The sequence below is a fragment of the Notolepis coatsorum genome, assembly GCF_963971535.1.
Source record: "Notolepis coatsorum genome assembly, chromosome: 10".
In the NCBI taxonomy this organism is placed as follows: Eukaryota; Metazoa; Chordata; class Actinopteri; order Aulopiformes; family Paralepididae; genus Notolepis; species Notolepis coatsorum.
In genome coordinates, this window is record NC_140174.1 from 85,117,245 (window position 1) to 85,189,333 (window position 72,089).

General features: G+C 42.6%; 1 protein-coding gene across 1 annotated transcript; it reads left to right on the plus strand.

Moving 5' to 3' along the window:
* The first annotated feature begins 5,703 nt into the window (after window positions 1-5,703).
* Window positions 5,704-33,028, plus strand: LOC311235843 (uncharacterized protein). Its single transcript, XM_084323353.1, has 4 exons — window positions 5,704-6,041; window positions 11,342-11,512; window positions 30,392-30,436; window positions 30,632-33,028. The coding sequence occupies exons 1-4, from the start codon at window positions 5,964-5,966 to the stop codon at window positions 30,659-30,661; spliced, it is 324 nt and encodes a 107-aa protein (XP_084179479.1). The 5' UTR covers window positions 5,704-5,963; the 3' UTR covers window positions 30,662-33,028.
* The last annotated feature ends 39,061 nt before the right edge of the window (window positions 33,029-72,089 follow it).

The following is a 72,089-nucleotide window of genomic DNA, read 5'->3' on the forward strand; positions in this document are numbered from 1 at the left end:
CTTCACCATCTCTCTTCCTGATATCATGATTTCCCTCTTGACTATCTCCATCTTCATTGTCTGTACTGTCTTTATCTAAGGTGGAGCAAATAATATTTGTTTTATAATAGTAATATAATTGTACTGTATATAATATTCGTACTGTAGCCTACAATGTTATAATTGTATTATAAAATAATATGTCATATAGCACTACCACCACTAGCCCTCTTGCCTTGATTGGAATAAAAAAGTTTAAGACACAATTGTCTGTCCAAAATAAGCATTATTGACCATGTTAGCACCAGATTCTCAGTTATAATCCAAACTATGGCTCTGTGAGACAAGCTTGTACATGTATCTGGTAGTGAGGATTTACAAATACATAACTGTATCCTTATCTCCTCCATTACTATTGTTGCTTTTAGATCAAATTTTTTAAAGAGCATTTTTCAGCTGCTATTTAAAAAAAAATGATTGATCTTTTTCCCCCTCCTTTTTCCTCTGATGTTCTCCCATCCCAATGTTAGTCGTTATGCCAATTCCCAATCCCCTTCCTGGTCGCTGCGCACTTACCCCCCACAGTCGGTCTGGGAGAGTGGAGGCTATCACGTGCTTCCTCCGACACACGTCTAGCCAATCAACCGCTTCTTTTCACCTGGCAGTGCGGACTCTCACTGAGAGGGTGTAACGTGTGGAAGGATCACACTACCCCCCTTAGATCCTATCCGCGCTGAGCAGGCACCCCGACCGAACTGTAGGAGTCGCTGTTTACAACGACCCGGACCCACCCCGCCAGCTTTCCCACCCTCTAATACAGCCAATTGTATTAGTGTGAACGGCCAGCCAAGCTGGTGACAACGCCGGAGCTGTGAGCTGGATTCGAACAGGCGAATCCAGCGTCTCCAGTGTTGGTGACGAATGCAATCTCCGCTACGCCACCTGACTGGCCTTTTCAGCTGCTTTTTAATATTCTTCCGATTTCTTTCTCTCCTTGGCATTCTGTAATCATAAAATATAGGCCAATGCTAAACCCACTTCTTATCAGGTGGGGGCCCACATGTGGCCCTCTTGAGGACAATTTGCCCACCTGCACTTTGGCGACCTCTAATTAAATGATCAAATTAAAGCCCCATTAGTTGCCTGTCGATAGCCCTTTCAGGTGACAAAATCCGTTCAGCGGTTCTCGAGTTACATGCCGATATGTGAGGCTTGCGCGAAGTACACGGTATTGCGCAAATACTACTCTCGACTCTTGGGGCTCTAGTTCCGTCAATCATTTGGCGATCTCGAAAATGATTGGACAGGGTTGTAGCCAATGAGTGTGGCTTTCCAATGATACCCCAACTGGGGATGTACGAATCAGGTATCTAGGTGAAAAGTCACGAGCGAAAACAGGAAGAGAAAAAACTCAGAATTAGTTGAAGTCTATGAGAAAACTGAGCTTTTCTTTTGTACACAGTTTACCAAAATCACTCCTAATCACTCATTTCTGAACGGATCTTTATGATCTACATAAGGCTATGGATCTCGGGTGTTTTTTAAGCCTCCAGCCATTCTGGGGAAAACTACTTCTGGAACGTTTTTCTACAACTCAAGTTCAGACCTATGTTACTCTATTTCATTAGCACTAAGGGTGAGTTGTCCTTACTTTATCAGAAACTCCAGAATGTCATCTTTCAAAAGAGACCAGGCTCATGCATGTGGTATAAGGATAAAGTATAGTATTTTGGTTTGCAAAAAAAGTATGCAATCCTCAAAAACGAAAACTAAAATGGCCAATTTTGGGGTTTACTACCTCTCTTAAATTAGCTTTAAAAAGCAATTCACACTGAACTCTATGGGTATATTTTGTGCAAATAATCCTAAAATAATTTGTACACTTTATTTCTAAATTGAGAACACAGGTTAGCATAGAATCAGCTAAGCAAGGTACGTGTTTAGTTAGCTAGCTACAGTAGTAATACAGCTAGCATATAGGCTAAAACATGATACTGCCATCAATAAAAGCACTTGCAGTGTACATACATTAGTATTTACAGTAATGCATAATTGGTAAAACAAACTCAATCTTTGCAACTTCAAAGAAAGCTTGCTGTATTACCTACCTCACACACAGCAGTAGGATGCAGGGTTACAGCTCAGACTGCATTAAGCCCTCTGGCATCTGAACATTCAAGAGGGGATGTGTCTAAAACTGAACATTTAAATGGATGGAATATTGTAGTGACGGGGCTGCTCAGAGTTGTAGCTAACACTTTTGTGTGACATTATTTAACCGTCTGGGTCAAGTTTAGACCATTGGAAGGGCACCAATAGGGCACACCCTAAAAATGTTCGCCACTCAAAGGGGCACTTTAGCGTGTGCGGTTTTCAACCGTGGGGGCACCAGGGGGGGCGATCACTGCCCCCCCCCCCCCCCCTGAGTCCGCCAGTGCCTATGTTAATTGTATACTAATTGCTGTGGAGCACTCTGGACTGCGGTCCATGTGCGAAAAGTGCTATATAGTTTATTATTTATTATTAATTATTATTGTAACGTTGCTAGGTTTAGCACCACGTTATTGATGACTCTCGAGGCAGGTTGTTAGTTCTCAGTTCACTGCTTTATTACAACGCTGGTGCATAGGTTGTGGTATACAAGTGACTCATCGCTATACTTCCCATGCCCCAAGAGAGCGCACTCTGGTCAGCCCTCCACAGGTCAGCCCCTGCCCCCTCGACTCTGTCAACCCGCGGCTGGCGCGACCAATAGCGTTGCCGCCAGCCCCGCGATGGCAGAGTACAGAGTGACAGCTCGGCTGACCAACCGACCCAAATCCCAGAGTCGCTACATTATTATTATACTGTAAAAAATGTATGCATTGAAATGTCTGTAAAGTCTCGACGACATTGAAAATGAAGGTGACCTCAATATTGTCCTTTCGAGAATAAATAATGGTTTGAATTTAGTTTTTAATTTTTTTTATTTATTTGATCTTTTCCCCCCTCCTTTTTCCGTTTTTCTCCCATCCCAATGTTTAGTCGTTATGCCAATTCCCAATCCCCTTCCTTGTCGTTGCGCACTCTACCCCCTACAGTCGGTCTGGGAGAGTGGAGGCTATCGCATGCTTCCTCCGACACATGTGTAGCCAATCAACCACTTCTTTTCACCTGTCAGCGCAGACTCTCACTGGGAGAGTGTAATGTGTGGAATGATCACACTACCTCACCCAGATCCTTCCCTTGCTGTGCAGGCACCCCGACCGAACTGTAGGAGTCGCTGTTTACAACGACCAGGACCCACCCTCACCGGCTTCCCACCCACTGACACTGCCAATTGTGTCAGCACGGACGGTCGACCAAGCCGGAGGTACCGCTGGCAGTTGGATTCGATCCCACTGTCTCTGCGGTGGTAGACAGACGCTTAGTCCGCTGTGCTACCCGGCCGCCCTTGAATTTAGTTTCTAGTGTGTTTGCCTTTGTCTTCTCCCCCTCTGCTTGCTTGACACACAGTGGTCCAGCTTTGTGTTGCATGCCAGTGTGTATCACAGGCATTTGATTAGTGCATGTTTAGCCCTGTGATTGTCTGTAACCAGTGTGTCAAACTTGAGTGGCTCGTCATTAAATGGATTGCATTTATTTGCATGTATTTGCATTATTTAATTAAGAGCGTGAGCAAGTATCAACATAGTATCTACTCTGTGTTTTTCACCTTGAATCTTTACCTGTGTGGCCATTGGGCGTTATTGTGTGCAGACAGTCCCTTTTTTTGTTAACATTTTCCATTGTTGTGTGTGTTGTCATTTTGGCTGGCCATTACTCTTGAAAATGAATTGAACATTATGTTTTATCAACACAACCACCAGATGGCGATTGTCACCACTTTCCCTCCCTATAGTATTATGGCCTAAAGTAAACAACATTTTGGTTTGATCTCTATCAGCTATAGTTAATATGTCCTCAACAGCTTACCATAAACATACACTCACATGATATCTAAATGGTAGAACTCAGAACACAACTCCACTGCACACTGCACACTGTGTGTGTGTGTGTGTGTGTGTGTGTGTGTGTGTGTGTGTGTGTGTGTGTGTGTGTGTGTGTGTGTGTGTGTGTGTGTGTGTGTGTGTGTGTGTGTGTGTGCGTGTGTGTGTGTGACTACTAGTCTAATAGTAGAGACTCAGCCCCCCCCCCCCCCCCCCCCCTCTGGACCACCTCCTAGTAGAGACTTCTCTAGGAAGAAGACGAAGATGAGGATTAAGGCGAGACACTGCAGGTGAATAGGCAAATATGTGTGTGTGTGTGTGTGTGTGTGTGTGTGTGTGTGTGTGTGTGTGTGTGTGTGTGTGTGTGTGTGTGTGTGTGTGTGTGTGTGTGTGTGTGTGTGTGTGTGTGTGTGTGTGTGTGTGTGTGTGTGTGTGTGTGTGTGTTGTTTTAAGATAAACTGCAGGGTCATTGCTGATAAGGAGGGCTGGGTTGGGCTCACATGCACATACATGCATACACATACATATACATAGACACACATATGAAACACTCAAACGCATACAAAACACACATACTGTACATATGCACACATGCATACATATAAAACACTATGTAATATATTTTGTAAGTATGTTGAGTTCACATACAAAACACACATATACTGTACACACACATACACCCACACACGTGTTGGAGTACAAACTCTATGCCCTTTACCTTGAGCTGGGAAAAGTTTCAAGTTCAAGTTTGTTTATCATTTGTCACAACAAAATACAGAATACTTTATGATGAAATGCTTGTTTCTGTATGAGCCCCTGAGAGTGTGCTTCATACAGTAAAAAAAAGTAAGTAAAAAAAGTTATTAAGCAGTAAGTAAAAAGTAGGTAAAGGAATGTTCAATCAATATATACAATATATATAAATATTAGGGATGTCCGATATTATCGGCCGATATCGGCAGTAAAATGTGATATCGGAAAATATCGGTATCGGTAAAAAAAAAAAAAAACAATAACAATTTTTTTTTTTTTTTTTTTTTTTTTTTAACATTTATTTAACCTTTATTTACCCAGGCAAGCAAGTAAGAACCAATTCTTATTTTATTTATTGTCAAAAGTATGCATGTTGGTTTAAAATGTTCATTTTTACTTTTTTAATGATCATATTTTGCACAGATAATGCTTACATTTAGAAAGCCTTTTGAATGCATCCAGTGAAATTATTAGTTACCTGAAATTATTCCGTTTTTTGGGGGGGAAACCCTGCATATATCGGTATCGGTTGATATCGGTATCGGTATCGGTATCGGAAATTGGAGTTGGACAATATCGGAATATCGGTATCGGTAAAAAAGCCAATATCGAGCATCCCTAATAAATATATAAAGGTATAAAATAATACCTATGCTATGTTTGGAGGAAATATATATGAATATATAGACTATTATATATACTTGTCTAACAAACTTTTCAATACAATTTGATCTATCTGAGAACTTTTTCTATTTTCTAAACCTGTAATCCAAATTGGCCATACGAGCTTTTATTTAGAAAAACCGGGACAGGAAGTTGATACGTGCTGACTGCTTCTCGCGTGACACTGAGACGCGCGTGAGACCATAGTCTATGCGTGTTATATCTAGACAGCCAAGTGCTTCGAGTTCCGGATATAGGACGTAGGACGAAATACGCGCCCAATCTGCCGGATGTTATACATTTGAAAGCAGAAGAGTAAACACAGACCGGCCCAGGAGGAGGAGCTACCCGGTAGTTTAGCTGTTAGGTTCGTGCTTGTTCATTCATTCATTTATGCGACCTGCACTGTGCTAACAGGTCAGTCAGATCATAGATATCTATATGTTCTATATATATCTATGAGTCAGATAGCTAGCAGGCGAACAGGTTAGTTAGTTAGTTAGCTAACATGCGTACATGTTAGTAGCTAGCAGCTCAGTCAGACAGCTAGCAGGCTAACAGGTCAGTCAGATAGCTAGCAGGCTAACAGTGTCAGGGTATATGGAGTGCGTTAACTCGTTAACGATACAGAAGAAGAGACGTCTGGAGGATGTCGGGACCTGGAGCAGCTGTCAACCGGTGAGTGAGAGAGATGATGACTACAACAACACACATGCACATGATTGCTAACAGGCTAAAGATAGATCTGTGAGACACACACAACCGTGTCTCCGAGTCTTATCAGAGGTGATCATTGTATTATTATCCCAAACCAGTCAATATTGATTCGTCTGGGTGTCGATGGTGCAGATACACCAACAACGAACAACTTCCAGAGTTACACAGTACAACAGACACACACAGTACAATGACAACATGACCATATGAATAGAAAATGGGGGACCCTGATGGAAACAAGACAAACGTCTTTCTCAGGTCTGCATCCCCTTAACAATTGTATGTATTGAGCCGTACTGTATTGTACCCATTCTGCAATCTGTTAAATAAAGTTTTCATTCATTCATTCATTCATTCATTCATTCACCTTACACACAAAACACAGTACAACAGACACACATGTTACAATGACAACCTGACCTCACACACAGAACACAGTACAACAGACACACATGTTACAATGACAACCTGACCTCACACACAGAACATAGTACAACAGACACACATGTTACAATGACAACCTGACCTCACACACAGAACACAGTACAACAGACACACATGTTACAATGACAACCTGACCTCACACACAGAACACAGTACAACAGACACACATAGTACAATGACAACATTACCTCACACACAGAACACAGTACAACAGACACACATAGTACAATGACAACATGACCTCACACACACAACACAGTACAACAGACACACATGTTACAATGACAACATGACCTCACATATAGAACACCGTACAACAGACACACACAGTACAATGACAACATTACCTCACACACAGAACACAGTACAACAGACACACATAGTACAATGACAACATGACCTCACACACACAACACAGTACAACAGACACACATGTTACAATGACAACATGACCTCACATATAGAACACCGTACAACAGACACACACAGTACAATGACAACATGACCTCACATAGAACACCGTACAACAGACACACACAGTACAATGACAACATGACCTCACATAGAACACAGTACAACAGACACACATGTTACAATGACGAGATTACCTCGCATACAGTACACACTACACAGTATGACAGACACACATATGGTACAATGACAACATTACCTCAAATACAGAATAGGCTGAGAGGGAGATACAGAGAGAAAGACGGTGACTTGCTTGGGGAACATTCGTTTGGCGTGAAATGTTGTGAATGTCAGTCAGAAGATCCTTAAGAACTTCTACTCATGTACAATAGAGAGCATCCTGACTGGAAATATCACCTCCTGGTTTGGGAATAGCACCGCACAAGACCGAAGCAGACTACAGAGAGTGACACGTTCAGCCGAACGCACAATTGGAGGGGGGATTCCCACCCTCCAGAACATTTACAACAAGCGGTGCAGGGGTAAGGCTAAGAGAATCATCAAGGACTCCAGCCACCCAAACAACTGCCTCTTTGAACTGCTGCGGTCAGGCAAGCGATACCGGAGTCTCATGGCAAGCACAGAAAGAGTCAGAAGAAGCTTCTATCCCCAGGCCATCAGGCTGCTCAACGAACAATAACACTATGCAATAGTGGTGCACCGATGTATCTGTCGGGTATCGGTATCGGCCGATAAGCTCAAATGTGCCGATGGCAGTAGCCGATAAATTCAGTTGCGTCCTGCACAACGGCACCGCCCCCAGTCCCCCACACACACACACACAAGCTACTGCATCAAAGTTACTACTAAATATTCAACATTATCTTTTGAGTCTCCGCTTCAGACTCTTATCATTTGGCACTAAAAGCTAAACATTGTCACCGATATGGCTGTCCGCAACATGTCATTAATTGTGTATGCGAGGTGGTCGCTCAGTGACTACGTTAACATGAGATAGGTTAGCTAGCATGAGCTACCGGGAGGTGGAAGACTAACGTTACTGGTGAAAATGTGATTTACGTTGGAATACTCCTTTGCCAACTTGCTGTACTTTGCTTGCAAGTCTGCAGCCATTATTGCTGCATTATGAATAGCCCCAACTTTAGCCAAGGTAACGTTATGGCTAAACTTTTAACGTTAGTTAACGCTAGCTTTCGGTTAGCTGTTCAATGCTATTAATAACACAACCAAGCGAACCCATCACAGCTCCCCGTCAACACCCCTCTCTCGGGAAGATGGCATTTAAGAAAGTATCTGCTGTTAAAATGACACAAACATTCGTTTTGTGGCATTAACGTTATATAGTTAGTGTTACACGTTCAATAACATCAGCATATTATTTACCCGAAGATAGCAAGTAAGCAAGGCATTACTCCGTTCATAGCTCAGTTCCATTCCGTTGCTCATTCCGTACCCAACTACCCATTCTGCAATCTGTTAATAAAGTTTTCAACCAGACAAATGTATAGAAAGGCTTTGTTTTATTATAACATTTGTTGCAGTAAAATCATTGTGTCTCGTTTGGTCATCCTGTGGACTCTGGAGCGCTGGTCGGCGGGCAGCTAACGTATTAGCTTGTTGTGGTTCTCGCAAGCAGATCAATGGCGGCATGCCCGGAAGTAGAAAATGAATAAACGCTTGCCGATTGGTGGTAAGAACAGCAGGAGGTGGGTGCTAGCGGTGTGTTGTAATTGGCCGAATCGACTGTCAATCAAAATGGTTCTATTGCATTGGTTTGAGAGCTCTGGTTGAGAGAATAGTATCCATCTGCTAGAGCCATATGAAATCCGCGATCACGGAATCGCGGACGGAATCGCGGAATTGAGCAATAAAAATGGAATCAACTGTAAAAAAAAAAAAAAAAAATTATAATATAATTTTTTTTTTTTTTTATGTTGTGGGACTTGTACAGCACGTTGTTCAACTTTGTCAGTGCTGTAAAGTTTAAACCTTTTTAAATCTTAGACAAACAAAACACTTTGCTTTCATGAAATATTGTAAGCCGTCATTTGAGGCTTTATAAAAGCAGCACAATGAACACAAATCTGTCAGTGCCGAGTCCGACCTCATCTTAAATAACAAACAGCATTGCTTGTTGTAGTTAACAAAGAGAGGCAGAGTTGATTTAGCAAAAAAATATATATATTTCATTTATATTTTTATATTTTTTAATAATCAAATTTTATTTTCATATTCGAATCCAATGCCCATCGAACGAAGCTTCGAAGTATTTAAGACAGCCCTATTAAATGGACTGTTATATCTTATTAAATTGTGGACATTTATTCATTCCCACTTATTAGACACTATTTCTGATGGTAAAATGAGCGTACAAAGCAAAATACAGAATTCTGAAATATTAAAACGGAAAAAACAAAATTTGGAAAAAAATTAAATGGAATTTGGAAAAAAATAAAACAGATTTCATATGGCTCTACCATCTGCAGGCCGCCTGACGATACTGGGAGAGGGATAGTGCTACATGGCATGGTGGAATTAATACCATAAACATATTTCTTGATGTTTCCTTTTTTTAAGTAAGTAAAGAGGCCTACAAATACAAACATACACATACAAATATACAGTAGTTTCAGTAAAAACAAAAGAAAATATGAAAAAAATATATATACATTAAAAAAAATTACAAATACTTATATTTTGCCACAAATATCGGTATCGGCCGATTGTGTTAGTTGAACAATCGGTATCGGTGGCCAATTTTCATATCGGTGCATCCCTACTATGCAACAACCATCAAATGCACACAGCACACACATCCACACGCACACACTCACTTTAAACAAACAACACACTGCAGCACCCACTCTCCACACTTTAAAACACCTAAACACACTTTATATTTATTGGTAAAGGATTTGCACTACAACCCATGTAAATTGTACCTCATCCCATTTCTGCTTTGCACTATATAGTATTGTATATTAGTACATTGCATAGTATATTGTATGGTAACTCAGTTACTTCTATTCTGCATTGAACATTGTACATATGTAGGCCTGCCGCGATAAGCAATAAATCGATTAATTGCCGCGATAATTAAAATGAATGCAATGATTTTGACGGGCGCGATTAATTGCTATTTGCGCGTTTGTTTTAATGAGGCGGAACCAGTCCAGTACCCCTCGTCAGTCACTCCGTGTGGGGGGCCGCTGGCCTTACTACAGAGCACAGCACGGGAGCTCCGTGGGGCACTAGCAACGCCACATATAGCTTAACTACATTTCTCAATAGTGTTGCTCCTTTTAACCAAATAGCGTTCTTTGTAGTGTAACGTTAGCTATTTTTAGACCCAAGTAGTTACTCGCTACTGCCCGGAGAAACTGGACTGCTAAATAAAGATTAAAGATCTAGTGTTGATGCTCATTCAATGCCAACAACATTAGACGAAATACAACGTATAGCATAGCTACAACACAGAATAACGTTAATACAATTACATGCATCATTGTTTACAATGAACGGGTGGGACTAGTCAAAGGACTGGACACGGGGACAAGTTAAACATGAATACATTTATTATAACAGGTAATCGAGTTGCGCTCCCGTGCCTACTCACCACAGCCAGGGCTATTCTATTCTATACGGCTTTGACGCTTCCTCCTCATCGTTGATTGCCTGTAGTAGCTGCATCTAACGTTAGTAGCTAACGTTAAAACTAACCTAAAGTTAGTTGCTCACCAACAATCTCAACATTTGTTTTATCATTAGCTCAAAAACACAGAACCGGACGAGATGCTGCTAGGATAATAACAACAATACTTCCGCTCCGGTCGGTGGGCTTCAAAATAAAAGTCTAAAACCGGAAAAGACGGAGCGGTGGGCTTCAAAATAAAAGTTTTGGGAAATAAATTTCTCAAAAAAAAATTCTCTAACCGGTCGCAATAATATCGCTTATCGCGATATTTTCGGGGGCAATTAATCGCCCAGCAAAATGTGTTATCGTGGCAGGCCTATACATATGTATATACTGAACACTGTGACTTCTATTTTTACTTCTATTTTACATGCTATATTTTATTTCATACTTATCTTGTCTAGCACAGTCTCTGGAGCGTAACAGTAAGAAGCATTTTGTATAAAATTATTCTGTACTTCTGTATATGACAACTATTAAAGAAACTAGAACTAGAAACTAGAATGTATAATGATGACACTTAAAAGTCTAGACCCTGACAATGGGTAAAACGCCCCCTTTCTCCCTTTTATTTCTAGGGGGGGTGGGGGATGTATAATCTTATAATCGACAGTCGACACAATACGGTAATGATAATAAATGGCATCACAAGTAGCTACAGTGTCAATGTTCAATGTTTTGTCATTCTCAGAAGCGTGTGTGTGGAGGGGCTGGTGTGTTTGACCAGATGATGGTGTGTCCAATGGAAATGTTGTGGAGTGTTGATGCAACACCACAACACCAACAACAACACCAACAACAGCAGCAGATGGCCACCGCCAAGACCTACACCACGGTAGCCTCCCTGCTGGATGGCAGCATGGTGAGAACTCCTCCACAACAAGTTGACCACTGCTTAAAGGGGAATTCCACCACAAAGCAACATTAAACTCATTTACCAGATTCCATGTTCCTGAGCAGAGATCACTTTGGCCACATGGAGAGAATTAATTTGGTAGAGCCAGATGTTATAATGACACGTATCTCTACCCTCACAACATTTTCGAAGAACTACAATGGGCAGGTCATTTGAATTTCCTCATACCTCGACCGTCTCTTGATCAGCTTCCCACTCACTCTCACCAGAGTAACCTGCAGTAAAAGCTCAGCCCCACCCATTATTGTGTGTGTTTGGTAGGAGTGGCACTGGCAACCTTTGACTGCTGTTGTCTTGACATCTGCCGTTTGTCACCTCAATGTACTCCTTTGTAAAGCAGGAAGCTGGAGCATGCTCAGTGGTTTAGGACTATATCTCTGTAAAGCAGGGAGCTGGAGCATGCTCAGTGGTTTAGGACTATATCTCTGTAAAGCAGGGAGCTGGAGCATGCTTAGTGGTTTAGGACTACATCTCTGTAAAGCAGGGAGCTGGAGCATGCTCAGTGGTTTATGACTATATCTCTGTAAAGCAGGGAGCTGGAGCATGCTCAGTAGTTTAGGACTATATCTGTAAAGCAGGGAGCTGGAGCATGCTCAGTAGTTTAGGACTATATCTCTGTAAAGCAGGGAGCTGGAGCATGCTCAGTAGTTTAGGACTATATCTCTGTAAAGCAGGGAGCTGGAGCATGCTCAGTAGTTTAGGACTATATCTCTGTAAAGCAGGGAGCTGGAGCATGCTCGGTAGTTTAGGACTATATCTCCGTAAAGCAGTAAACTGGATCATGCTCAGTAGTTTAGACCTCTATCTGTAAAGCAGGAAGTGGAGCATGCTCAGTAGTTTAGACGTGTGATTTTTTCCCCGTAGCCTATGTTTGCGAAGACGCTCTCTGATTGGCTAGCCGTGTACAGCGAAGACCCTCTCTGATTGGTTTAGCGCCGAAGGGTCTCTTCCGCATATTCAACAACAATTGATATGTTGTTTCCTAACCTTAACCCTAACTCTAAGCATAACCCACTTCGAAAGAGGGCCAAAGCATAACCACTTTGAAGCAGAGAATATATATGTACAAGGCGGAAGAGACCCTTCGGCGCTAAACCAATCAGAGGGTCTTCGCTGTACGCGGCTAGCCAATCAGAGAGCGTCTTCTTCGCAAACATAGGCTACGGGGGGAAATCGCGCAGTTTAGACCTCTATCTGTAAAGCAGGAAGTGGAGCATGCTCAGTAGTTTAGAGCTCTATCTCTAAAGCAGGAAGCTGGAATATGCTCAGTAGTAGTCTAACCTTTCTACAAATACAAGAGACCAAGAGTGGAATTCCCCTATAAGCTGTCTGTTATTCCCCAATTATATCACTTACAAGGAGCAGATAAAAGGTACATTCTCAAAATGAGGTCCAAAGAGCTGTCAATCAGTGAAGCAAGCCATCATTTAGGCTGAAAATAACTATCAGGTGTGGCCAAATAAACTGTTTGTTACATTATTAACCATTTCACTACCACACTACAGAAGGTTAACCCTTTACTATCACACTACAGATGGTTAACCGTCTGTAGTGTGATAATAAAGGGTTAACCTTCTGTAGTGGTAGTGAAAGGGTTAACCCTTTGTCGTGTGGCAGTGAAAGGGTTAACATTCCGTATTGTCACAGTGAAATGGTTAAATCATTTGGTAGTGCAGCAGTGAAAGGGTTAAAAAGAAAGAGCTCAGCAACACCAAAATACCCATGTCCAACATCCTATGAACAGATGAGACAAAGATCAACTTGTACCAGAATGATGGGAAGAGAAGAGTATGGAGAAGGACAGGAACTGCTCATGATCTAAAGCAGGGGTTCTCAAACTTTTTTATATCACAACCCTATTTTATTTAGGAAATTTTTTAGCGACCCCACACTTAAAACTTTCAGTGCCACCAGGTGGCGCCAGACTTAGTGCTGGAATGCCACCATCCACTTTAATGTTAACGTTAATATCTCCTAATCTATGTTTTAAATTATGGCTATGTGTCTAATCTGCCCGTCGCTTATCAAAGAATCATTTTCCAGTCAGTGCTGTCAAGGCAGATTGGTTTTTTATCGCTTCATTTCCGTTTGAGAGCATTTTGAAAAGCACCCGTTTTAAGGTAAAAAACAGCCCATTCTGGGCCATTCTGTGATAATCGTCTTTTACTGGAATATTCCATAACGTTGATATTTGTCGGCCTATTTATGAATCGTTTTCAAATAAACGCTAGATGATCAATATTATACGTACACGCACGCCCATTCGAGGCGCGCGCTGATAATGGCTGCTTTCATTTCCTCGTCGATTTTACAGTGAAACCGCTGGAGCACATTTCACAAAACAGCTTATATCTTCATCAAAACGAGTCTGATTATCCTAACACTGATAACATAGATTCCTTACCTGACATCAGATGGTATCCAACTGGTATATTCCAATTCCTGATCACCATTCGAAAAAATCGATAAGTGTATAGATCTAACGTGTATACAGTAGAACTCATGATCCGCGGCGCTCAGAGGATCCATAATGAACTCTGGTAACCCCGGCTGCATCAGTGGACTGGAAAATGTGGAGTACAGGATTTTTTCCCCCATCCATTTTCATTGAGTCCATTCCAAAATCCCTGATGTCATCTGGGAGACGATAGGGGGCGCTTTTTTCCACATCTAATCGCTGGCGGCTCTTGGGTAGGCTAGGGCAGGGGTTCCCAAACTTTTCAGGCCGGGACCCAGAAAATAAGGCGTCAGAGAGCCGCGGCCCAATGCACATCGTCAGGCTTTTTTTCTTTTTTTTTGTGACCGATTTTTTAAGCCAAATATCACTTCAATCCTATTAACACTTTGAGCGCCACGTCACGGCTTTTCTCGGGTTTACGATAGTGGCGTTGAAAGCCACGTCACGGCTTTTCTCTGAATTTCTTTATTTTTATTTTTTTTTAGCGATCTGAAATCATATTGCATCACCCCAACCTACCGTTGGAAATCCAGGGGCCGCCGGCGATCAGATGTGAAAAAAGCGCCCCCCTATCGTCTCCCAGATGGTAAATCACCCTTTTGGAATGGACTCAATGAAAATGGATGGGGAAAAAAATATATTCCAGTCCACATTTTCCAGTCCACTGATGCAGCCGGAGTTACCAGAGTTCATTCTGGATCCTCTGAGCCGCGGCGAGCATGGGTTATACTAGGGGTGGACGGTATAAACGGTATACGGTATAAACGGTATGAATTTGCTCTACGGTATGGATTTTGACTATACCGTCTAAACCGGTAGTGCAGCTCTAAAATACCAATGACGTCATGTAACCACAGCGCAACTATTTCACTCGCATTTGCCCCTAAAAATAGATAGAATTAGTCATAGATAATAGATATGTGCGAACTGGAAAAAGTTATTTAGGAGGCTTCGCGCAGTGGGCGTGCCAGCCCCTACCGCACGCATGTAAACACGGATCTAGTAGTCTAGTGGGACGGGACACGGGAGCTCAGCTGTCGGCGGCGTCTCCCTGAGCTAACGTTAGCTTAGCTACCGTTACAAAATGACCCAGTCAACTATTCACTTTTAGTTTAATACATGATGAGGCATTGTCTAACCGAACGGTATCTAGTCGGCCAGCTACCGATAGCTCCTGACATCAACAAACGCTCCACAAAGTCTAGTAGAGAGAGACGTGTGTGTGCTACCTGTTAGCCGTTAGCTCACGTTAACGCGAGTTAGTTCACCGTTCAAAACGAAATGTCCCATTGAACTAAATAATTCACTGAGGCGTTGTATTAACGTTATATATCCGGCTTAGCCGGATAGCTCCTGATATCAATGTCTTATAACACTGATTCGATGCGTATTCGAGCTGAGGGCTTGCTAACGTTATTCCAATATAATAGGGTCCAGGTGCAGCGCCGGAGAATCCTGGCCGTAGCTCTGCTCGAGGCTACTGAGTATAGGTCCAGGTGCAGCTCCGGGGAAACCTGGCCGTAGCTGGAGGCTACTAGAGTACACACAGACAGTGGAGCTTGTTGCGTGGTGGCGATGTCTCGCAGATAATACAAGTACAAGTCTAATTATATAATATATATATTTTATAAAAAAAAAAAAAAAGTATATAAAATAAAAAATTTTTTTTTATCAAAAACGATTATACCGTGATATATACCGTTACCGTCTATGCTTCAAATTATACCGTGATATAAATTTTAGACCATACCGTCCACCCCTAGGTTATACTGTACACACGTTGGATCAATATACTTATCGATTTTTTCTAATGGTGATCAGGAATTGGAATATACCATTTGGATACCATCTGATGTCAGGTAAGGAATCTATGTTATCAGTGTTAGGATAATCAGACTCGTTTTCGAGGAGATATATGCTTTTTTGTGATATGTGCTCTAGCTGTTTCACTGTAAAATCCATGAGGAAATGAAAGCAGCTATTATCATCGCGCGGCTCGAACGTGCGTGCATGCACGTATACTATTGATCATCTAGCGTTTATTTGAAAACGATTCATAAATAGGCAGACAAATATCAACGTTCTGGAATATTCCAGTAAAAGGCGATTATCAGGGAATAGGTTGTTTTTCACCTGAAAACGGGTGCTTTTCTAAATGCTCAAACGGAAATGAAGCGATAAAAAACCAATCTGCCTTGACAACACTGACTGGAAAATGATTCTTTGATAAGCGACGGGCAGATTAGACACATAGCCATAATTTAAAACATAGATTAGGCGATATTAACGTTAACATTGGGAGTGGACCGTGGCATTCAAGGGGGTAAAAAGGAAAACACGGCGTGGCCCTCAAAGTGTTAAGTTAGTTCAAGTTAGTTATTCATTTATATGTGCTATTTATGAGAGGGCTAACTTGTTGCAAAATAATAATAATGATAATAATAATAGCCTCATTAAAATACTATTGTTGCTTCGGTTGTTTTCAGCGTTTTATGTGCATAATCTGTTATTTAGTTTGAAATGTTCGTTGAAATAAGTAGATTTTCCGTTTTTGTTTATTTATTAAGTTAATATAAAACCATATAGTCACATTTTAGAATACAATAGAATAGAATTTTAGAATACAACTAGAAACACTGTCCTGGCCTGCTTCTAAATTTAGTGGCCTGACAAAAAAAAAAAAAATTTGATTTTTTTATTTTAATTTTTTAAATCATCTCGCGGCCCTCCCGTGGCTGCTCGCGGCCCACCTTTGGGTCGTGACCCCGACTTTGGGAACCACTGGGCTAGGGTAGGCTCGCGTGATGCAATATGATTTCAGATCGCTAAAAAAAAGAAATTGCCTTTCAACGTGACTATTAAAAATCCGAGAACTCGTGAGTGGCAATCAAAGTGTTAATGTATTGTGTAATTTCAACATGGAATTAAGGAATATCAAAATAAAAGCACACGTTGTTGAACTTATATTTATTAGAAAATTGTATTACAGCACTATGTTATCAAGAGACACATTTATAAAACGAGGCATATTTAGCCAGAATATGTTGCCTAAAAATAAAATGTCTTGCCAATGCGCTGTCACCTACCCATGACCCCACTTTGGGTCGCAACCCCCCGTAGTTTGAGAACCGCTGATCTAAAGCATACCACCTCATCAGTGAAGCATGGTGGTGGTAGTGTTATGGCGTGGGCATGTATGGCTGCCAATGGAACTGGTTCCCTTGTATTTTATTGATGTAACTGCTGACAAAAGCAGCAGGATGAATTCTGAAGTGTTTCAGGTAATATAATCTGCTCATATTCAGCATAATGCTTCAGAACTCATTGGACGGCGCTTCACAGTGCAAATGGACAATGACCCGAAGCATACTTACTGAAAGGAACCAAAGAGTTTTTTTGTCGAATGTTATTATGGCCAAGTCAATCACCTGACCTGAATCCAGTTGAGCATGCATTCCACTTGCTGAAGACAAAACTGAAGGGAAAATGCCCCAAGAACAAGCAGAAACTGAAGACGGTTGCAGTGGCTGGCCGGAGGCCTTGGCAGAGCATCACCAGGGACGAAACCCAGACTTCAGGCTGTAATTGACTGCAAAGGATTTGTAACCAGGTATTAAAAGTCACAATTTGATTCATGATTGTTAGTTTGTCCCATTACTTTTGCGGCGGAGATCCTCAGTAGGGCTGCACGATTTTGGGAAATAATCTAATTGCGATTTTTCGGACAGATATTGCAATTGCGATTACATTTGCGATTATAATATATATATATTTTTGAGCAGCCCCACAGAGATTTATTGTAAAATGCGGCTTGCATCTGGCCTACGTGGTGTGTCTTTTCAGGACACCGAGCCTGAAAATGTTTCTTTTTACCTGGGAATCAATACCGGTACCGAACGGTACCTTTTTTTCTGTACTTTACTCTCCCTCTCTGAAGTCTAAACTTCACAACACACAATCTAAAACCCCTTACCTCTCTCTCCCAAACCGATCTTGTATCGCAATGGGACTTCCTGGTTAAATAAATGAAAAAATAAAAATAAAAAAGAATTGTCATTTATTAATAATTTTTTCGATTTGATAATTGCATCATTCCAAATCACGATTTCGATTTAAAATCGATTATTCGTCCAGCCCTAATCCTCAGGCAAAACAACAACAACAACCCCCCGCCCAGGCGTAAAAGACGACTGGGGGGAAAGAGCCGAACTCCAGTTCCAGGCTATCACACCACCGTCCAGTCCATCGAGAACAGACTGGACGACATCAGAAACTGATACACATACCTCACACCTTACAACACATTAGGTGTAGCTCGGGGGGGAAACTATAAAAACAGTAGTTGTGATGTGGGCAACTCCTGCCCAGACCAACTGGACAGCCTATGTAACCAGGAAGGAGTATGTCAAAGGGGATAGAGTGCTATTGCATTACCCGTTTAAGACCTTGTGGAACAAATTAAAGCTTTGATCTATTTTTAGTAAAAGGAGGGGGCGATATCGTCACCCAGATGGCAACAATTCAAATGAGGGAAGGTGCCTCTGGTCACAATGTTGTTTGTCATTCACTGTTCTGTCTCTGGAATTATCTTTTTCTGTGCCTTAATAGCATTTTCCCAAACAGCAGATGATGCCGAAGGTTATGACACTTTCAATAAAAGCAGAGTAAAACATTTAGAACATTTTGTTATGGACATTAAAGGACAGCAATTTTTGAAAATACATTCTTATTTGTCTCTTAGTGCTCATAAGGTCAGTCCACGGGTCCCATTTCAGCGTTTGTATTGGCTCTCCATTAATAAAGATGGAGTGAGAGGATTGTAGCTTTCTAAAATCAATGGACATTTCCTTTTTGTTTTAGAGGTATAAAGTCTGGAGCTGCTCCATAGACGATGAATGGGAGACTGATTTTGTGGACAAGCATAATGTTGTTGTGAGTTTTTATACTCAAATTACCTTTTATTCTCTAGTAGTGTTCTCAGTTCTGAAAGATAAAATGGATCCGCATACACCAGTGGTCGGCAACTCGTGGCTCGCGGGCCACATCCAGACCACGCCAAAGCTTCCCATCTGGCCTGCACAATATTAATGAATTCATCAAATGTGAGGAGCAAAAATCAGTTTTAAGCTTTATGCATCTATAGAAAAATGGCAAAAACAACAACAATTATGGACAAAGTGCGGTTGTTTCAGGACCGTGGACAGCGTGCTGTTGTTTCAGGACCGTGGACATGGCATGCTGTTGTTTCAGGACCGTGGACAGCGCTATTTGTTGTCTGTGGCCCTGTGATGCTGCCTAGGGAAGGTGACGTTTAAACAAGTTCCTGTCTTTTATGAATGGAATGCGGCTTGTGCCATATTTTCGTGAAAGAATGGGGACAAACTGATGGCTCTTATTTATTCTGCTGGCATGGGAATATCCAGCTTTCAAGTACAGGTGGCATCTTTTCTGCAACAGGCTTCTGACTGCTCAGGGTATGACTCTGAGAGTTACATGTCTTGTGTAATGGTGATGCCTAAGGTTGTATCATTTTACAACAGTGATCGTTTCATTGCAAATGAGGCATACAGGTTTAACATTACTGAAAGTTGACATGATGAATGATCAGAGACATATGGGGCAGCGGTGGCCTAAAGGTTAGAGAAGCGGGTTTGTGACTGGAAGGTCGCCGGTTCAATCCCCCGGACCGGCAGGAACAAATCTGGGCTCGGGAAGTGAATTAATAACTCTCCCATACCCTTAACACCAACCGCTGAAGTGCTCTTGAGCAAGGCACTTAACCCACAACTGCTCCAGTGGAGTTGCTCAGTGGCCAACGGTGTCAGACTGTGGTTGCACTGGGCAGCTCCCAGGTGTGAATGGAACTGTGTGAATGTGAAGCAGGGCGTAGCTGAAAAAGAGCATCCTTGCTCAGCGAACCTACCCTGGGTAAATAAAGGTTAAACATATAGATTTAACATTACTGAAAGTTGACATTATGAATGATCAGAGACGGAGAGTTTAACATAAGTTGACATGATGAATGCATACTTTTTTACTAAGTTTATGCAATTATTTATTTTGTCAATTTGTGTGCTGATTTTATGCCTATGTTAATTTTTTATACTAGTTGCTCTGGTGCACTCTGGGCACAGTACTATGTAGATAGTTATTAATATTTATTATTGTTATATTGTAGAAATGTGTGCATTGAAGTGTCTGTAAAGTCTCTACTACATTGAAAATGAGGGTGACCTCAATTGTAATATCGAGAATAAATAAAGGTTGATGATGATACTTATCAGTCCATTCTTAATTAAAAGCTGTGGTTTTTCCACGTCAACGTTCCACTTTAGGCTCTTTGAGAGGGACATGCTTGTTCGCCTGACAAACGATTCTAAAGGCTTTTTGTCCTGCAAGCGTTTTCCACCAGTCAGCATGCTGCATAATGGCATCAAAACCATAATAGCATAAATAGGCACACAAGCCGACGATATTAGGCCTAACTATAGCCTACAAATTTGCCTATACGAGCGTCTTAATGTGCAGCAAGCATTAGAAATAGCTAGTTGAAATGGTCTAATCAAGATTGCAATCAAATCAAAGTTTGGATTTAGCCTGAGTGATTAATCTTTTCGGAAGCAGGCACTGTAATGCAAAATCAGCTGAAATTAGTTCCTTGTTCAAGTCATAAGCTTGTTCAGTTGTCGCAATGTAAATAAAAACGTGCACTGAAAAGTTACAGTATGTAGATGGTTTATTATTTGTATGACAGTCTGAGTATAGTCAACAGAGTTTGAATAATCTGTAGAATACTAGATCACAAAGAATAATCTATATCTGCAGCCTTAAAAGTGTTGATCACCAGTGAGTTTTAGGGTGAACTTTAACACTGATATTACTGCGCAGCTAAAAGTATCGTCACTGGAGTATTAAAATAGTCCAGACCTTTGTATGTTGACAGCTGGCAGGGGAGGGGGGTGGTTAAGAGTCAGGCAGGGGAATTCATTCACACCTTTATTTATTCTCGAAAAGGACAATTGAGGTCACCTTCATTTTCAATGTCGTCGAGACTTAAAGACATTTTCAATGCATACATTTTTACAATATAATAATAATAATAAATGATAACAACTCTTATCTATATAGCACCCTTCACACATGGACTGCAGCCCAAAGTGCCCCACAGCAAGTAGCACAAACAATCTGTATCAGGTTGTTGAGGTTAATGTGGTCTGTATCAGGTTGAGGTTAACACTATGACGACCGGCGCGGCCTATGGATTTAGGCCTCAGAGGACAGCGGATTGTAAACAAACCAATGTACTTTCCAAGGGCTTTATATATCATTTATAGTATTGCTATCTGTCCATTCTCATTGTCACTTGAGTGCATAAACCGTGCCTTCATAATGGCTTAAAGAAAATAAAAATCCATCGGTTGGTTGTCATTTTATAGCGTCGTGAATATAAGGTTTATCCCACTTTTTGTCTCGTCTTTTTTCCCGGGAGCTAGATAATAGGCTAAACTTTGGCGCCGTTATATCAAACGCCATTTCTGCTGTATATATACGAATGAAATAAAACAAACTGCGTAGCATCCAGACTTACAGAGCCTCTATGGATGAAATGGGGGCGGCGGGGAACGCCGATTACTATTATTGATTACCAATAATACAGTGTGCGTTCAATATAGCATTTTCATTGACCGATCACGTTACGTTATAAAACAATGTCCAATCCAGCTGTAATTTGGGGTAATATTATCCTACCGTCAGCCGTCAGGCCATGTGATCGTCGGCAGCATTTCCTCACCAGTCATCGGATTCTTGTAGATCGATATGCACATTGGCTAATCACAAATCCCATTATTCCACGCTGAAAAAACCGCTCGCCAAACTGATCCAAGATGGAGGATGTTCGGCTGGGATCAAGGAACTATGATCCGCCCACAGAATTGTACTTTTTTGTTTTTTTTTAAATTCACATTGATACTGCAGTGGAGCGATGGCGCCCCTAAGCGGTTATGGCCGGTACTGCATGTTTCGAAAATCAAATATGTGAAAAGATGCTGGTAGTGGATCGGGTACCTAAGATCCGTTATAAATATCGAATAAAACAATAACAACTCGTCACGTATATACTCGTACTCAAAGACTCGAAGCAGGTGGAACAACTCAGGCAGGATACAATCATTGGCCTCAAGCAGATCAACAACACTGCTCTCCCTGGGAAGCTGAAGCTGTGGTGCTTTCAGTTTGGACTGCTGCCCCGTCTCATGTGGCCAATTGCCATCTATGAGGTCACTCTATCCCATGCCAATCGGCTGGAGAGACTGGTGAATGCACATGTGAGGAAGTGGCTTGGACTGCCGAGAGGCCTTAGCAGCATAGGCCTGTATGGCAACGGAGCCCTCTCCCTACCAATCTCAAGCCTGGTGGAGGAGTACAAATGTGCCAAATCAAGGCTGGAAATGACTCTCACAGAATCCCGGGATCCATTCGTCAGAGGTGCTGCTCCAACCCTAGCAACGGGGAGGAAATGGAAGCCATCTGCAGCAGTTGCAGTGGCAAAGACCGCCCTCAGACACCGGGATATAGTGGGGCATGTCCAACATGGCAGAGGGGGCCTTGGATTGGAAGCAACTACACCCACATGGCAAAAGGCTACTCCAACCGAACGGCGGCACATGGTGGTGGAGGAAGTGCGCCACCAGGAGGAAGCAGCCAGGTGTGCCAAGGCAGTCTCTCAAGCCCAGCAAGGCCGGTGGATGAAGTGGGAGGGCGTGGAGAGGAGGAAAATCACGTGGAACGAACTGTGGAGCATGGAGTCTAATAGGCTAAGCTTCATCATCAGAGCCACATATGATGTCCTGCCCTCACCAACCAACCTACATCTCTGGTATGGAGAGGACCCAGCCTGTCTCCAGTGTGCAGCCCCAGCAACCCTCAAACACATCTTAGTGGGTTGCAAGACCAGTCTAACTCAAGGAAGATACACCTGGCGCCATAACCAGGTACTGAAGTGCTTGGCTGCCGAACTTGAGAACAAGAGAGTAACCACCAACGCCATGCCTCTAAATGCCCAAACTACCTTCCCACGGAAAACAACCTTCATCCGGGAAGGGGAGAAACGGCGGACCAAGCCGCCACCTCCGAACTCAGGCCCACTGAACGCAGCCCGGGATTGGGAAATGCGGGTAGACCTCAGCCAGAGGCTTACCTTCCCATCTGAAATTGCAGCGACCAACCTGCGCCCAGACCTGGTCCTCTGGTCCAAATCTTGCCGGCGTGTCTTCATCGTTGAGCTGACGGTCCCATGGGAGGAAGCCATCGATGAGGCATTTGAACGGAAGAGGCTGCGATATGCCAACTTAGCAGCTGAAGCAGAGGGGCGGGGCTGGAACGTGAAGGTGTGGCCAGTGGAGGTGGGCTGCAGAGGCTTTGTAGCCAGTTCCACCACAAGGCTCCTGAAGGAAGTAGGGATCAGAGGACAGGCCCAACGAAAGGCAATCAAAGAACTTGCCACTGCAGCAGAACGGAGCAGTCACTGGTTGTGGCTGAAACGTAGAGACGCATCATGGGCTGCTAAATGAACACGTGGTGCCACTGTGCGACACACACCCAGGCCTGATCAGCCTGTGGTGGGCCAACCTCGGCAGAGGGTGTATTGTGATAAATGGCCGAAACACCCAATGAGGTCGGGGAACACAACTGAAGATGTGTCGTACTGGTGATCATCACGTGATCATTGCCAAATTCCACCCCACTCCAACCTCATTCAATTGTTGTGCTGAATATTTAGGGATCTTTAACAACTAGTCCTATTAAGAATCCGTGGCTCTGGTCCACATCGCGCTTTTTCAAAACACGTATATATATATACGTGGACTGACGGCATAGTGTTAATGTGGTCTGTATCAGGTTTAGGTTAATGTGGTCTGTATCGGGTTGAGGTAGGGCTGGGCGATATAACGATAATTATCGCGATATATTTTAATAATCAATTATTAAAATTAAATTTCTCGATATTTTATCGAGATTTTTTTTTTAATTTTTTTTAATTTTTTTTGTTAAACCCAGAGACGGTGGACAGACTTGTCTTTCTTGCCTGCAACTTAAAGTAATGGCTTTGCTTGTCCAAATGACGATACTGACCAAATTGAGATATATTTTTCTCTTGTCCATTTTTTTTGTTTGCTTTCTAATGTAAAATACAGTTTGAAACCGTCTGTACACTGCAGAGCTAGTCTCCAGTCACGAGTCACGGTGCACATGTGTGGTGGTTTGTCCACCAAAAAAGCGCCAAAAGATAGAAAAGAAACTAGCAGAGCCAGAACTGTTCAACTCCCCTGGAGCCACAGCCAGCAGAGAAGCATGTTTACTTTAGCTTTCAAACCAGCTGCAGCCTGAGAACTGGAGTGTGTGAGGGGATGTAACAGTAAAGATGGCGGCAACGACAAAGAATTGCTGCAAAAAAAAAAAAAAAAATTAGAATTTTTGGCCATATCGCCCAACCCTAGGTTGAGGTTAATGTGGTCTGTATCAGGTTGTTGAGGTTAATAATATTGATATCGGATATCGGCCCTGATATGGCTAAAATAGCTGGATCGGGTATCGGTAAAAAAAATATATATGATTTTTTTTTAAATGTTTTATTATAATATAATAATAACAAAAATTATAAATAACAATTCAGTACATTTATATCTGTGTTAATTTGTTACATTTTGTTTCACTAAGTTAGGAAAGTAATGTTTTAAGTCGTGCCTGATGTTGCCTTGCACAAAAGAATGATCCCAGTCTCTTCCACACAGTGAGGCATACAGTTTATTAATTGAACTATGGGTATCGGATCGGTGGTCTCTATTGGCCGATACCCAAAGCCCAGGTATCGGTATAGGGACTGAACAAGTTGGATCGGTGCATCCCTAGTCTGTATCAGGTTGAGGTTAAAGTGGTCTGTATCAGGTTGAGGTTAATGGGTCTCATTCTCGAACGAAGTTACGACAAAATATTTCGTCTTAGCCAGATTTCGGCCTATTTAAGACATATTAGGGCTGGGAGTGGGAGTCCTCAAATTTTCCTGAGATCTTATTTGAGAGCAGATCTAAGAGTGCTGAGGAGCACACTTAAATATGCTCTCAGCCCATGATCAAATCTCATGATTGATTGACTAATTTAAAATGTTATTATAACTTGACAGACTGTGTTCTCATAGTGATTCCTTCACGTCAACGCTACAGGCCTCCTTGGAATTAATTACTTAATCATAATTAAAATAAATATGACAATATTTGTACGATAAGAAATTACGAATTTGATGTCGGAAAAATAAATAATATGGATTCCTCTGATCACAGGGCAGCTGGATTAACCATATCTGAACCAGCTATTTTGGACAAATAATTACTCAGATATTCAAACACAATTATGCAATTATTGTGAAATGATTGAAAATAATAATAATTTAATGCCTTCTGTAGAATTTGTATTTCTTATTTGTTACACATCTGTTTTAATGATTAATTATATACATTTGAAAGAATGCAGGTCAACATGCAATGTATCCCATTGATTGGTATACAATGGGACAGACCTTTGTTTGATTGATTGAAAACTTTATTAACTGATTGCAGAATGGGTACAGTACAATACAGCTCAATTACATAAGGGGATGCAGACCAGAGAAAGAATTTCGTCTTGTTTACATCAGGGTCCCCCATTTTCAATTCATCATAACATATGACACACATGACACAGATAGACAGTACTGCTACATCTATACATTTATGACATACCAGATTTGCAAATACAGTACTGTTTGTGATACAAAAAGAGTCCAGAAAAGAGAGTACATTTGACGTAGAAACTGTTGGAGGAGGTTGGGTAGGGATGGGTGGGGGATAGACTTACACTGTACAAGCAAAACTGTACATTGGAATATTGACAACCATACTTGGTCATTTACTGTACATTGGAGGGGGTTGATATAGCTATAAACCTGCATTCCTTCGAATATATCATTAATCAATTAAACTTATATTTAAATACACTATATAGCCTATACACCAACACTGAAATGACAGTGGATAAATAAATAAGAACTAAAGCTAATCGGTGGAAATAGACTGCATTAATATTCCATAACAAGTCTTGTGTGCGCCTACGAATGAACAGTAGCCTATAGGCTTATGGAATAATAAGCCATACTGCGTTCATTCATTACGCCCGCCGTAGGCAGCAGGCTATATATATTCTATGTCATTCATTCATTCATATACAGTACTGCGCGTGTGTCTGTGTGCGCGCGCGCTGCGGCAGGTGTGTACCGCGAGCTGTATATGATGCCAATACATTAATCTAATCTAGTTTTGATGGGCGCAAGCGTGATTACGAAACCTAGCCGCATTTCTCGGAGACGCTCTCTGATTGGCACTGACTGACGCTAGGTTTCGTAATCACGCGGCTCGCAAAGCACTTCCGCCATTCCATTTCACACAGCTGCGTCACCAGTTGCCTTATAAGGAACTATGGAGGCGGTGTTTTGTATGCAAATGAGCTGAACGGGAACGCGCTTTGGAGTTTACGACAGAATGCCATTCTCCAAGCAGATATCAGATCATATCATTTATATAGCATGCGGGTTAAGTGATCATTACATGATATTCTGTACCCGCAAAAAGCTAAAACTAAAGGCTGGCTGTCACAAAACAGTCACATCTAGAGACCTCAAAACCTACTCTAGCGAGGCCTTTAACCTTGAACTGGAGAGTCTGGACTGGTCAGATGAACTCAATGGTACACTGGTTGAAGAAACTTGGCTTGGCTTCAAAACCAAATTTTCATCAATACTAAACAAAATGGCCCCCCTAAGAACCACCAGAGACAAAAAATGCTCTGAGTTTCGTAAAAGTCAGTCAAAGCTTACCAAAAGCACGAGCAGTGAACTCCAAGACCACGTGACTGAACTCAAACTAGAAAGAAACAGACTAAGAAATGACGTAAACTCCATGATCAAAACTGCTAAAAAAAATTTCATCAATGACAAAACCGAGGAAAACAAAAATAAACCACGTGAACTTTGGAAATTACTCAACAATCAACTAGGCTGCAGTAAAAAACTCAAAACCAGGTTCTCAAACATAAACATAAAGACGGACAACACGCTCATCACAGACAAGCTGGATGTAGCCAATTACTTAAACACTTTCTTCACAAACATAGCCACAACACTGGTAAACAAACTACCCTCCCACTCAGGGCAGTATGGGGTAGAACACATAGTAGCATACTACATGAACCTAGGCGTCCACAAAGACGACTTCAAACTGGAAATAGTAACTACAGATGAGGTACTCAAAAAACTGAGCGCCCTCCAACCAAACAAGGCCACTGGCCATGACAACATCCCCTCCAAATTCCTCAGAGACTCAGCAGCAGCCATCACCCCAGTCATCACACACATAATAAACCTCTCCATAAAACAGGGACACGTCCCCAAGGACTTCAAAATTGCGAGAGTAACACCCCTGCACAAAAAGGGCAGCAAATTAGACCCGGGTAACTACCGCCCTGTTTCTATCCTTACATCCATCTCGAAAGTCATGGAAAAAATAGTATACGAACAGATCGATAAGTACCTCGCGGAAAAAAATCTAATCTACGAATTCCAATCTGGCTTCAGAACATCCCACTCCACTGACACATGCCTTCTCTACTTGAACGACCACATCAAACAAGAGGTGGACGCGGGCAAATACTGCGGCATGGTCATGCTGGACCTACAAAAGGCCTTCGACACTGTCAATCACACCATTCTGATTGACAAGCTAAAAGCAATTGGTTTTGATAGTTTATCAGTGAGCTGGATACAATCCTACCTGGAGGGGAGGGAACAGATGGTGGAAGTAAACGGTACCCTATCCCCCCCCCTCACAGTGAGCTGTGGTGTTCCACAAGGAAGCATACTAGGACCGCTACTATTCCTAATTTATGCAAATGACATGTCGTCAGCTTGTGACTGCAACTTGTTCCTGTTTGCGGACGACTCAGCCCTGCTGGTCTCTGACAAGAACAAGTTACAGGTTGAAAAAGCCCTCAGCTCGGAACTAGGCAAAATCTGCATATGGCTCGCCGACAACAAACTATCATTACACATGGGCAAAACAGAGTCCATTCTCTTCGGTTCAAATAACAAACTCAGCAAGACCGACGGCTTCTCGGTTACAGTGGGTGACAATATTATCACAAGGAAAGATGAAATTACCTACCTGGGTTCCATCCTAGAGGCTAATCTTTCCTGTGACAAAATGGCATCCAATGTAATAAAAAAAGTCAACCAACGAACGCGATTCTTGTACCGGATCTCCTCTCTGGTAAACAAGAATACCCTGAAGACTCTAGCAGGAGCACTCATTCAAGGGTACTACGACTATGCTTGCACCTCATGGTACCAAAGCACCTCAAAGGCACTAAAAAACAAATTACAAACATCTCAAAACAAGCTAGTCAGACTACTACTTGACCTGACTCCTAGAACCCACCTCACCCCTGCCCACTTTGACAACCTAGGATGGCTTAGAGTAGACGACAGAGTACAGCAACTTGCAATGGGCCTGGTCTACAAGATACACTACGCGACCAAGGTACCCATGTACATGTCAAAATACTTCCCAAAGGTCAGTGAATACCACGATCACAACACCAGAGGGAGCTCCACAAATCATGTAAAACCCAGATTCGGCTCAAACAAGGGACTAAACACGTTTCGCAATTATGCCACATCAATGTGGAACGCCCTACCTAAAGCTGTAAAGGAATGTGAATCACTACCCACCTTCAAAAACACTCTCAAAAAACACCTACGTGAGACTGCAATTCGAAACTGGCCCCTACAAATGTCCTAACCTAGTTGTACAGTAAATGACCAAGTAAGGCTTTGTCAATATTCCAATGTACAGTGTAAAATGTGTGTGTGTCCCCTTCCCAACCCCCCCCCCCCACCTCCAATGTACAGCCCTCACCCAACCCACCCAACCCCACCCCACCCAACCAACCTCCTCCAATGTACAGTTTCTATGACAAATGTATATACACTCCTTTTCTGGACACTTTTGTATCACAAACAGTACTGTATTTGCAAATCTGATATGTCATAAATGTATAGATGTAGCAGTACTGTCTATCTGTATGTCATGTATGTCATATATGTTATGATGAATTGAAAATGGGGGACCCTGATGTAAACAAGACGAAAGTCTTTCTCTGGTCTGCATCCCCTTAACAATTGTATGTATTGAGCTGTACTGTACTGTACCCATTCTGCAATCTGTTAATAAACTTTTCAATCAATCAATCAATCATTTCAGTGTACTTGTCATAGATTATGTCTCAGTGGTTCCAAGATAAGTCTTCCAGAATATATCTTTGGAAAGTTTTCGGGAATGAGACCCAATGTGGTCTGTATCAGGTTGAGGTTAATGTGGTCTGTATCAGGTTGAGATTAATGTGGTCTGTATCAGGTTGAGGTTAATGTGGTCTGTATCAGGTTGAGGTTAATGTGGTCTGTATCAGGTTGAGGTTAATATGGTTCTGTATCAGCTTGAGGTTAATATGGTCTTCAGACAGAAGCTACTAACCCTACTACCCTCAGTACCTACACAATCGGACACAAGCTACTAACCCTACTACCCTCAGTACCACTACCTACACAATCGGACAGAAGCTACTAACCCTACCACCCTCAGTACCTACACAATCAGACAGAAGCTACTAACCCTACTACCCTCAGCACCTACACAATCTGACAGACATTATATCCACACTAGCATCTTCATCATGATGTAAACAAGACGAAAGTCTTTCTCTGGTCTGCATCCCCTTAACAATTGTATGTATTGAGCTGTACTGTACTGTACCCATTCTGCAATCTGTTAATAAACTTTTCAATCAATCAATCACAAGGTTCAGCTATGGGAAATAACGAGACAAGAGTAGGAGTGGGCAGGGCCTATACAATGAATATGTTTAGAATCGGAGACCTGTGGAACATACAACCCTGCTTTGTTATCAGCACATTACAATACAGAATGTTATCTGTCTCTATGTTGTCTGAATGGAGGAATGTAGAAAGAGGATATTGCATGCAGGATACTGGACAATGGGTGTTTTTTCTGTTTGTAACTCGTCCTCACTGTAAAAAAAACCTCAGTCCCTTCACGAGTATAAATAAAGGTTTGAAATTGAAACTGTACTGATACTGTATATCTATCTAACCCTACCCACAACCCTAATCCCACGTGTTCACTATATTTACCCTTACTTTAAAGGGGCATTTCACAGACAACGCCAATTTATTTTGCATATAATAATGTGTGTGTGTTTTCTAGGTCTATCCTATCCAGGCATGTCCCAGATGTCTATCAGGAGAACCAGTAAGTCTGTCTCTCTGTCTTCCTGTCTCTCTCTCACTTGTCTGTCTTCCTGTCTGTCTGCCTGCCTACATTACCAATCAAATCCCTACCCTGTTCGAGTTGATGAAAATGAGATTCAAATGTATTAGTGTGACTGTGTATGAAGAAAATGTGTATTTGCTGCTAATGTGGTCTGTGTGTGTGTCTCTGTCTCAGGGTCATATCAACCACATCATGGGCTACTGACGAACTGACAGCTGAACGAACACACTCCAGAGAGAATGATGGGAGAGGAGGAGGAGAACATGATGATGGAGGGAGGATAAGATGATGATGATGGAGGGAGGAGGAAGAGGAGTATTGTATCATATATGTGCCTTGAATCATCACTAGTACTGTAACAGCTTCCATTTACAGACTAGAAGAAAGCATTATATTTATATTTACCACTTTACTTACTCACTATTCGCTATATTGACATTACTGGCTCAATGCTGCCCTCTGGCTGTCTAGTTAGACATTTAAACAATGTAAACCCTTTAAGTTAGTTAGACATGACACTATTTAAACACAATAGAAACTTTTAAGTTAGTTAGACATGACATAATTTAAACACAATAGAAACCATTTAAGTTAGTTAGACATGATATAATTTAACCCTTTAGGTTAGTTAGACATGACATCATTTTAACCCTTCAGGTTAGTTATACATGACATAATTTAAACCCTTTAGGTTAGTTAGACATGACATCATTTTAACCCTTTGCGTCGCATCCCAGAATGTCATCGTTGTTTATAAACGGTGAAAGGGGCCACATGGTCAGTCAGACCCGGGGAGCTCTGGGTTCATTGTCTAGCACCACTGTGACAAGCCTGTGCACGCATTCCTACAGATGCATGCATGCATGCACTCACTCACACTCTATAAAGGGGCTATATTCGCTGTTTCTTTACTAATATCTTTATATGAAGATATTGATACTAAAATACTGAAATTACAAACCTGCATAATATCTACATATTTATAATCAAGTTTAATATGTGCAGGTACAGTGCAAGTTATCACACACACAGACACACGCACACACAAACACTCATAGTCATAGGCAGGGGTGTAGCTCCAGATTCTGGGCCCCATGAAAGAATGTATTTGTAGGCCCCCAGTGAATGCGAGCGCGCGAGCGAATTTTTTTTTGGCAATTTTTTTATTGATAAACGCATAATATGGTTTTTACCTATACATTCGGATCAGCAGTTCAGCACCTGCACTGTTGGTGGGTGAGCCTAGTAAAGGATGTTGCATTGCGTTCATCTTCAATGAATGGACCAATGCAATAGTCTACCAAAGCCCCCCCTCTCTCTCTATATATATCTCACACACACACACACACACACACACACACCCGTCACACACACACACACTTCAGAAACAAACATAGTATCAATGAGAGCATCAATAATACACCTGAGTGATGTCTAGTTAAAAAAAAAAAAATTGGGCCCCCCCCCCCCCCCCCAGTGCTGGGCCCTTGGAATCATCCTAAGCTACCCCCCCCCCCAGCTACGCCCCTGGTCATAGGCATATACACAGACACAGAGACACACACACACAAGGGAATAAAGCAGCCATGTACTGTGTTGCCAGTGAGTAAATATTATTAATACTATCGGTAGTATTATCAGTAATATTGTCTGTGATATAATTAGTACATTAGTACTATCACTAATACCATGTTTTTATTAATGGCCGGACTGGCTATAGACTGTAAATGCACACTGCATTGTTCCAAAAAGATGTAGGTATTTTACTTGACATGGTGCTTGTTGTTTTAGTAGAGAGGATGGTTCTGGAGCCACAGCTGGGCTCAGTGTTGATGTAATGATGAAGCTCTCAAACAGCCCAGCTGACTCAGCAGAGGACATCTCTGTTCATTTATGTTTTTATAATGAATTCATTTTCAGTGGATGACCTTGTATAATGGTGAAGTAATTTTGAATAGATGGATCTTGTAACACTTTATTTTTTTATCAAAGACTTGTATTTTTATAATTCCATAATTAACTGAATGTAAACAATTTCATTCTGAAAAGATACCCTACTTTCTTTATAATCTCTTTCATGTTTGGGAATTTCAAATGTCAAAGTGTCCAGGGACAATGTGTGTAGCATGTAGATATCATCATTTTATGGGGATCTATGTGGCATTTTATGGGGAATATGTGGCATTTTAAGGGGAATATGTGGAGTACTGTATATGTAGGGATTCCTAACAAAGTAGTTTATTTTCTGCATGTATTATGAATTGTGTTTGTTTACTTTCTGTTGTGTTTGAATCAATTTGATCAGTTTAAAATTCATATTGCTGTCTGTATGTCTGTCTCTGTCTGTAGACAGGCAGGTTCTCTGATAGATGGATCAACTCTTGCATCATGCTTTCCCAACCTGGTGTAATACTATCCGTCACCTTGACATAAAACAGGGACTGTGAAGAGACACTAGTGTCCTTAAACCAAGTTGTGTTCCTGCCATAGACAAGACAGTCTACAGACAGAACTTCCCCAATGAAGGAACACTTGACTTGAGAGCGGAGCTGAATAAACACATGGAGATGAGACTGTGTCTGGTTATTGTTTGGGTTGTCATAGTAACACTGATGGCATGAGTAGGACAGTTTGTAAGGCTTTTTTTTCATTCTTATTTTTTTTAAGTCGGGTCCCTTGAGCAAGGCATTGAACCTCCTCCAGGGGCGTACACGGCAGGCATTGACTATACAGGTTGTTATTTATGGTTAACTCATCTTGGAGGCATGACTTTGACAGACTATACAGGTTGTTATTTATGGTTAACTTTTGGAGCCATGACTTTGACGATACAGGTTTTTAGTTTTACATATGATTAACTCCTCTTGGAGGCATGATTTTGACTACAGGTTGTTATAATAATTAACTTTATTTGTATAGCACCTTTCATACAGAAACTGCAGCTCAAAGTGCTTCACAACAGAACAAAGACAGGCATAAAATGAGCACATAAAGTGCAGACATAAAAATCAGTTTTTTACATTAGGATCTAACATCCCAACAGGCCACCTTGTTTATGGTTTGATTCAGTTTTAAATAGACAATAATAAAAAGAGTAAGATAAAATAGTGCAGTGCAATAAAATTATAGAATAGATTAAAATATATATATTTTATAGTGCAATAAAATAGTTCTGGATTACTGTTCAACAGTTCAAAGTCATCTTTACCTTCTCTGTTTGGTATCCACAGTTTAAAACTTGACAGTCTTCCCTCCTGTTTTATACCCACTTTGACCCTTTGAACCTCCCACTCAGGGCAAACCTCCCTCTCAGGGTGCAGTTCTAGGCCTGGGTCCTACACGGTTTTAAAGCCTGACAGTCTCTTGTTTGATACCCACACAGTTTAATACCTGACAGTTTTGAACCTGTAATAAAAAGCAATATATATGGAAATATATTATATAAGTTATATATGGTTAACTCCTCTTGGAGGCATGCCTTTGACTATACGGGTTGTTATATATGGTTAACTCATATTGGAGGCATGACTTTGACTATACAGGTTGTTATTTATGGTTAACTCCTCTTGGAGGCATGACTTTGACTATACAGGTTGTTATTTGTGTAGAACTTCTCTGTACTTCCATGAAATCTCAGTTGCAGGTGTGATGTCACTAATAGATGGCACCTATCATGGTTCAATATGTGGTAACTTGACACCTTTAGCATTTGATTTATTTATTTATCCAGGAAGGTCCCTTTTGAGATACAAGATCTCTTCCAGTGAGTCCTGGTCAAGATGGTTTCACATAACGAAAGCTACACGAGGGAAAGAGTGAAAGAAGAGAGATTGATTGATTGAAAACTTTATTAACAGATTGCAGAATGGGTACAATACAGTACAGCTCAATACACACAATTGTTAAGGGGATGCAGACCAGAGAAAGACTTTCGTCTTGTTTACATCAGGGTCCCCCATTTTCAATTCATCAGGACATATATGACATACATGACATACAGATAGTCAGTACTGCTACATCTATACATTTATGACATACCAGATTTGCAAATACAGTACTGTTTGTGATACAGAAGGAGTCAGGAAAAGGGAGTATATACATTTGACGTAGAAATTGTACATTGGGGGGGGTTGGGTACACTGGGATATTGACAACCATACTGGGTAATCTACATTGGAGGTGGTTGGGGGGGGGCGGGCACACTGTATAAACAAGCAAAACTGTACATTGAGGGGGGGGGGGGGAGACACTGTACAAACAAAATTGTACATTGGACTATTGACAAAACCATACTAGGTAAATGACTGTACATTGGAGGGGGTTGGGTTAGGATATTTACAGGGGCCAGTGTTGAATTGCAGTCTCCCGTAGGTGTCCCTTGAGAGAGGTTTTGAAAGTGGGTAGTGATCCACATTCCTTTACAGCTTTGGGTAGGGCGTTCCACATTGTTGTGGCATAATTGCGAAACGTGTTTAGTCCCTTGTTTGAGCCGAATCTGGGTTTTACATGATTTGTTGAGCTTCCTCTGGTGTAGTGGTTGTGGTATTCACTGACCTTTGGGAAGTATTTTGACATGTACATGGGTACCCCGGTCGTATAGTGTATCTTGTAGACCAGGCCCATTGCAAGTTGCTGTACTCTGTCGTCTACTCTAAGCCATCCTAGGTTGTCAAAGTGGGCAGGGGTGAGGTGGGTTCTGGGGTTCAGGTCAAGTAGTAGTCTGACCAGTTTGTTTTGTGATGTTTGTAATTTTGTTTTAAGCGCCTTTGAGGTGCTTTGGTACCATGAGGTGCACGCATAGTCGTAGTACCCTTGAATGAGTGCTCCTGCCAGAGTCTTCAGGGTATTCTTGTTTACCAGAGAGGAGATCCGGTACAAGAATCTAGTTCGTTGGTTGGTGTTATTGACCATTTATCTTTTGTGATATCTATAGATCTATAGATAGGCCTACCTGCCCTATTAGTACCTTTTACTCAAACTGAGTACATTTTACTACATTTTTTTTGTCATTCTTATGTTGTGGCAGCAGCAGGGACGACGACTTCGTAACCTAGTTACTTTCAAAGTAACTAAGTTACTCTGATAATCAAGTAATCAGTAAAGTAACTAAGATAACTTTTTAAAGGAGTAATCAGTAATCAGATTACTTTTACAAGTAATCTGTGGCATCACTGGCCGTGACATAGGCATCGGTGTCGGCTGCATCAATGACAACAGGGCCACTGTAGCCTGACTCACGTAGAACTGTATAAGCAGAGAAGAGGATGGTGTCAGCCTCAGACTGGTCAAAGCTGTAGTTCTGCATTGGTTGCTGGGTTGACAAATTGGTGCAGTGGGATCCAACTTATACGATCTCTGTATCTACACCCTGTGCAAGTCAGTCAGATAGCTGCATATTACTTTTTGTAGCCGCTCCTTGTTGCTGACGCTACATAGCAGTGTTTTGAACTCTCTGGCAGAGGGGAAGGGGTCGCCCAGCTTCATGTAGGTGTTGGGGACATGTACCTTACCTTGTACCCGCAGATCTCGCTCATCATCTTTAGTTGAGTATGCTGTGTCGTACGGGTCATTTACACAGAAAATACGGTCAGCATCACCATGGCGGGCAAGGATGATGGATGATACCTTGTGGACATAGTCCAACCACTTGTATGGGGTGCCATCTTGTGTCTGCCGATCTTCTGCTGATGGGGTTGCCATCCTCCAGATCATGCCCATGTCGACAATAGCGGTGTAGGGTTCTTGCAGATCTACAGATTGGAGAGAGAGCTTCTGAATGAGCTTGCTCTTCTGTGTCTTCCTATATGTGCCATTGGAGTTGAATAAGGCCACACATTCCTCAACAACACGATGTTCCAGCAACTCGGAGAGATTCACAAGTTGACTGACCTCAACCAGGTCGATCACTGCCTTGAGAACACTCCGCTCCATCTCAGCAGCTCTTGCTTTGAGTTCCTCCCCAGGCTTCTCCATGTAGGGCCGTTTGGCAAATGTCAAGCGTTCGCTCAGAGGGACAGGTGCATGGAGGGAGGTTTTCTTACTGAACACCCGGTCTTGCAAGAAGCTGGTCAACTTCTCCTCTCCCACAGCATGGGCTGAGTTGAAGTCTGCGATGAGTTCATCGGAGGCAGGCATGGCTGACTGTATGGTGCGGAGGGTGGGTGAGGCTGGATCAAATGGGAAGGAATCAAACTCATGCATGCATGCGACCAGGTCCTGCACGCGCTGCTCATCTTCTCTCATCCTTTTCGGACCACATTCTATGTGCTTCCTCTTCCTTTTTGGCCAGGGCATTGTCAGCCACCCGGATCTTGGCCAAATTGTTCACATTTCTGGAGTGCACCAGCAGCTGCTTCTCATTCTGGAGGATGGAGAGCCAGCCAGACTTCATTTTTCATTGTACACTCGATCCACATGTCCCAGGCCATGTTGGAGTAGGGGTTGCCTGTGATGGACTGAGTGAAGTCAGTATGAAGGAAGGCGACCTGATCAGCAAGGAGAGCTGTCAGCATTTCCCAGAAGTCAGGCAGCCACCTTCCATACCTATTGTTGTCGTACACTACCATCCATGGCAGCATGGCATGCAGAGAGCTGACATACTCATCCCAGTTGCAGATATGTACTGCATGCACATTCTGCATGAGTGCATCTGTCATAGACAGGAAGTCCCTCCAGTAGTCCGCCATGTCACTGGCCTCCACCTGGGTGAATAAATTGGTGATGAGGCTCTCGAGGTCAGTATCATCCTCCAGTGCCGCATGTGCAGCAGCACGGGGTTCTTGGGAGAGACTCATATCTCTAAAAATCTCAAGGTTCTCCCTTGTCTCATCAGCCAGGTTGGGCATGAGCCTCCCCTTTACCAGCTGACTCATAAGTGCCCCCTCTTGTAATTCTTGCCTTTCAGTGCACGGTCAACGGAGCCCTCTGCAATAACTCCTCCTGCCACAAGTACATCTCCTAGCTCACTCCCCTTGTAGCGCTTGTAGATAGCGCTCACCATCACACACTGTGTATGGAAGGGACCAAGAAAGGGTACAATGGCATGGTACTTGTTTGGGTTGCATCTAAATGTTGTGGGTAACTCTGGGTAAAATTTGGGTCAGTCAAGATTTGATCTTTAGACACCCCACCCCCACCTCTTTCCTCCACGGGAACACTTACTTTTTGCAACATGCACCTGTTCTCCCAATCCCTCTGGCACCCCTCCCCCCACGGGAACTCAACCTTTCTCACAGAATATGGACACGCATATTATTCTTGAACGTAAACACACACATGCACGCACACACACATGCATGCACGTATGCACACACACATGTGCACACACACACACGCACACACACTCTCGCAGTCTGTTGAAGAAGAAGGCCTGGATGAGCGAGGTCAACAGGAGTTCTTCATGTCAAGGAATGGCGAGATGGCATGGTCCAAGATACCTTTTGAAACAGAAGGCTGTGCTCAGAACATCATCAAAATAATTCCTGAAAGAAACAGCTTTCGAACACAACACAAGGGTTAACAAACACCAAACACAGGGCTACAATGACTATATTAGCTAACTAGTTGTTGTTGCTAGCTAGCTAGCTATTGGGAAAGTTGGTAGCACCAGTGCTATCAGTGGAAAGGTTAGTCTGAAGCCCTGCCCAAAGACGAAATCTTACCTTCCCATTCAAAAGTTACATTTTCGCTCTACTGTCTCTATCTACATTTTTGCTCTACTGGATGGTGACCATCTTGGATTTCTGGGTCAAATTTATGTCATAGAGTCAAACTGATGTCAGAATTGGAATCGCCATGGTTGACTTACACAAAAAAGTGTATTCATACATGATTCTAGGTGCTCTGGATCAAAAGTAAATTTTTCAAGATGGCGTCAGCAGGTATTTTGGATTTGGCCATCTGACAAAAAATGCCGGGATTTTTGGGAGGGACACAGGGGCTAAATATTTTATAAAAGGTCCATAGAAGTCAAATCAATCATCAAAACATCTTAGCCAGAGAATGGTCACGGAATTTTGGTTCTTGACCCAACTAACCTCAAGGCAAGGCTATGTAAAACATGTTTCCTTCAGGTCAGTTTGTAAAATACTTTTAAACGAGAGAGTGCTTCTACGGTAATGTAAGGTCATTGTTTTTCTGCAGTTTATTCCAGACCCAAGGAGCATAAAAGGAAAAGCTGTTTTATCTGAGAGCACCCGGGGGACATTTAAAAGAATCACATTAGTGGATCTAGTGCTACAGCTGCTTCTATAATAAGATGAAAGGCTGGAGATGTAAGGAGGCACCGACACGTCTTGAAAGAATAATAAGCTGCCGACTTGGAATTCCTGCTAAATATGTTTGTTGCCAATTTTCATATTTATAGATCCTTGCGTTCTCAATAAAAGTAAAAGTGTAGAGATGTTGCGAAGACATTTTCAGTAGTTTGCTGAACAATGTGGCGGGGAAACCATATATATACAAATTGTTATTCAATACAGATTTTTTTCTTTAAAGGTTTAAAATACATCTTGTAAAAACAATATTCAGAGACGACCGCAAACGGCACATGTGCACTCACACATAATATAAACGCACAGGACTTCAGACATGCACTCAAATATTACACACGAGGCCTGTCCCCGACTAAGGATTTGTATAGTCGACTTTAATTGGCCGAAATTTGCAGATAGTCGACTGGTCAAATGCAAAAAGAATATTTTATTAAAAAAAAACATTTAACTCTTTTTGGGGGGGGGGGGGGGGGGGGTACTTAATGTCTGAAGAAGTTGACTGAAGGCTTCTTGTCCTCTGCGAAAGCATGCAATTGGTCCACTGGTGGATACATCTTGATATGTCTAGTGTGTGAAATCCTCTTTCAGTGCCTCTGTGTCCGTTTTCTTAGGCATTTAGCCTCGCTGGTATGTGCGCCATTAGCGTTAGCCACGCTTCTAGGCCTCTTTGCTTTTGGAAAGAATGCAAAAAAAATTATATTATCTGTTTTATTTATATATATTTTTTATTATTTGCATTCGACTAAGAGGTTGGCAGTCGACTACGGCTCCTTTTGATCGATTAGTTGACTAGTCGACGTCACCCCGGCCCCAGTGGCGGCTGGCCACTAGGGGCGCTGGGGCGCCGCCCCCCCTGGTAAAGAGAGCAGGAGAAGAAGAAAATGTTTTATTTTTATTTTTATTTTAGACCCTTACATTTTTTTTAAATTAATAATATTTACTCATTTTAAGTATGTTTGTGTTTCCAATGCACAATATAATGTTAATATATCAAATATAAATCATTGTTTTGTGATTCACATGACGTCACTGTCTGATATGAGAGTAGACTACCTGAGGCTGGGCTAGACGTATCGCGCACACAGTGGGCGTGCACTGATTTCATCGCTGTATCATCGCAGCCAATTAAATAGGTCTAGCGAATACATTTCACGTATCAGTGCGTTCAAATATGATGTAATATGATGGAATCGGAGCGCGTTTTCTAGCGCACCAAGCAAGCAGGGTCCTTCCGGATGATCGGATCCTTCCGGCAGTCCGGAGATTTTGCTACCTTGGCTGGTAGCTGGATGCAGCTAACGACAGTATGGACTGTTTAAACCAGTGGTCACCAACCCGTCGATCTTGATCGACTGGTCGATCTTTGAGACTGTCCCTGTAGATCTTTCCATGAAAATTAAAAAATACATTTTTTTTTTATTTTTTTTATCTTACCCTGAGAGTCCACATTACAGTTCTACTTTTGTTTTGATGTGAAAAGTGATGCTGCACTTAGCACTGACTGAGAAAGTACACATACAGTTCTACTTTTGTTTTGATGTGAAAATGATGCTTCACTTAGCACTGACTGCACTTAGCACTGACTGCACTTAGCACTGACTGAGAAAGTAAACATTACAGTTCTACTTTTGTTTTGATGTGAAAAGTGATGCTGCACTTAGCACTGACTGAGAAAGTACACATTACAGTTCTACTTTATAAAATGCTAATTGTAAATATGTTTGTCAATGTTAATAATATGAGAAAGTCCACATTACAGTTTTACTTTTGTTCTGATGTGAAAACTGATGCTGCACTTAGCACTGACTGCACTTAGCACTGACTGAGAAAGTACACATTACAGTTCTACTTTATAAAATGCTAATTGTAAATATGTTTGTCAATGTTAATAATATGAGAAACAAGTCCACATTACAGTTCTACTTTTGTTTTGATGTGAAAAGTGATGCTGCATAAGATGACTGCACTTAGCACTGACTGAGAAAGTACATAATAGTTCTACTTTGACATTTTAATGTTGGACCAAAGCATTGCATGTAATTAGAATATAGGCAAATAAAAGTAATTTAGTTTAAAGTACAATCTTGGCTGTCTTTTTCTTTCAACGCTTCAATAGGTAGATCTTGCCTTCACCAAAAAAAAAAAAGTGATCTTGGGCTTAAAAAGGTTGGTGACCACTGGTTTAAACGTTACTGGAGTTTATTTTTGAGTGGATTTAAAAAAAAGTGGATTATGGCTTGTTGTGGACTGGACAGCTGAATATCTCGCCCCATTCAACTCTTGTGATGGTAAGTAACTCTTGTAACGATAGCTTGGAATCCACGTCATGCTGTGTGGGTCTGTGTGTGAGAGAGAGATAGAGGGGGATACTAATTAATTTAGCTGCGGGGGGGCATAATCACCCGGACAATATAATGGTAACTTGTTTAAAATGACAAGATATACATCTGTGATTATTATTGGACGGATCTGAATACGAGAGAGAGAGGGATACCTGGGCGTGCGTGTTTGTGTAGGGCTATTGGAAATGTGGCTGCATTGACTGACTGTGATCATATATTGATTGATGGCAATGGTGATAGTTGTACTCTACCTACTTAAATATTTGCCAATGTGTGCCTCGGTACATGTTTGCTAAATGTTTGGTATAGCGCCCCCCCCCTGGAGAAGAATTCACCAGCCGCCACTGCCCGGCCCTAATACACGCACAGGACTTCAGACATGCACTCACACACACACCCTGACCCCCTGTAGGACAGCAATCCACTGGACACCTTTCTGAAGGAAGTCTGTTCCGAAACTCCTTTCAGTTTTATAATGAACATACAACTGCCATTCATACCAGGAACCAGCTCCCCCTGCTGCTCCCCAGAGGTGAAAGAACTCTCACTGAAGTCTACTCCACACACACAGTCACCTTGTACAGGCAGGAGCATGAGCCCATTGACTTTGCATGTGTGTGTAGTCTGAAAATGTATAGCCTAATCTGTTATCTCAATTGGTCTCTAAACCTAGTCTCCTAATAGTATTTTAGTAGCCTAATGGTCTCCTATTGTTTCATTGAGCTTTATATGTATATATAATGTGTTGGTAATCTAGTATCCATATAGTTATTTTCACTGTATTCATAACGTTAGGTTATGACTATAACCAAGTTCTGTCAACACTTAGTGAACGCTCAGCGTTCATTGCATATATCTCGCTTCAGCATATATACACTGAATAATTTCACAAATGTACCTTTAAATGCCAGCATTCATCTGGCCACACCTCCATCCGCTTACCTATATAAGCAGGGGTGGTGCCACACACTCATCTCCTTCCCAACAAATTTCATCACAATGAATGAAGAAAAATCAAGGACCTGCAGCGTCGTCTAAACACTGAGCGTTCACTAAGTGTTGACAGAACTTGGTTATAGTCATAACCTAACGTTCTGTTCCACACTAGCTCACGCTCAGCGTTCATTGCATAATAGGAGCTGAGCGGGAGCTAGAAGCTCGACAAATGTACCCTGCTGAGGCCCCCCACAACCATCAGACCAGGGAGGGCCGAGCCCCCCCGACCCACCCTAATGGAGGGCACCCCCCCTATTGGTGGCTTCACAGGAGGGCGACGGACCCGACCGTGCGAAGAGGCACTCAAGCAACTCAACGCACAGGGTGAGCATACCGTGGCTTGACCCCACGACTACACACACGTACAACCCGCATGCCACCCGGGAACGAACGGAGGGAAACAACCTCGTTACTGCCCCCAGAATCACGGGGTCAAGGGCAAACCCAACCCCGTGGCAAGGCCGTAGCAGCGGAGCGCGAAGGTAGGAAGACCCAGACCCACCAAGAGGACTGGACTACCTGGAACGGGGGCCCGGAGAAGTCCATGATGCCAGCATCAAGACCCCACCAGGTGGGCACGTAGTGCCGCGCCCCCCACATCGCCAGCGTATTCGGACAAAAGCCCCTCAGCCGAGCGGGCCCTGTCCCCCCAATAGTACACCGCCTGGCACACTGACCCTGCAACAGGCAGTCAGCATGGCCGTAAGCACACAAAAAAGGTTAACCAACGGAAGCAGGCAGCGCACCGGGGAAAAACCAGGCAACAGGCTATTAACCCTAGCCTGAAGACTGCGGACGAGACAGGCGCCAGAGGGGACAGGTGAACACAGCCGCCCCGGCGGAAGGAGCGGAAGCTGGCGGCGTTGCATGACCAAGCCTCCATTCAAAAACCCCCATCCAGAGGGGTTGAGGCAGAGAAGGCTGACACGATTGGCAGACGTCATGAACGTGCAGGGGCACCCTCAACCGGTGAACCCGAGAGTTGACACTGCTCCAACACACCAGGGAATCAACCACCTTGGCGTTACCCAATGCGGTGGTTGTTCCTATAACCCCTCAAGAAAAAACTCCAAAACACACCTGCGGGTATACACCGGCTATACCGCAGTACAAGTGTTTCAGTTTTCAAAAAAGGGTTAACCCAGGCCTACGGGTCGACGAAACATTACCTCGGACCGGGCCTGGCGATACGGGAAGCACAGGGTCACCAGAGGAGGTCAAAGACCACCCCAACAGGCCCCTCTTCGCCATGCGTGAGAGAGGAGCGAAAAAGAATGGAGAACCAGCCCCTAAGCACACCATACTTGGTATTCCCAGGCGGTCTCCCAACCAAGTACTAACCAGGACCAACCTGTGTAGCGGCCGAGATCCGCCGAGATCGAGCGTGTACAGGTTGGCATGGCCGTAAGCCATTACGACAGTGCTGAGTAAAAACGTACCCAACCAGGGTCCCCATAGCGCTTAACCCTGTGACACCCGGACCGACCTGGCATTTTTCCCCCTGAAAAAAGCCCAAGTCCCTCAGGGTACCAGAACAGCAGATCTGCATCCCCGGCGGACAACGGGTTCAACTGATCCGGACCAGCGTGACCAGAACCAGTCCCGTGCCCTAACCACGCCGACATGCCTACTCCAGGAGAAAGGGCAGATATGCGTGTCGATCTTAACATGAAAAGAAGGCGCCACCCAGACGTTCGGGCGAACCGCGCCTGGTGGCCCACCCCAAGGGCGTGAGACCCCTCTACATATGTTCAGATCCATTCCGTCATCATCCCCCAGACATGAACGAGAATCCGTCGATAACCAACCCAGGTCGTGGGATGTGGTCGTCGGAAGAGGAAAAACCCCCATCTCAGTCGCTTTATAAAAACGCCGTTTTAACCACAAGCAACCAAGGCGTGCCAGTCAGTCGCCTGTTTACAGCGAGCTAGCACTATACGTGCGTCGGGACACACCCCCATCAATGAACAGGCTATTTAGACCTGTCATTGAATCCCCAAGGCGCCCAGGGGAACGACAAGAGGGGTGTGACACTTCCTAACTCCAACACTTTTTGAATAGAAAAGAAGGAAGCATCAACAGTATGTATCCCAGTCTACACAGCCGGAGGTACATTTTTTTCACATTTTTACATCCCACCACCCTCCCATAGGAAGGAGACGGGGATCCCCAGAGAGACTTCCCACGCGAGCTGTACAGATTGAAAAGAATATATTGCACCTGGAGCCATGCTCTCCGGGGAAGAGGCACTGAACCCATACACACTCAATAATCGAATTGAATCGAATACATATACAATAGAATAGGACACCTTCTAGAGGGTCCACTCACTTTGACAATCTGAGGAGGAAGGCTCTGTACTCTGATGGAGGCTCCCTCACATGGAAGAAGGAGTCCGAACTCACAGAAGGCCCGAATAGGCGCTTGGTGAAACAGATCCATCACATGGACCTGAACAGCACACGGAAGTCCTACCAACAGAGACGCGCACGGTGACGTACTCTATGGCGGTGGAATTTCTGCGGTGCACACGCCCAATATACCAGGCCGTGGGACCACGCCCCCCCCCGTAACGTGCCGAACCGCAACGTGACGGGAACCTTGAAGGACAGAAACAAGATGGAGAGGAAAGGTTACCAGTTCACCCCTTTACGACCCCACACCCATGATACGATGTAATGACAAAAAGAGAATATGACACAGTCATAGTCAGCTCTATGAAGTGTTTGACAGCTCCACACAGCGCATGAGCTAACCTGCTATCTGATTTTTACTAAGGAAAAAACACAGAATAGAGAGGGCTCTAAGAGCCCCGGTCCAACATACACATGTGCTTCTGTGGCCAGTCCAACCCAGTTGTAGGTCACATGACACACACAACCCATCATCACCTACAAAAAATGGCAAAAACACTCCACAGAGGAATGCCGTTTTTTCATAATGAGAGAATACATAATTCTCGATTAGTATCGGCCACAGGCCTTGCTAAGCACACACGACAGCGACCAAACAATCTTTTCTTTTAGGAAAATAAAGTTTCTCCAGCAGTTTTAGCACAACCTCAGCAATCAAGCTAAGGGTTACATCGCATCCCTACCACACAAAAGACACAACGTAGTGCAACATGTCTGATAGGAGGATGAAAAAGTCCCCAGGGAACCGGGGGGAAACACAATCCTCTTATTTTACCCTTAATACGGCCAGTTAAAACAGGAAACCCTGTTAATATGTGAACACTGTTCATTGTCATCACAGGCTGAGAAAAGAACATTCTTTTACTCACTTGTCACTAAGCATAGCTTCATAGGTTAGTTACCTTAGTTGTGAGTACACGGTACATAACAACACACATGATGTTTCTCACACAACAACCAGATCATTTTCACATCTGTAACAACCCGATTTGCACGGAGAAGCTAACTGCCAGTGACAAAGACAGTTCACACATAACTCGCGTCGTATCCTAAATGCATTGCAGCAACACACGTTTTGGGAAAACATCGTCATTCACAAAACATTTAGAAAAGTAAAACCAGAAGACGTGTTATAAGGTCTGGTCAAACCTTGTCCTACCCGGAACGTAGATCAGCGAAGTGCAGTCACAAGACACCGTAGAACACAGCCGTCCTGTGTTGTTCGATCCGGGCAGCGTCGCCGCTCCAACCAGTCGCTACAGTCCTCTTTGTTGACGCAATCCCCGTCCAGGCTCAGGGCAGGGTCAACGAACATCCCCTGTCAAGGATGACGTCGTAGTCAAGAGTGTAAAACATGTTACAATCAAAGCACGTACAACAGAGTAGCATTAAGCTAACGGCCGCTCCAACCGTCGGTCGCTATTACCCCTGCTCGCGAGACGCCGAGCGATCGGCGCACGCGACCAGAGGGGAGCTCACGGCGGCGCGCGAGTAGCAGAAGCTACCTCGCGCTGGCCTTGTCCGATAGCAGCAAGCTAACGTTTCCTAGTGATCACAACAGCTAGCGCCGCAGCTAACAGCTGACTGGCTAACAGTAGGCCCACCTCTGTAGGCCACGCAGTGATCCAAGCAGGCTAACGCCGCAGCTAACAGCTGACTGGCTAACCGTAAGCTAAGCAGCTATCACCTGAACTTTGTACACAATGACATAACACTCACCCAGACAGGCCGCCGTTCTGAAACTCTCCTCACTTTTTTAGCGAAAAGAGAAACAAGATGTCACACAGCTTTACAACAGTGATTTTACCAACACCCGACGGAATCAGCACAATACCAAACTGGCTTGTGTAGCTGACTTGAACATGGATCTGCCGCTATCGCACATCCATGCACATATCTCCTCGTGAAGGAATACTCTCATTCGGATATGAAAGAAGGGGCTTAACACGGGACAGAGAGATATCCACTCGTCCAGAACACACAGGGATCACCAGTGTTAATGGTCGCGGCCCACTAGTTAAAACTACAATGGTCTTCAGACCAAGGTCTTCTGTCGCCTAGGTGGCTGAACAAAGGACCCTAGCCTGGGGCCGGTTTCCATAAACATTGTCAAGTAGCCCCCATAGCACTAACAGACAAGTGAAGCCTGCCAGCAACAGTACTCACCCAACCTGAAACCCACCGCTTCTCACAACAGCGGCGCGTCCGACAGTTCAGCTGTGGCCTGACAGGTTACACCCCAACAAACACAGCAAGGAACTGCAGTTGAGAAGCATGCAGCGGCGTGCTCCCAATACGAAAACCGGTGGAGGGATTTTAGAATGATCACCATCTTCCAGACACTCCAGTGACGAAGACAACATTGCCGTATTTTCTCGAAAATAGTGAGAGAGAAAATAAAGATATGATGTCAACGTATCTCCTTGTTCTTCCTTTCCTTGTAAACAATATTTTTCTCCACGTCAAGTGGGCATATGAGCAACACGTTGCTTGTGATGAAATTTGAGAAGGAGATGAGTGTGTGGCACCACCCCTGCTTATATAGGTAAGCGGATGGGGGTGTGGCCAGATGAATGCTGGCATTTAAAGGTACATTTGTGAAATTATTCAGTGTATATATGCTGAAGCGAGATATATGCAATGAACGCTGAGCGTGAGCTAGTGTGGAACAGAACCTGTATTGCTGATTCGTTTAGTAAATACACATGTAATTAAAGTTACTGTCTCTGTCTGATTGTGTGAATGTGCGGGTCCAAACTGCAAAGAAACATTCTCACTGTTCAGATTGTTAGACCGATTGACGACAAGTTCACCCTACATCTTGTGACATTTCTCATTAAGATTCAAATGTCGCTGTTAAAGGTGCTGTAAGTGGTGTTTTCCTTGTTAAAACAAATGGTCTACATGTTAAAATAACAGCTATATATGTTAAAATAAGTGGTCTACATGTTAAAATAATAGCTCTACATGTTAGAATAATAGCTCTACATGTTAAAATAAGTGTCTACATGAATAAGTGGTCTACATGTTAAAATCATAGCTCTACATTCCGACAGCAATCACTGATGTTTGGTCAGTAACATGGGTCTCCCAGTCCCTCCGTTCTGAGAACTCCATACTGCAAGGAATGGTCTGACAAAAATAAGAAATAAAAACAAACATGTGCTTGAAACAAGTAAAATAATGTGCCAGCTAATTTGACTTAGCAAGATTTCTTGAAATAAGTCAAAGTATCTAGGGTTAGCTCTCCTGGTTGGATAAAGTGGGATACCAGAAAATGTATTTTTTGTTTACTGCAGAGCGGAGGGACTGGGAGACCATGTTACTGACGAAACACTATATCAGTAATGACGGTCGGAAAGTATAGCTATTTAACACTTATTTTAACAAATAAATACCACTTACAGCACCTTTAATTAACGGTATCACTCATCCTTGACTGTCATATTATTGATTAATTGTCTGTTTTCACAACAATCTGGATCTACACACGGGGTAAAACAAACTATTGGCGGATAGACGTCCAGACAATGTTTAAACTGCAGTATTGAGAGGACACAATAAACACATTCAAAACAGCTTCTTCAGACTTCATAGGAAAGTATTTGTTAGAATGAAAGGATGTTTAGAGGTCAGAGGTCAACCTGTCTGGGTTAAACTGAGTTTGTTCCTTTTAAACTAATAAAGATTTCAGTCAGAAACCAGCAGTGACAACATGCTCTTTATTTCAGAATGCACCATAGAAACTCAGATATAGTATTTATATCAGGAAGAATTCAAGAGTTTTTTTTTATTCCATTGATTCTTCCAGCCTTCATTCAGTAGTCTCCTCATAGGTCAGAAACACAACCAACACAAATAATTCACTCTCAATGTACCCAATAGGCCCTTTTCATTGCAGCCATGTTGACTTGTCATAGAGGTGTAACCACAGATATAGAATAATGAATATTCTATATCTATAGTATGGTTACAGAATAATGAATATTCTATACCTATAGTATGGTTACAGAATAATAAATATTCTATATATAGTAAGGTTACAGAATAATAAATATTCTATATCTACAGTATAGTATGGTTACAGAATCATTTATATTATATCTATGGTTACAGAATAATTCACATTCTATATGTGTGATTACAGAATATTTTATATTATATCTATGGTTACTGAACTATGAATATTCTATACCTATGGTTACAGAATATTGGATATTATAGATCAATGGTTACTGAATAATAGTATATATCTATGGTTATTGAATACTATATATCTATGGTTACAGAATAAGTAATATTCTATCTATGGTTACGGAATAATTAATATTCTATCTATGGTTACAGAACAATGCATATTTTATATCTATGGTTACAGAATAATGGATATTGTATGGTTACAGAATAATGGATATTCTATATCTGTGGTTACAGAATAATAACAAACTAACCCTAACCCGGCCGGGACCAAGCCAAATCATGAACTCTCATCGGTCTCATCATGTTCGTGTGGAAGTCCTGTATGGACATTATATTTGACAATGGCATGCTTTCAAAATCCTAGACAGGGGATTTAATAATAGGTTGATAATAGGCTTGATGTTATGTTGATATTGGGGATAACTAAGGTTGATATTTGGTTGAATTGAGGTTTATTGAGTCACTTAATTGAGGTGGTCTTTAGGCTGTAGCTGGTGAGGATGGTCTTTGCTTCGTTCTGCCAGTCCATAACAATATCCAGAGCAGAGCTCCCTTCCTGGAGAGAGAGAGAGAGAGAGAGAGGGCAGAACAAACAGGTCATAGGTCAGCCTGTGTCTTTAATTAACACATTACAATCACTCTTCTACCTCACTTGTGGTGTAACACACAGACTGATCACTGGGTGGCAGCGTTTCTATAAAAGGTTCACTTTCTTTATTACTGCATTATTGTAATTTTTACAACAAAGCTGTCTAAGCTTGGAAGTTGAAATGACATGGTGAGCCACCAGGATGGATGGATGGATGGATGGATGGATGGATGGATGGATGGATGGATGGATGGATGGATGGATGGATGGATGGATGGATGACAGACAGACAGACAGACAGACAGACAGACAGACAGACAGACAGACAGACAGACAGACAGACAGACAGACAGACAGACAGACAGACAGACAGCTTTTAGATAGACAGATAGATACAGACAGACAGACAGATATTTAGGTCGTACTGTATACAAAGACCTACATTATTCCTCAGCCTGCCATTGGCTCCATGCAGCAGCAGTAGCTGAATGATTTTAAACCGGTTGATTCTTGCAGCATCATGGAGCGGCGTGTCTCCTTCCTGATCAGTCAAATATACATGAAATATATATAAAATATTTTATGCCAGAATGTTTATGGACCCTTTATTTGATAGGCAAAACTCTGCAATAAAAACAGCTCATCTCTGGATGAAACCATGTGACATCTAACAACCGATCCCTGCAGGCTCTTCATCCACACTGTCCCCGGAGTCTCTGCCCAGAAGATGTGTGTGGTTTGGTTTCAGAAGCAAATGTTGGTAACACTTTATAATAACACTCAGTTATGAGACCTTTATAAGGTATTTGTAAATAATGAACTAATCATGAACAAATCATTTATATACATTCGTACATTATTATTAAATCATTTATAACTATATTTGTATAACATTTACAAATTAGTTCTACATTATTTATAACTCATTCTCAACATTGTTTGTACTTGATTTGTTCATCATTAAATAATGTTGTTTAATGTGTAGTAACACATTTGTAGATGTTTTGAAAAATGGATATGAAAAAACGACTATATACCTCCATTTATTTGTTCAAGACATTCATAAAACATCTATAAATCATTTGCAGATGCTATTGTGTGCCCTAATCTAAAGTGAAGCCTATTCATCATTAACAAATGTCTAATAGTTTGTTTATTTGTGGACTTTTATGAATACACTCAAAGCAATTACCAGACTTGTCTTTTCATGTTTAACAAATGATTTGTTAAGACATTCATAAAACATCTATAAATCATTTGCAGATGATATTGTGTGCCCTAATCTGAAGTGAAGACTATTCATCATTCATTCATCATTAACAAATGTCTAATAGTTTGTTAAATATTTGTTGACTTACAAATGTTGTAGACAGCTTTTGGATTATTTGTGACATAAAACAGTGACAGAATTAGGGTTATAGATAAATGCAATTTTATTAGCACAAACAAAGCAATAAAAAGAAAAATAGTCTCTTTTGAGACGCCATATACATGTAACCTGGGGGACACTAGGACCCAGGAGTATGTAGAGGAAGTCACTTGAGACTTGAAAGTTGAAAGTTCATGTTTGTTCTCGTCAGTTTGAATGGAGCTACACATTATACTAGCAGAGCCAATGAATTTGTGCTGCCCCACGCTTTTAAGGTATGAGCAGGCTAAACACCCTTTTTGTTGGTAAATCTATTCCATCATTTCCGACCTACAACTTAATAGTCCTATATGTTGTGTAGACGTACTTGATGTGGTTGGACCTTTCCTCATTCCTGTGAACGCAGTTGGTGGCTGGCTAATGTGCGCTCAGTATATGTATGTAGTATGTGGGCCGACGTGTATGCTACATGAGGGTAATAATTATTTGTATTTTCAGGCTGTATAGGCGCCGATACAGCCTGAAAATACAAATAATTATTACCCTTGTGTCATCATCACATACCGCAATATACTGAGCACACATTAGGAACAAACACAGCATTCAAATATGTAACGTTAGCGCCAACCAGGGGCGGATTTAGGAGTGTAGGAGATCCGGGGCTTAGTCCAGATAGGTAGATATTTTTTTTACTTCGACACCACCATTTTTAACTTATACCACCACCTTGAAAGTGTTAATATGCGTCTTTGTTTATGGTTTGATTATCACTGATACAAAGTAAAATAGTGCAGTGCAATAAAATAGTTAGTAAAATAGAATAAAATAATGCAATAGTGCATTGCAATAAAATAGTTATCATCGTATTTTTTCGGGAGGCCGGTAAGGAGTGCATTACAGTAGTCTAGTTGGCTTGAGATAAAGGCATGGATCTGGTTTTCATCGTCCTTTTGATTTATAAATGGCCGTACTTTAGCTATGTTTCTAAGGTGGAAGAATTAAGTTTTTATCAACTTGTTGATTGTGATTTAAAACTTAGGTCTGAGTCTACCATTGATTGATTGATTGATTGATTGAAAAGTTTATTAACAGATTGCAGAATGGGTACAGTAATGGGTACATAATACCAAGACTTAACTCACTCAAATACAGTTAGCAGCTGGATAGACCACAGATGGAAATGAGCTTCTGCTAAATCTGGTGCAAACATATTTTCATGTAACAATGATGAATTGTCAAAAAAAATTAAAAATTATAATTTTTTATTTTTTTTTAAATAGATTCGGGGCTTTTCAGAAAACATTCAGGGCTTGAGCCCAAGTAGCCACCCCCTAGCCCCGCCCCGCCCCTGGCGCCAACCACATCAAGTACTTTTTATTTTTATTACAAACAATGTTTATTGGTTGTTGCTTTGTTTGTGTTAATAAAATTGCATTTATCTATAACCCTAATTCTGTCACTGTTTTATGTCACAAAGAAGGGTGGATCCGAAAGCTGTCTACAACATTTGTAACGTAATGAAAAGGTCAACAAATATTAAACAAACTATTAGACATTTGTTAATGATGAATGAATGATGAATAGTCTTCACTTCAGATTAGGGCACACAATAGCATCTGCAAATGATTTATAGATGTTTTATGAATGTCTTAACAAATAACAAATCATTTGTTAAACATGAAAAGACAAGTCTGGTAATTGCTTTGAGTGTATTCATAAAAGTCCACAAATAAACAAACTATTAGACATTTGTTAATGATGAATAGGCTTCACTTTAGATTAGGGCACACAATAGCATCTGCAAATGATTTATAGATGTTTTATGAATGTCTTAACAAATCATTTGTTGAACATGAACAAATAAATGGAGGTACAGTATAGTAGTTTTTTCATATCCATTTTTCAAAGCATCTACAAATGTGTTACTACACATTAAACAACATTATTTAATGATGAACAAATCAAGTACAAACAATGTTGATAATGAGTTATAAATAATGTAGAACTAATTTGTAAATGTTATACAAATATAGTTATAAATGATTTAATAATAATTTACGAATGTATATAAATGATTTGTTCATGATTAGTTCATTATCTACAAATACCTTATAAAGGTCTTATAACTGAGTGTTATTATAAAGTGTTACCCAAATGTTTTCCTTCAAGATGACGTGTGCGTGTGTTTGCACACATGCATGCGTTTGTGTATGTGTGTGTGTGACCCACCCTGTCTTTGGCGTTGAGTTCAGCTCCACAGTGGATGAGCTTCTCAACACACTCATAATGGCCAGTCCGAACCGCAACATGAAGAGGAGTACTGTGCAGCTAAAACACACACACACGCGTAAATGCACACACACACACACACACACACACACACACACACACACACACACACACACACACACACGCACAGTACTGGTTGGTGAGTGTAGGTCCTCATAGATTCTGTTTTATTTCTTCCCCCTAAAAGTGATTTAAATACTACAAAAGGTTAAAAATGTCTTTGCTAAAAGATTTGTGATTTTGGCCTGATGTGGTCGCTGCAGGTGAGTCCAGTCAGATTATTTTCTTGATGAGTCGAAATCTATAAATATTACTGTGACCCAAACTAACTTAACTCTAACCCTAACCGTATGCCACACACATCAGGCAGAAAGGGGAGAAGGTGATCGGTGACCCCTCTCACCCTGCTTACTACCTCTTTAACCCCCTTCCCGCTGGTAGAAGACTCCAAAGTCTCAGGTGTAGGAGATCTCGTTTTAAGAATAGCACATATCCCGAGGTTGTCCGTCACCTGAACTCAAGCCCTAATGCACAGGCACTTTGTACTATAAGGGCTAGCACCAGCCGATAGGCACTTTAAGGCAATACACACTTTAAATGGAGCACTGAGCTCTTTTATGCACTGTAGCATTTTTTTATGTTTGTGAAATACTTCTACTTCAGGGATTGCATTGTATGTATTCTTGTATGTTTTTATATTGTATGTTGTGTTTTTTCCACTGTTTTATGATGAAATGAGCAGTGCACTGAGACAAATCCCAATCAACCATGTGTTGAAATGGCAATAAAGTATCTATCTATAACCCTAACCCTAGAGTGACCCCGTGTATTGGCTGATCTGCTTTGAGTTGTAGCCAGTACTCTCTCATCTGAGATTTTAGAGCTTTTAAATGTTTTCCCTTTTGATCATGGATTGCTTAATTTACGTTTGCTTGATTTTAACTTCATTATCTCACATGTATGATTGGCAGACAAAGCTAGAAGAAGAAACACACTCACACACACTGACATAATGTACACACACACACTGACATAACATACACACGCAAAGGTGTTAGTGACTCGGACTCGAGTTGCACTTAAGGTTGCAACTTGAACCGAACTTCATTCACCAGTCTCTACTGTACCTGAACCCAACTTCCTTCACCAGTCTCTATCTACCTGAACCCAACTTCATTCACCAGTATCTACTGTACCTGAACCCAACTTCCTTCACCAGTCTCTCTCTAGTCTACCTGAACCGAACTTCATTCACCAGTCTCTAGCTGAACCCAACTTCCTTCACCAGTCTCCCTCTACCTGAACCCAACTTCATTCACCAGTCTCTACCTGAACCCAACTTCATTGACATGATACACTAACAAAACAAACATTTCAAACAATGTAAGCGTTCTTACAGTTTTTATACAGGCCAAATACAATGGCGGTCAAAAGTAGGAGTGGACGCGAAAAAAGTACCCGGATGTACCGGCATGATGACTGTCAGACCCCAACCAGCCTGACACCAACACCCCGGCAACTTTACATTACCATTACAACCAGGCATGCAGTGGTGGTCAAACGCGGTTAAACGCCATTTAGGCTACATCACTGAGGCAGAAGTGCCCGCATCCTATTATTATGCAAAGTCTAGGTGATAAGTGCCGGCCGGGGTATATGGCGCGACGACACAAAAATTACTCGTCGCGCCGTATACCCCGGCCGGCACTTATCACCTAGACTGTGTGTGTGTGCGTGTGTGTGGAGTGTTGGGCGTGTGTTATGTGACAAAAGACCGCCCGTCTCGTCCCCAGCTCCGCCTCATGAAAGAGGAGAGAAACATGTATGCGCGTGCGCCAGGGGCGGATTTAGGATTGTAGGAGATCCGGGGCTTAGCCCAGATAGGTGCCCGCATGAGCGGGCACGGATTTTTTTTACTTCGCCACCACAACATTTAACTTATACCACCACCTTAAAGCGGACAAAAGGCACTAGAGAACACTTAAATTCACACCCTTTAATTAATGAAGCAAACTATAATAATTTATAATAATAATAATAACTGTGTTTGTATAGCACCTTTCATACAAGAATTGCAGCTCAAAGTGCTTCAGAGCAGTACAAAAAGACAGGCATAAAATGAGCACAACATTGGCAGATCAAGAGCAATGCATAAAGTGCAGACATAAAGCATAAAATAGATAGCAGTAAAATAGACAAAGTCAAGGTAAGACATAGAACATTAAATCACATCGTTTTTCATATTAGGATCTAAGATCTAGGGTTAACTCGATAAAATAGAATAGTAAATTAGTATTAGAATTAGTAAAATAGAATAAAAATAGTTATCATCGTATTTTTTCGGGAGGCCGGTAAGGAGTGCATTACAGTAGTCGGCTTGAGATAAAGGCATGGATCTGGTTTTCAGCATCCTTTTGATTTATAAATGGCCGTACTTTAGCTATGTTTCTAAGGTGGAAGAATTATGTTTTTGTTAACTTGTTGATTGTGATTTAAAGCTTAGGTCTGAGTCTACCATAACACCAAGACTTAACTCACTCAAATACAGTTAGCAGCTGGATAGACAACAGATAGAAATGAGCTTCTGCTAAATCTGGTGCAAACATATTTTCATGTAACAATGATTAATTGTCCAAAAAAATTAAAATAAAAATTATAATATTTATTTATTTATTTTTTTAATAGATTCGGGGCTTTTCAGTAAACATTCGGGGCTTAAGCCCAAGTAGCCACCCCCTAGCCCCGCCCCTGGCGTTTGGCCTTGGCCCATATTACGACTGCACCATTGATTACAACACACACACACACACACACACTATTAACTGGCGCTGCTGTGATGGCTGCCTTTCTGATCGCTCCGACGAGACTGTGCTTTATTTTGTTAATTTTTATAGTATTAGGAGTTTTATTTGCACCAACTGTTGGTGCATTATATGTGTATGACCGTCAGTCAATCATTGACATTGGATTAAGAAAAACTTACCGTTTGGATTGCTCTCTGGATCGGATCGCTGAACAGCAGAAATGGCCAGCCGAGATCCTTTGTTATGCCGGCCACGGACAAGACAAAAAGCCGCCGCGAAGACGAGGAAAGAGAGCCGGGGTCCGGAACAGACTGAGGTCCAAACGACACAGAACCACATTGCCCAGCATATTGTTGGCCAATGTGCAATCGATAGGAAACAAATTGGACGACATCAGAGCAAGGATCCAATTCCAGAGGGACATTCGGGATTGTAACGTCCTCTGTTTCACAGAAACTTGGCTGAGTCCAGATGTCCCGAATCATGCAATAGAACCGGCAGACCACTTCTTCGTTCTACGAAAAGACCGGACGGCATTAGAGTCACTAAAGAAGAAAGGAGGCGGCATTGCCTTCATGATAAACAAGGAGTGGTGCGATTTAGGCAACACAAAGGAAATGTCTAACCACTGCTCCCCAGACCTGGAGTTTATCACGATAAAATGTCGACCCTTCTTCCTCTCAAGAGAGTTAACGTCCATCATCCTCATCGGAGTGTACATTCCACCACACGCGAACACTGAGGTCGCACTTTCAAAACTTCACGACGAGGTAAACAAACTCCAGGCAGCTAACGTTGACGCGGCCATTTTGGTCTTGGGGGATTTCAACAGCGCGCGTCTTAAAAAGGTGCTGCCGAATTTCTATCAGCATGTGACCTGTCCCACCAGAGGCGAGAACATATTAGACCATGTATACTCGCAATTTAAGAATGGGTACAAGTCACAGGCTCTTAGTCCATTCGGTAAAAGCGATCACGCCGCAATTTTTCTTTTGCCTAAGTACAAACAGTGTCTCAAGCGAACGCCGGTGGTCTCGCGAGAGGTTAAGCGTTGGACCGTGACGTCAGTAGAGTCACTCCAAGCAGTGCTGGGAAGCACAGAATGGAGTGTACTCCGTGATAACACAGCCAATATTAACGAATACACCGAAACGGTGATTGACTATGTCTGTACTCAGGTAGAAGTAATAATCCCCACCACCAAAATTAATATCTACCCAAACCAAAAGCCCTGGGTAGACAAATCCGTCCGTGAGGCTCTGAAAGTGCGCACATCAGCATACAACACCGGGCTGGTGACAGGCAACATGGAAGAACACAAGATGGCAAGATACAACGTCAGGAGAGCAGTAATAGAGGCAAAACGGCGTTACAGGGATAAAGTTGAACTTCAGTTTGAACAGGCTGACTCTAGAGGCATGTGGCAGGGCCTCAGAACAATGACAGACTACAAAGGAACCCCCCTCAAACTGAACAGTGACATCTCCTTAGCAAATGATCTCAACTCCTTCTATGCGAGGTTTGAGGCTGTGAATAACAACACCAGCCTACAAACCACGGCAATGGGGGGGGGGGGGTCTGCTGATGGAGACTCAGTGTTCAGGGTAACAGAGCATGAGGTGAGACGGATCTTTAAAAAAGTGGATATCAGGAAGGCAGCAGGACCGGACGGCATCCCCGGCCGCGTCCTAAAAGTCTGTGCCGACCAACTGGCCCCGGTATTCACTGACATCTTCAACCTGTCCTTGGAACAGGCCGTCATCCCCACCTGTCTGAAGAAGTCCACCATCATCCCTGTACCCAAAAAATATACGCCCGCTTGCCTCAACGACTACCGCCCTGTAGCCCTCACCTCCATAGCCATGAAGTGCTTTGAGAAGCTAGTGAAGGGCTACATCTGTTCCTCCCTCCCCATCAACCTGGACCCTCTGCAATTTGCATATCGCCCCAACAGGTCCACGGAGGACGCCATAGCCCATGTGCTGCACACAGCAGCATCACATCTGGACAAGAGGAAGGGGAACTATGTGAGAATGCTGTTCATCGACTACAGCTCAGCATTCAATACCATAGTCCCCTCCAAACTCATAGCCAAGCTCAGGGACCTGGGCTTGAACTATGACCTGTGCCAGTGGGTCCTGGACTTCCTGACGGGCAGACCCCAGGTGGTAAGAGCCGGCAACTGCACCTCCTCATCCATCACGCTCAACATAGGGGCCCCCCAGGGCTGTGTTCTGAGCCCCCTCCTCTACTCCCTGTACACACATGACTGCGTAGCACAGCGGAACAACAACACCATCATCAAATTTGCTGATGACACAGTAGTGGTGGGCCTGATCTCTGCCAACGACGAAAGGGCCTACCTGGAAGAGGTAGAGAACCTGTCACAGTGGTGTCAGGAGAACTGCCTCTCCCTGAACGTCAGCAAAACAAAAGAGATGATTGTGGACTTCAGGAGGTCGGGGGTCAAGGACTACAGCCCCCTCAGCATCGACGGGGCACCAGTTGAGAGAGTGAACAGTTTCAAGTACCTCGGAGCCCACATATCCGAGGACTTGACATGGACCACACACATTGACAGTGTTGTGAAGAAGGCACGACAACGCCTCTACTTCCTCAGGCGCCTAAGGAAGTTCCAAGTCAGTCAGAAGATCCTTAGGAACTTCTACTCATGTACAATAGAGAGCATCCTGACCGGCAACATCACCTCCTGGTTTGGGAATAGCACTGCACAAGACCGTAGCAGACTACAAAGAGTGACACGTTCAGCCGAACGCACAATTAGAGGGGGGCTTCCCACCCTCCAGAACATTTACAACAAGCGGTGCAAGGGGAAGGCTAAGAGAATTATTAAGGACTCGAGCCACCCGAACAACTGCCTCTTTGAACTGCTGCCGTCAGGCAAGCGATACCGGAGTCTTATGGCGAGCACAGAAAGACTCAGAAGGAGCTTCTATCCCCAGGCCATCAGGCTGCTAAACGAACAATAATCGCTAAACGAACAATAATCACTATGCAACAACCATCAAATGCACACAGCACACACACCCACACACACTCACTCAAACAAACAACACACTGCAGCACCCACTCTCCACACTTTAGATCACACAAACACACTTACACTTTATATTTATTGATAAAGGATTTGCACTACAACTCGTACACCTACTGTGAATTGTACCTAAACTGCACCTCGTCCATTTATGCCTTGCACTATATAGTATTGTATATTAGTACACTGCACAGTATTGTATATTGTATGGTAACTACGTCTACGAACATTGTACATATGTCTAAACTGAACACTGTGACCTCTTTTTTTTCTTCTAATTTTTACTATGTTTTTATTTCATACTTATCTTGTCATGCACAGTCTCTGGAGCGCAACAGTGAGAAGCATTTTGTACAAAAGTATTCTGTACTTCTGTATGACAACTATTAAAGAAACTTGAAACTTGAAACTTGACATAACATACACACACACACCTCCCAGTAACAGCTCTGGCCCAGATTCGTATTGCCTTGGTGTAGAATTATGATTCTATTCATGTTATCATGGTATTAATTGCTTTAATTAATAAAGAAAGGCATGTCATAATTACATTGCATTCTGTGTTTTGTTGATTGGTTTTTGGGAGAGGGGCCAAACACAAATGGTTTAATTGGTTGGTTTTGGGAGCAAGGACGCGGGAAGTGGGGGTGCGGCGGGGAGTGTAACTGCAACTGCAAGGTTGTTTTGGCTTTTATTCCATTGTAATACCGAGGCTACTCAATGTCACAGAGCGGAGCGGCACTGCAGATTTACCCTACTCTTGGAATTCATTGCCAGATCCTCATAGGGGCGCTGTCTCGATAATGCAGTGTTATTAAAGCAGCATGTAGCCTACGCATGAACCAGTTGGGATTCGAATAGACGCGGCCTGGAAGCGTCAACGCGGAACTGGAAATCCGTTGGTAAAAAAATAGCGGCCTGGAATAGTTTTTGGGACGCTCAGACAATTTGCAGTAAAGGAATATATCTGCGGTTTCCCTGGCGGATGGCGAACAAGCCAGCAGAACTATCCGAGCCCCCGGGAGGGTGGTCGAAGACCTTTTGCATGTCGGCGATGTTGTATGCGGGGAACGAATTGCAGAGGGAGGACTGACTGAAGTGGAGAGCTGCCTGTCGCCCATTCTAACGCAGGAGTCCTGGGCCCTCATGCATCAACGTGTTCTACGCACAGATCTGTGCGTAACCCGTGCGTACGATCATTTCTAAGCAAAGAGTGGGATTCATCAACTTCAACTTGAACTTGACTTCGTGCTTACATCTACGCACATTTCGGACCTGGCGTACCTCGCGCCCAGTGGTAGAATATATTATTACAACAAGGAAATGAGCTTCTGTGCATAATAACACTGGATGTTCTATGAACCGTAGTTCATTATAGTTCATTGTAAAATAGCAACAGTAGTGTAATTATGGTCAAAACCCTATAAATAGCATTTGGAATAATAGATCTTTCTCTCAGAATGAATGCAGCATGTCATATATGTTACGATGAATTGAAAATGGGAGACCCTGATGTAAACAAGACGAAAGTCTTTCTCTGGTCTGCATCCCCTTAACAATTGTATGTATTGAGCTGTACTGTACTGTACCCATTCTGCAATCTGTTAATAAAGTTCTCATTCATTCATTCATTCATGGTTTATATAGCGTTATCGGAATATACGGGGTGTAGGCTACTGACTGACTGCGCTCCGCGTAGCTTGATTGATTGATTGATTGAAAAGTTTATTAACAGATTGCAGAATGGGTACAGTACAGTACAGCTCAGTACATACAATTGTTAATTGGGGATGCAGACCAACTTTCGTCCTGTTTACATCAGGGTCCCCCATTTTCAATTCATCATAAATCATAAAGCTCAACTCGTTATTATTTTGCGCACAGACCGCCGAAACACGGGAACGTTTTGATTATATTTAAAAGGCTTTACGTTAAACGAAACAAGTGGAATTTCGAAGCTGTAAGCAGAATAAGTCATATGAATATAGTGTTCTTCCCCCTTTTTACTGTACAAGAAAGAATAGAAAACGCATTGCAATGACACCATGCAGATAGTGGACAGACTATATGATGGAATTCAAGTTCATGTATTGAAAGGCAGGATACATCATACATGCAGTGAGATTCATTGTTCTTGTATATGCTCTCGTATTATATTGTTTATATAGGCTACCCAATACTGACATCAAAATAGATTGTAGTAGTATGCCTCTAGAAATCATGCAGCAGGTAGAAAATTGACGGGAGATCCATCGCGATTTGGAATAGAATTGAGGAGAACTTTAATCCGTGGGTATTAATCAAACAACACGGGAAAAGGCAGTCATATTCCAGCGCGGTCTTTATTAGCCGACAACAAAATAGATGCCTCTAAAAATCATATAGCCAATCGAACACAACTAATAAAGGCATTCATATTGTACAGCACGGTTATAATGACACACAACACAACCAACGCCAAACAGTGGTCAACGAACGGTCTTTATTAGTATTTTGAGCTGTCCAGGCAGAATTGCAGCAATGGTCTTAGGGAGCCGTTGATATCTGACATCACCGTTTACAAATCCGCCTTTTATTTATCCACCTCCGTTACGAGGACCTCCACCTCGGTGTCTGTGTAGTTTCTCTTTTTCGTTCGCTTTGCCATCCTCCAACATTCCACGCACAGGGATTCCCTCATGGTATTTGAAGGGGAGGGCCTGACCATATTTGGTTGGTCGGGGCGGTTTTGGTATGCAAATACGTGAAAGCGTGCACGAGCTGCGGCGCAGGGCCAAGGTGGGATTCATCATGACAGGTGTGCGTAGAGCCTGCTTACGCACGTGTGATGAATGCCGACTTCCCTGTGCGTGCGCTAGTTCTAAATTCCGTGCTTACGTGTGGAAGTAGGTCAAGGTCAAAGTCCACGTTGATGAATGAGGGCCCTGGACCCTTGAGCAGACCCGACAGGTAAGGTAAGCGATTTTAGATGTATCACTTTGGAAGTGTGCGGCTGTTGTCCGAATACTATAGTGAACATTGAAAAATAAAGGCACGACATTTAGAGACGTCCCCGTCGTAGCGTTCTGGTGCGGGGACATGGGGCTCTCTGTGCGGGGGCGCACAACAGGTGGGGTAGGCTGGGCAGAGATGTATGCATCAAAACGGTTACATTGTTTGTCTCGCACGCTCCGCAGAGCTGAGCGTGAGAGCGCAGAGTTGGGCAGTGGTCTCCTCTAGTGAACGAGAGTGTTGGTTTACCAGAGTGGTAAACCTATGACGTTATTATTATATCACTTATCTCAGCACCCCCACTGCTGACTGACTTCCCGTGTCCCTGTTTGGGAGAGGGGCCAAACACAAATGGTTTAATTGGTTGGTTTTGGGAGAGGGGCCAAACACAAATTGGTTGGTTTAATTGAAGTTATTAAACTTTTTTCAACAAATCTTTTGAAAAGTAAACTCAAAAAGATAGGGGCAACAATTCATATACAATTATTTATTCAATATGTTAATTATGTATTATTATTTATGTATTTATTTCTCCTTTGGGCAGAGATGTTTGACAGTGGTACGTGGAATCTGTTCCTACCTTGTCTCTCGCTGAGACGTCTCCACTGTGGGTTAACAGTAACTCCAACACACACACACTACCTCCTCTACAGGCACTGTGCACGCAGGATGACTGGAGCTGGAGAGGAGAGGAAAGGAATGGAGAGAGAGAGGAGACGAGAGGAAAGGAATGGAGCGAGGAGAAGAGATGAAAGGAATGGAGAGATGAGAAGAGAGGAAAGGAATGGAAAGAGGAGAAGAGAGGAAAGGAATGGAGATAGGAGAAGAGAGGAAAAGGGATAAAAGACCTGCTTCCACATTCACTACAGTATAAACCACATACAACTCCAGTTTCATGTGGTTGTTTATTCTGTGGTTGATTATTCTGTGGTTGATTATTCTGTGGTTGATTATTCTGTGGTTGTTTATTCTGTGGTTGATTATTCTTTGGTTGATTATTCTGTGGTTGATTATTCTGTGGTTGTGGTCTTATGCTGTATTAATACATTATCCTTGCTGTATTAATACCTTATCTTTGCTGTATTACTACCTTGTCCTTTCTGTATAAATACCATATCCTTGCTGTATTAATACATTGGGTCTCATTCTCCAAAATTTTTCAAAGAGTTCTCTTGGAAGACTTATCTTGGAACAGACTGAGACAGAATCAATGACAAGTTCACTCGTCCCGAACGTGCTGGTAATATGTCTTAAGGGGCTGAAACGGTCGCACAAATGATATGATCTGATATCTGCTTGGAGAATGGCATTCTGTCTTAAACTTAAACGCGCGTTCCCGTTCAGGTCATTTGCATACAAAACAACGCCTCCAGAGCTCCTTATAAGGCAAAGTAATGACGCAGCTGTGTGGAAATGGATGCGGAAGTGCCTTGCGAGTCTTGTGCGACCCATCGAAATGAGATTAGATTAATGTATTGTCATCATCATATATAGTACAGCTCGTGGTACACCTGCACACACACACACACACACACGCGTGCAGTATACTGTAGCCTACGGCGTAATGAATGAACGCAGTATAAGCTTATTATTCCATTAATGCCTATGGCATAATGAATGAACGCAGTATAGGCTTATTATTCCATTAATGACTTGTTGCATTAGGATTTTGTAGATACTATATGCTCTGCCCTATGTACAGTATAGGTACAGTCTGTACTTATACTGTACGTAGGGCAGAGGCAGAGCATATATAGTATCTACTAAATCCTAATGAAACAAGTAACTAGAATATATTAAGCCTATACTGTTTGTTATGTACCAGGAGCTGATCACTTCTGTGTCACTGTGCAGGCAGGCCTGAGTACTCCTGTGTCACGGGGCATGCAGGTGAGGGCTGCCAATTAGCCAATTAGTGCTGATTGGTTACCTGCTGGGAGCTTTAAAGGCAGACCTAGTAACACACATGCAGTGTCTGTGCTTAGAAGAAGAGCTGTCAGGTTCTTCCAGTCCTTGTCCGTTGGGTTTACCTTAGTACTTTAGTTTACATTTATATTAATAGTTCCTTGAGATAGTAGCACTTCGAGTTAGAGCACAGGGTTTTGGTGTTGGTTTGCACATAGGTTGCGTGCCCATGAGCCAGGGTCGTAACAGTTGGGCGCTCGTCCGGGATATTTACCCCTAGAAATTTGTTTGGTGTTTTTTTTTTTTTTTTTTTGTTACACGGGGTGTCATGGTATGGTATGTTATGGTTTGGGTGGTGTTCGTTACATATGGTGTAACGTGGGGGCTGAGCCATTTCATCAAACAGGTGAGTATGCCGTATTTGTTTGTAATTTGATGTGACTACTTATGCTGTTAAAATATATAGTTTAGTGGGCACCACATGTAGATAGGGACATTATTTTCTGGTTGTTGGTTAGCGTCCTGTGCACCACGTACTCCTGGGGCAGTCAGGGAAGGGATTAGCACCATCTGCTTGTCTGGTACCGTATCATGTACTGGACGGGTGGATGGTCAAGTATGATCTTTGACTGGTAGCAGGTGTGGTTGAAGATGGTTAGGTCTACAGGGCATTAGTTTAAGGGTAGGTAGATTAGGGCGGCCAGAAAACACAGGTAGTGTGGTAGGGCTTGATTTAGTGTTTCTTAGGGTAGACATGTGGTGGGCCGGTTTTGACTGCAGTTTAGACGTTGAAGCATATGTAGTCACATCAGGTTAGAAGGCGCACCTGTTTGGGATTGTTTGTTGGATTTATTTTGTTTGTTTGAGTGTTTGGTGAGCATACCTGGTAGCACCTAACACCCTGTGTGTATGACACGTCTATTTAGGGTGGGTGTGTTTTATTTATTTTATTTTTTATTTATTTTTTGCAACCTAGAAAGGTGCGCTCCGTAGAGCTCACATTTCCACCGCGTTCCCTTCTGGTTGTTATTTTTGGCATTTAGCATTCTTCAGTGGTTCTTCAGTGGCCTGGACACTGCTGCTGCAATGTGTTTTAGTTGGTAGGGCACAAGAAGCCTACACTGCTCTGTCCCTTGAACAAAGCGCTGATTATGAGCTGGTTAAAGCTTCCATTTTGAGGGCTTATGAGTTGGTCCCCGAGGCCTATCGTCAGCGTTTTAGAGGTTATCGCAGGTCGGAGGGGCAGTCTTATGTTGAATTTGGAAGGGAGAAGGAGAACCTGTTTGACAGGTGGTGCACTTCTCAGAAGGCAGAGTCAAGAGAGCAGCTTAGGCAGTTGATTCTCCTAGAGGAATTTAAAAGATGTGTTCCTGATACTGTTTCCACGCATCTGAATGAGCGTAAGGTATCGAAGATAGGCGACGCCGCTGTCTTCGCTGATGAGTTTGTGTTGACACACAAGTCCGTGTTTTTGGAGGCCTACCGTGTTGAGTCCGGGGATAGGCGTCCTGTTCAGGGGGGCCGTTTCCCAAGACCTGTGTCTGCTGGTCAGTTAACTTCACCTCCTAGGCGGGGTGGTTCTGCTGGTGCATTCCCAGAAGGGATTATCTGTTTCTACTGTAAAGAACCTGGTCATATCGTTGCTGGGTGCCCGGTGCTTGAGCAGAAAAATGTCAGAACCGTGGCTCTGGTAGAAACCATATGCAGAACGCCTATGCCAACGTTAGATGGGGATGGGGGAAGTATCAAACGTGTGGACAAAGAGCTTGAGGGTTCCTCAAGGTTTATGATGGATGGATTTGTTTCCCTGACTAATGCACTAGAGTCCAAACAGGCTATAACAATTTGGAGAGATACCGGTGCTTTTCAGTCCCTCATTCTGGAGGGGGTTTTGCCGTTTTCAGAAAACTCTTCTTTGCATTCCGGTGTCGTTGTTCTGGGCTTTGGGGGTGGATTTGTGGATGCACCTTTGCATGAGGTCACGCTCAATTCTCCCTTAGTATCAGGCAATGTTGTTGTGGGGGTATGTTCTCACATTCCCATAAAGGGGGTGTCCTTCATTCTAGGGAATGATTTGGCTGGTGACAAAGTGTTGGCTACTCCGGTTGTAACTCCCATTCCTGTGGTTTCTGAGGTCCCTAATGAGCTGGCACAGAAACATCCAGGAGTGTTTCCTGTGTGTGCTGTGGCTCGGGAAATGTCAAAGGACAAAAGTGATGTTGTTGACACTTCGACTTGGGACATTACACTTAGTGACACATTCTTTGTTGAATTAAAATGTGTACCTGTTGAGAATTTTGGAAAGCACACTGTGGATCTACCTCTGCATAATGATTCTCTTGATTGTGGCTTTGTGTTAGGCCCGGTGGTGAAACCAGAGTTGACATGCGTGCCGGAGAAGCATGTGGCAGGAGATGGTACGGCAGCGCAGTGTCTCAGGGTCTTCCCAGCCTGTATGGTGGCTGAGGCCATGAACGAATTGGAGGAGGAGTGTGGGAAGGATGCTATGAGAGGTGCTGTTGTTTCATGTGACACCGTTCTAGTTGGAGAGGCTACTAAGCCTGACTTAGGCTGCCAGCCTTCCCACAGTAGCTCTATTGTCCCTAATGTTTCACTTGTGGGCAGGGATGGTCTCAGTATGTCAGTTGATGATTCTGACATTGATCCACATGTCCACACTGATTCTCTGCCATGCACTAGGTGTGATGGTCAACCTAGTTACCTGTGTCCTGTGGGGCAGGAGCCGCCTTCGCGACCTGGTCTGTTGAGTGGCAGCCATTTTTATTTTGATCAGGACAATGTTATTTTGGGTGACGCCATTTTAGATGGTGTTCCAGACATTTTTGTGACTGTCGTACTGCCATGTTCCAGGTACGGTGGGGCTGTACCTGAGGCGGTACATCCTACTCTGGATGTTCACGGCTTGCAGTATCCTGGACTGCCAGTGCCAGGTGGGATGGATATGGGCGCGGTGGTGGTATCAGTGATCTATGGTTTTTGTTTTGCTGTGTTCTGTTCTGTTGAGCGCAGTTCTCAGGTTGATTTTGGTTTGCAGTCTATTTTTGACAGGTCGGTATCGGTGGAGGGGCCTGTTGAAAGGGAGCATACAAAACGGTTGGTGGTCGTGTTCGACAGGGGCCGACCCGCTATCGCTGTTGTGGTAGTGGCCCTGACAACTAATGGGTCACAGTGTTTTTTTTTGTTTTTGTTTATGGGTTGTTGTGTGGTGGTTGCCTCTGGGGCAACCAGTTTGGTGGGGGAGGTGTTATGTACCAGGAGCTGATCACTTCTGTGTCACTGTGCAGGCAGGCCTGAGTACTCCTGTGTCACGGGGCATGCAGGTGAGGGCTGCCAATTAGCCAATTAGTGCTGATTGGTTACCTGCTGGGAGCTTTAAAGGCAGACCTAGTAACACACATGCAGTGTCTGTGCTTAGAAGAAGAGCTGTCAGGTTCTTCCAGTCCTGGTCCGTTGGGTTTACCTTAGTACTTTAGTTTACATTTATATTAATAGTTCCTTGAGATAGTAGCACTTCGAGTTAGAGCACAGGGTTTTGGTGTTGGTTTGCACATAGGTTGCGTGCCCATGAGCCAGGGTCGTAACACTGTTCATTAGACATGTAGGCCATACTGGCTCACACAAGACTTGTTATGGAATATTAATGCAGTCTATTGCCATGCGATTAGCTTTAGTTCTTATTTATTTATCCACTGTCATTTCAGTGTTGGTGTATAGGCTATATAGTGTATTTCAATATACGTTTAATTGATGAATGATATATTCGAAGGAATGCAGGTTTATAGCTATATCAACCCCCTCCAATGTACAGTAAATGACCAAGTATGGTTTTGTCAATATTCCAATGTACAGTTTTGCTTGTACAGTGTAAGTCTATCCCCCACCCACCCCTCCTACCCAACCTCCTCCAACAGTTTCTACGTCAAATGTACTCTCTTTTCTGGACTCTTTTTGTATCACAAACAGTACTGTATTTGCAAATCTGGTATGTCATAAATGTATAGATGTAGCAGTACTGTCTATCTGTGTCGTGACTCGTGTGTGTCATATATGTTATGATGAACAAGACGAAATTCTTTCTCTGGTCTGCATCCCCTTATGTAATTGAGCTGTACTGTACTGTACCCATTCTGCAATCTGTTAATAAAGTTTTCAATCAATCAATCAATCAATCAATCAATCAATCAAACAAAGGTCTGTCCCATTGTATACCAATCAATGGGATACATTGCATGTTGACCTGCATTCTTTCAAATGTATATAATTAATCATTAAAACAGATGTGTAACAAATAAGAAATACAAATTCCACAGAAGGCATTAAATAATAATTATTTTCAATTATTTCACAATAATTGCATAATTGTGTTTGAATATATGAGTAATTAAAGTAATTATACATTTGTCCAAAATAGCTGGTTCAGATATGGTTAAGCAGCTGCCCTGTGATCAGATGAATCCATATTATTTATTTTTCCGACATCAAATGCGTAATTTCTTATCGTACAAATTACTTAATTATGATTAAGTAATTAATTCCAAGGAGGCCTGTAGCGTTGACGTGAAGGAATCACTATGAGAACACAGTCTGTCAAGTTATAATGAAATTTTAAATTAGTCAATCAATCATGAGATTTGATCGTGGCTGAGAGCACTCTTAAATCTGCTCTCAGCCACGATCAAATCTGATCTCAGGAAAATTTGGGGACTCCCACTCCCAGCCCTAATATGTCTTAAATGGGCCGAAATCTGGCTAAGACGAAATTTTTTGTCGTAACTTCGTTCGGGAATGAGACCCATTGTCTTTGCTGTATCAATACCATATCCTTGCTGTAGGAGACTCCCGGCAGAGCAGAGCACGTCAGCCCCAATGCAGTGCACCTGTGCCAGACGTGCACGGGACAGGTGAGCTTAATCAAAGCACAATTAAGAGGACTAGAAAATGGAGACAGAGAGAAGGAAGCATTGGAGTAGCTGAGGCTGTCACGATCCAGCGGCTCCTGTGTCTCCCCTATACCCCTGTTTTTCTCCTGTCTGTCCCTGTCTGTGTGTTAGATGAGGGGAGCAGCTTCCTGCAGACCATATATGATCTCAGCTCTCAGCTTCCTGGCAATCAGCTCATTCATCTCACCTGCTCAACAGCCACACCTGTCAGCCATCTTCTCATCAGCCCTGCAGTATATCTACCCTGGTTCTCACTCTTCGTCAGATGGTTAACTCAGCTACTTGGTAGTGATGTTTCAGGCCTCTCTTTAGAAAATATTACTCTAGTTTTCCTGTGTTTTTGTGCTTCGCTAATTGTTGTTTTTCTTTTGTCTCAGGATCACCACTGCCTGCCTGCCTGTGAAGTAACAATTTATGTTCACATGGCTAATAGATAAATGATATTATAGTGTATTTTTGATTAATTAGTAATAGTTATTTCAACAGTATTATAGCATTATTCAGAATGGCTAGCTGACCACAGTTTGGCTTGACCTTGGCAAACCTGATTGACACACACACACACACACACACACACACACACACACACACACACACACACACACACACACACACACACACACACACACACACACACACACACACACACACACACACACACACACACACACACACACACACACACACACACACACACACACACTCTATCTCACCCCCACCCAGGAACCTGTTTTGTTGCAAACCTGATGACCGAGAGAGGCACACAATAGATGCATACACACACACCCACACACTATCTCATCCCCACCCAGGAGCCAGAATGAGTGAATTACCATGTTAATATCTTGAACGAAAGTCAGCCTTTGTGATCAAATAAATGTATTGTCATTATGCTATGTGGACCAGTCGACTCCAGTACCAGGTATGGGGGTCGAGAAAGTGTTTAAATACTGAGCAGCCTCGACATTAGACACACACGACAGGACAAGCTGTGTGTCCGAGAGATTCTTTGTATCCTGTGATATTGCTGTATTTCTACCGCTGGTGCCCTGCTGAATAAATCGACTGAGAACCTGAAGCCATTGACTTTCAACTTGTATCCAGCGTCTACTTTCTTGCTCTGAAATTGGTCATTCCATAACTGTTGTTTACAAAGTCACAGCTGATTTGTAACCTCACCTGCTCTGATACAGACTCACCACCTCCAACCTTCCCCGTTTTTTAAATAAAAATTATTTTATTACTACAGTGTCCGGCTGCATCTTGGGTCCCCAGTCCTGGTCTTGACAGAAGTGAAACCTGTGTGGAACGAGAGAAGAGATCGAGAGAAGAGGAGGAAGATTGTTGTCTGTGTGACCCCATGCTGTGTTTATCTACTTTTGGAAGGAGGACCCACTGTGTGCCATAACCCTTGATTGTCTGAGAACCCGCATGTGTATCAACCCCTGCTTGCCCGACGTCTCTTCTCCCGGATCAGCCCCCGCCCGTATGAGAACCGATCCCCGTGTACCGATCCCCGCTATTGGACAACGGCACTTCTCAAGGACTACGGACTGGCTGACACTCACACTAACCTCTCCTTTTCGCCTAAACAACAATAAAACTGCTGTTAAACTTGCTTCTACTTTGTGCCATGTGTATTTGATTGATTGATTCCAATCTGGTGACAGCTCAAAACACCCCAGAGTCTGTCACACCTTGTATCAATACCGTATCCTTGCTGTATTAATACTGTATCTTTGCTGTATTAATACCGTATCTTTGCTGTATTAACTCATTCCCGGCCAACGACGAGTAGACTCGTTATTGGCCGTCAATCGTTGGACACCAACAACGAGTATACTCGTTATTTGATCGTTATTTATTTTATTCACTATTTCCAATTGTTATCCATCCAGGGAGCCTGTGTAACCATAGGGAATGAGTCTGAGATTGCAAAAGTCCAATACCGCCGCCTGGTGGTATGCGGCCGATGTTGCACTCCCTTTGAGACTGTGTATGGGGCTGTGTGTCAATGAAATTCCTCCGGGCTTTTCTAGTAACCTGGACCGAGGGCTTTACCCGATCGCATTGAATAGTTTTCGGGACCCCTGATTCATTATGCTGTGGTGGGTTATGCCGTGGCCCAAATGGACATACGATCTACCAGATGGCAATCAAATACTTGGAATATTCTTTTTGGAATCTCACCGGCCACAGGTAAGAGCAATTTAAGGTCAATTTCAGCTTGATTGTGCCTTGTTTTCATAACCATCGCCCTGATCAGCGTATGCTGTTGTACTAACGAATGCCGTTATTAACAATCAATGAATCATTCATGATGGAACATAATATACCGATCATATGCATTTGAATTTTTTATTGTAGCGTGTATAGGGACGAAATGACAATGGATTAAGTATAATATGCGTCGCGGCCTATTACTAGCCTCCCAGGAATTACCCTAAACCGCTCTAAAACCATACTTATATTCACCACGGTATAAAACGGGAATGTATGGATGGAAAAATTATTCCTTTTTCACATCTTGAACGATAGATACTCAATGTCAAATGGGCCATAGTATTGCATCCATAGCTATAATATATATATAGTTATAGCCCTGCAAACAAGGTGAGCGACTCCATTGGTTTAATGCGTGGCAGCACATAGTCATATCCCGTTCCCAGCGTGGCAGTCAATGAGTTAATACCGTATCCTTGCTGTATTAATACCGTATCCTTGTTGTTGTATCATTGCTGTATCAATACCTTATCCTTGCTGTAGTAATACCTTATCCCTGCTGTTTATTTGGGCTCCAGCCTCCAGCAGTCTTTTCACCACCTCGATGTGACCCTGCACACATGCTCTGTGGAGGCCTGTACGATGGAACTACACACACATACAAAGAGAGAAAAATACCATTTCAATCAATATTTTCACACAGGAGAGCAGGTTCTGGTGGGATTTAATCCCAGGCAAGCAGGCTCTTAAAGGAATAGTTCAGATTTTGGACATTACACTGGATACCCTTCCACTAGCATGGTCAGCTTAGCATACTGGATATCCTTCTACTAGCATGGGTAGCTTAGTATACTGGATAGCCTTCTACTAGCATGGTTAGCTTAGTATACTGGATACCCTTCTACTAGCAAGGCTAGCTTAGTATACAGGATACTCTTCAACTAGACCAGGGGTCGGCAACATGCGGCTCCCTGGCCCCAACATTTCTTTTTTGAGAGGGATGTCATACTGTGACACTGAAATGAAAACATATTTCATCAACTAAAATATTTAGTCAACAAAAATATTTCATCAACTAAAATATACAGTACGTCACACCCCGCGCCTCTCCCTGCTGTCTGCAAGTGGCTAATCTTGAATTTCCGACCCCCCAGTAAGCTAACCATGGATAAATCCAAAAAAAGGAAAGTCTGAGGAAAATAGAGGGTTTAATTCAGCGTG

Bases quoted from the DNA above. Each gene is read 5' to 3' on its own strand.
- LOC311235843 (XM_084323353.1), top strand. From the start codon at position 5,964: ATGGAGTGCGTTAACTCGTTAACGATACAGAAGAAGAGACGTCTGGAG. The intron at 6,042-11,341 runs GTGAGTGAGAGA...TGTCATTCTCAG, and splicing joins CCTGGAGCAGCTGTCAACCG to AAGCGTGTGTGTGGAGGGGC. The intron at 30,437-30,631 runs GTAAGTCTGTCT...TCTCTGTCTCAG, and splicing joins GATGTCTATCAGGAGAACCA to GGTCATATCAACCACATCAT.